Below are 69978 nucleotides of genomic sequence, written 5' to 3' on the forward strand. Positions count from 1 at the left end.
AGTAATTTTCATTCACATATCAATGTTTGTTATGGGAAGTAATTAAGGCAAACTATAGCTACTAAATATAATTACCTAGTATAAGTTTATCAAGCCATGTAGATATCCCTAATTCCTAAGTTATATATAACTGATTAGAGACGGTACCCATTCTAAGGTGCTATGGGTCTTTCATTCTATTTCTATGTTTGTCAATTATTTATTTAAAAGAACAGTTGTATGAGGTAGCATATTGCTTATAGCTAACTTTTTGTATTATGAATCTCATTTTACTTAAAGACTATTATGTCCAGTTTTACTTTCTTGGTGCATATGTAAAATTCATTTGTCATGGATACATTACAATTACTTTAAAAAATTGGTGAAAGTCTTATGAATGGTGAAAAAAGTTATCCCCCTACCTTAAAATTTTTAAAAATGTGTGGGTCGCGATGTTTTACTAAACTTATGTCAAGAGTAATTTTTTTTAAGTGATAATATTTCATGTGTTTTTGTTATTCAAAATGTTGAAATAAATTTGATTCATTATCCCTTCATAAAATGGATGAATTGTATGTTTGACGATTGGTAACCAACACCATATGATTTTGTGAACTACTGAGTGCAAATGTTGGAATAAATGCAACACATAACAAAAACATGCAAGTTGGTTTTCCTAAAAGTAAACTGGAAATTTTTTATTGTGAACTGTGGAAAAGTTATTTTCTAAGACTGAAATATTTGAAATTGTGGGGGTGCCTTGCTAGTGTTATGCTACTCAATTTGGAAAAGAAAAAGAATATCTGGGAGATATCACAATGATGGTACTAAACATAGTAAATTTTTGGAGTTGGTTGGTAATGAGGCTGAGTGGTTAAGAGACCTCTTAGTAAGTATTTCAATTGGGATAAAACCAACATCTTTTGTGTCTATACATTGTGGTTTCCAAGCAGCAATAGTTGTAGTGAAAAATAAACACTTTATTGGCAAAAACTAGACACATTCATTTGAGACATAATATGATTTTACATAAATTATTTGAAGGCGGGGGTGAACTTGATCAATTCAAAGATTAAAAGAAACATCGAGGGAAGTGAGATTTTTTTCAACTTGAGAAGATTAACAATGATGGTACCTCAACTTATGTGATTGGAGATCTCATGAATTAGGTTCATATAGGTAATAGCAAGTCATTAGTTGATCAAGTATACACTATTAAAATATGTCCCTCCTATGGCATGTGAATATAATGCAAATACTGTAAGGCAAAGTGAGGCAGAGTTAAACTCTTAATTCAATTCATATCCTTGATATGTGGTGCAGTGCTCTGCAAAATAAACTTGATGATTGGACCTATATGAGTGTAGGGTGGTGCCGCTCCTATGAAATTGTGACAGATTTCTACAGCACTCAAGAATACCAGGACAAGCGCATGGCCTCTTTGGGCAAAACCGCGATAACGACAATATAATGTGATAGAATAAGACCATGGGCTTACAAAATAATTTTTGGTTCATAGAAGTTCTAAACTTCACCAATTATTTTGTAAGTATAATCTTATTTTATCTAGGTCTGGTTCATAGTCTATGTGACACCAGATTTGATGCATTGTACTTATATGTGGAAACCCAGAAAAATTCCATTTTAATCCTTATTATTCTTTTGACATATATTGAGGATTGTTAAAAAAAATATTATATCTCAAAAGAATAATAATATTTTCATTAACCTCCTTAATGTATTTCATTCAATTTGGTCAAATGTAGTTGCTGCCCAACGTCTGCCCAATAATATTTTCAGTAACCTCCTTAATGTCTTTAATTCAATTTGGCCGAATGTAGTTGTTGCCCAACGTCTGCCCAACATATTTGACAATTCAATTCATTGTCTTTATGGCTAATTACTTCTATGGCTTTTAACTCCTATTAAATATTTGGGACGATTGCAGATAACAAAACCATTGGAAATCATCTCTTTCTCTGGACTATAAAAATATGAGCTTGTGTGGTCATATTGGATATAGAAAAAAAATCAAGAATCAAAATCCTTCTTCTCATTTTCTTTTGTTGGGTTTTATAATATCAATTAAATCTTTGCTAGATTTTGCCTTCTAGTTTTGTACTAGAAGAGCTTATTGAATCCTGGGATACCACCGCATGAAGAAAAATCGCCCGACAAGATCTTAATGACATCGCCTCAAGCTTTAAGAATTTCTCGCATGTTCTCGATCAATTATTTCCGTAAGATTTCAAACAGTAATACATGAAAATCTGCTATGTTACTTTAGCATATAAACAATGCCGGTAACGCTACCTTAAGAAATGAAGCATGCTCAACTAATTATGCAACGAGAAATAATCATAGAAAATAAGCATCTCAACAAATATTCCAATATGCCACTTAATATCCGCATGAGCGCTCGTAACTTTGCTATGTTTCATGAATCGAATCAGAATTGGTGTTACTATATAAGTCTTTGGAAACGTGCTTTGCATGTTGGTCCCCTGCTACTATATAAAATTTGTATAGGCCTTTTTCATGGTGATATTTATTTATCTCATCATATCTTTGTGAATGTGATAGACCTTGTATTGATTAATGTGTTTATATGTAGAGTTTACTTTTGCATCCAAAAAAATGAAAAGAATAATTCCAAATATAATCTTCTAGATTAAATTATATTTTTCGACCTAAATGTTTCCAAACATAGTATATAAACAATGCCTATAACACGACCTTAAGAAATGAAATATGCGGGCAGGCCACGCACATATATCAACCCTCGATGGTTATCCTTTCTCCCAAATAGCTAGGAAAAGATCACACCGGGGCTATCAACCCTCGATGATTACTCTTCCTCCTGAATGGCTAGGAATGAACCATACCGAGGCTATCGACCCTCAATGGCCACTCTTCCTTCCGAATGGCTAGGCAAATCCCACTAGGATCCATAGTGAATGTCCTTCCTCAGATGTAGCTATGCCAAATACAAATAATAGAATCTTCTGTCACGACCCAAACCGGAGGGCCGCGACTGGCACCCAAAACCCTACTCGGCTGAGTGCCATACAACTATTCCATCCAGGAGTCACAACTTCTCCCTTATCGTTAATTCAAAGAAAACCTTTAGTCACAAATAAAATCTTTACAAAGGAAACAAAGCATAAAGACGCATCGACCTATATGGTCGCTTTACACAACTGTCGACTCCTCGACGCCCTATCCACAGGACACTGTCTGCAAAAGTCTCTATCGTACACGAGATACCATAATATAATTACTGCGACTCGACGACACTCCAAGGCGAGATGGAGCTCGCAATCCGGTCGATAGCACAGGAACATCCTATAATAACGTCTTCTACTCATTCGTATACACTGCGTAGCATGAAACGCGACCCGAAGAGCGGAGTCGGTACGAATAGTGTCGAGTATGTAAGGCATGAATAACATCATAGTAAGAAGTATAGAATATAACAGGGGATAAAGATGACCCGTACATTTGATTGCCTCTTAGGGCGGATACCATACATGCAACTTTAACCTTTTTAAATCAATATGTACATAAAATCATGGAAGACATATGAAACATTTTAATGAATGTGCAAAGATAAATTAAAACATCACTACATAGGACACAGCGTCACCCCCTGTCAACTGTGCCATATATATATACATCACAACAAAGGCCACGGACACACACGTCCCAACCGTGCTATATATATACACATCATAACAAAGGCCACAGCACACCCCCTGTCAACTGTGCCTTATATATAGATGAAGAATGAAAATAAGTGCAGTGCATAATCAAAATGAAATAATAGAGCTCTCTGTAATGTCACAAAATAGCCATATACATATACTATACTTATGGCATGCATAGGAGTTCAAATGAAAATTACTGCTCTATCCCACCTTGAAGGAACAATTTATAAGGTGAGATCAACAACAATGAAATAAATCGAGTAAATCATGGAATAGCTTAACATCTTCACATCATCGTTGAAATCATACTTGAGACCTTTAAGCATAAAATCATCCTCTACGTAATCCTCATAAAAAAACATTTTCATTTTTCATTTTTAACATCATAAGAAGCTTTAAGAGTCATAAACTTCTAGCTTTTGTAATCAAGGAGGTTATGGAAACACTTATGGAATCATAGCATAGGAATCATGCCTTTGAAAGAAAGGGACAAGCCTTAACATACCTGTTCGACCTCCTATTAGCTACGCTTATTTTCCCGAGCTCGCAATTTTACATTTAAGAGGATTTATACTAACGTTAGACTCATCATCGCATACTTGTACCAAGTTTCATAGCAAACTATTTTATATTCTGCTGAAAATCGGGCAGCATCTCCCCTGTTTATATGCCTAGCCCGAATTCTCAATTCAACAACCAACAACAACAACAATATCAACATCAATAGCATCATTTCCAACACCAAGTATTATATAGAACAGCCCACATGCTATTTTTCAACTTCTATAACCAACCAACCCACCATACAATTATTTAACCACGCTACCTTCGTGAATAGGCCGGTATTAGCATAAATAGGAAGAGATTCATACCTTACTCCCAATATTATGGCTATATCTTCACTCCTCTACCTTGATCTTAAGCCACAACGCGTCACTACACAATTTTGTAGTTGCAACTATACGCCCTCTGGACCGGAATTTGGGAATTATACGGTTTGGGCTAAGATTTGGCGTTTGAGGTTGTGTTTCCAGAGGTTTGGATGGGTTTTGGTGTGTTTTGATGAAGAAAGAGGGGTTAATCCCCCTTAAATAAAGTTCCAGAATCTGCCTGCACCGCCTCAGAAATCGTTCAAAGCGATCGCACCACCTTTGGGCGCGTTCGCGCAGGCTTAACTTTTCTGCCTGCGCCTTCGTTCAGTAAAAAGGTCATAACTTTTGATCCCAATATGGTATGAGGGATCACAACCTATGTTTGGAAATCTCTTTCAATTATCTACAACTTTCGTTCTTGGTATTTTTCCAAATTCCAAACTTATAATGGCGTTGTGTCCCCTCCAAGTTAGATCATCCGAAAATGTTTCCTTAAATCGTCCTTTTGGAGGGCTTATGCCCATATTTGGCTTAAGGCTCCTTCTTAGGACTTGCTCAACTTTCCATGTACTACCCATATATATCTTCATATGTCCTTTATAAAACCTCAGCATGTGGGCCTCGCTTAGCTTACAGTAATGAGGGCTTTCATCAAGCAACGTACTAACTGATTTACGCCATATGGTCTCCCAATATCATATGTATATTATTATTACACTCTTATAATATAATCTTCATCCCTAACCCGAGCCTTAAAATTACTCAGCGCGTTCGCGCCTCGTGGTGGTGCGTTCGAGCTGTGTTAGCCCTTGGCCTTCTGTGCGTTCGCGCCACTCCCTGGCGCGTTCGCGCAGACCATTTTCCTGGCCTGCCAGCTCGATTTGTAACGTCCATATCTCCTTACCCCTATATCCTATTGAGGAGCGGTTTATTGCATTGAAAACTAGACTTCCCGAACTTCACTTTAGGCTTTGGTTTCACTTCAAAACTCTTAATATTCTAGAAGATATTCTTTCTCCCAATTAGACCAAAATTTCTATACCAAACCTTGCCCAACTTTCCTTCAAAGACTTGGAAGCTTAATCTTCTTACTTCACTTGTTTTCCAATCCCTCTATAAGCTGTTACGCGAACTCGAACTCTTATAATTATTAAACGAGCACTTATGATTTGACATCTTCTCAACAATAACTCCGATGTCTGCAACTGAGTAGCTAACACCTAACAAATCTCAACGTGCAGAACTACGGGGTGTAACATATGACATATTAGTCAAACCACAAATCATGGCATATAAGCCGAATCACTCATTATGGATTATGTTCATCATCCCGTTAATAGGGGTATACCAATGTCCTTAATCGATTTAGAAAACCAAGTTTAAATCATTAGGCAATTTCAATTCAACGAAACTCGTTCATAGGGCAAAAACACCTCAAATATCCAAACCGTCGAATTCTAGTTTAAAACATTCCTTATAGAGGTAATTCATGTTCAAAGTTCAAAGCATTATATTTCCATTTCAATCGTCCCTTTATAGAGAAAATCACGGATACATATATATAATATAATACATATAAGGTTTAGTGCGGATTTTTCCCTCACGCACACAAACCTTGATAAAAAAAATATTTTTAAAGATTGAAAAGTATGTTAAAAAAGAGACATACCTTAATTCTCGCTAAAAGCTAGCAAACCTATCCCTCCAAGTTCAACAATCGTTCTACAATGATTAATAATGATAAAGTTCAGAACTTTAACCAAATTCTAAGAGTTCCCACCCTTATAAAAAAACTAGTGCTTTTTGTGCCCATAAACGTGTTGTTGAATCCCTCATGAATCACTCATGGATTCTCATTGTTTCTAACACCCTACACTAGTCTAAATCCTCTAAATAACATCAATAAAGATTAAAGATCATACCGTTAAGAGATTTCTCAAAGTCTTCTTCAATTTATCTTTCTTCGGTTTCAAGAATTATGATTTTGAAGGATGAACTAGTGTTAATTGGATGTAGAAATGATAAGAATCGATCAAGAACTTACCTTATAGGTTTAGGGAGGCCTTAGGGTTGTTTTCTCTCCAAAAGACGGTTTGGAACGAAGTCTAGAATGTGAAAAATGATATACATCTAAGGGTCGTATTTATAGACCTGGGGTGAAGTACCCCTTGGCTCGCTGAACGAGCTCTAGCGGGAGCTCACCCCTCGCTCAGCGAACTCCGAGCTTGCTTTGGGGCCCGCCGAGCACGCTTCAAGAAACGAGCATAACTTTTTGTATAGAGATCTGTTTGAGCTCGGCCATATATGGTTGGAAAGATATTTCAAAGATCTACAATTTTCAAGCTTTAAGTTTTCTTAAAATTCCCAACAAGTTTTCACGTAAACAGGCTGGAAGTCAGACCTATCATAAACTTAATCGATTCTATCGAATCTTATGCACCTCATTATTCGACTTGACCTTAAAACAACTATTTCCACCCAAACTCATCCCGATAGGACTTCATATGGATAAAATGTCACATTAATACTCATTTAACACATCCACTCCTAACCCGAATTTACGGAGTGTTACAAGCATAGTTTTGTAGGATAACTTAATTTCTACAGAACTATGCCGGACAATACTTAATTTCTATGTAACTTTTCCCGAATAGGCAGTTTTAGCAATTAATATTGTTCCTAAAGGCTTGATAGATACTACTTCCAGAAAAATAGTAGTTACGAATGGATCAAACCATATTGCATGATGGGGTCATTTGCACTTTTGTCCCTATTTGGTGTTGGTCTTTAATTTTGTCCTTCAAGACAAATAAATGTTTTGCGAGGCATAAGTTTATATTTTCGCTTCGTAATATTTCACAAGTTATGCCGGATCCTTTGAAGTATTAATGCCCTGCTAGGAATAAATTCGATTTTAAAGGGTAAAAATTAGAGACCAGCTCATTTGAAGGGCACATTTGAAGGCCAAAACAGTGCAATTTCTTAGCATAGTTTTATAGGATAACTTAATTTCTATAGAATTATGCCGGACAAGGCGTAATTTCTATGTAACTTTTCCCGAATAGGCGGTTTTAGCAATTAATATTGTTCCTAAAGGCTTGATATACACTACTTCAAGAAAAATAGTAGTTACGGATGGATCAAACCATATTGCATGATGGGGTCATTTGCACTTTTTTCCCTATTTGGTGCTGGTCTTTAATTTTTGTCCCTCAAGACAAATAAATGTTTTGCAGGGCATAAGTTTATATTTTTGCTTCATAATATTTCACAATTTATGCTGGATCCTTTGAAGTATTAATGCCCCGCTAAGAATAAATTTGATTTTAAAGGGTAAAAATCAAAGACCAGCTCATTTGAAGGGCGCATTTGAAGGCCAAACCGTGCAATTTCTTAGCATGCAATAGAATTGGGTTCGTATGGCTAATTTGAGCCCAACCTGAGACAGCCTTGTGGCCCAAATCAAAGTGAAAACAAAGCCAATTGGGATCATAACATTTCACTCGCTAATTAATCGTAATCGTTTATAGCCATCACTGATATAACAAGCTTCTAATGTATATACACAGATTATATAGTGATTATACTGGTTAATATTTGTAAAAAAAAAAAAAAAATGAAGTTCAAAGTTATTTTTGTTTTTTGGCTTTGTCGGGTTATTGTATAGCGTTAATTTGATGGTCAATATATCTGTTATCACTCCAATTCGCTACATTTTGGGACTGTAGAAATAGCGCTCATTGATCAATTTTCGACCATATTTTTGAAAATAGATAGGGAGTGATTTATTCTAAGATGAGATTTTTGGTACATATCAAAATCAGTCAAGTTTCAAAGCAAACATCAAACACTAATAAGAAAAAGAAAAAAAGGTAAAGAGAAGGAAGCTACTCCCTCTGGATCACAAAAGAGTGTCCACTTACCCTTTTTTTTTGTTCAAAAAGAGTGTTAACTTATCAAATCAAGAATCAATTAACCTTAGTTGCCCTTATTAATTGTTAAGTGATCAAATCTCAATATCCATTTGATTAGGAATAATTTAGTCAAATTATCCATTTTTGTTTAGAAATTAATTTTTTTTAAGGGGTGTACAAATGGCTAAATAGGTTTTTTTTTTTTTTTTTTTTTTTAAATCCGGAGAGAGGATTACAAGATCATCAAGTTTCAACTGCTTAGTCACGGTGTTTCCTTCAATTGACAAGTGTACGTAACCTATTCATTTATCCCATATCTGATGTCCTGAAGCATACCCATCTGATGGTTTTTCAACCGGTAGCTTATCCGAACAAAAATATATCAACTATAGAAAATGTAAAGAATTACGGTAGTATTTTGGGTTCTCCTTGTCAGCTTATCATATATGTGACCGTCCCATAAAAGCAGAATTTTTCTGGGACGAACATGGCCATATAATAAGTTACAGGTAAGTGTTTTAGTAGGCCATATAATAAGTTACAGGCAAGTGTTTTAGTAAAACTAAGTGTAATTTTTTTTTTTCCAAGAGCCAAAGTGTAAAATCATAATTCGATCGAAAAAAAAAAGAGTTGTAAGTCTAAATTCGGTGAATTCCCAAGTCATTTACTTGTCACGCTTCGCTGAATTTCACTTAATAAAATTGGCTTTCGAAAAGCGAAACGTGATAGGTGAAAGTGATCAGAGGAAGTAAGTTAAATTGAATCACATCAACTAAATATCTTTAAAAAAATTAGATATTAAAAAACTACACGTAAAGCAATATACGTTACAATTCTTCTCATGTCAATATGATAAAAATAATACATTTTAAAATATTGATCCAAGTTTATATAATTTGAGTCTCAAAAAGTGAAAAATACCACATCATAAGTTACTTAATTAGCACTAGAGGAAGTAGTATTCATTTTTAGCCCACTATTTCTAGAATTTGCAGGACACTTGGAACTAGAGGCTCATAAGGATGATGTCATTTCTGGTAATAGCGTCTGGTAGGTGTCATTCTAGTATTGTCTCTTACTAATAGTTAGTGCACATTGAATTTTCACTTTCAATTTCCATAAAAGTTTATGATTTACATTACGTATACTTTTAGTATTTATATAGAATAAGGATACCGAAATCTGAATTGAGACTGCAAATTAAATGATCTGATCCATGTAATCTGAGTCTAATTTTTTGTTTTACTTTGAGGAGTATATGCATGTAGTTTTTGTGTATCATGCGACAGCAATCGCAATCTAACTTTTGAAATCCAACTAACACACTAGGAAAAGAGGGGTAGAGTAAGTTAAAAGCTTGCTTCACCCTATTTATACCACATCAATGAATTCATTAAATATACTGTTTTGCTAATAGATTGTTAGCACTTAATTATGATTAAATACTACTCCTAGCAATCACTTACATTGTGATAAGTTGATATAATTTGATGTAAACACCTACTTTAGTTTTTGTTAAAAAAAAATTATTTAATATATAAAAATGATTTATTGAGAAATCAGAATTGAGCAAAAGTGTTGTGATCTCAGAATCCCATTATCTTTGGAAAGTGGAAAGTCATTTACATGAATCCAAAATTAGTTGTACTAGGCAGAACTTACGTCAGTAGTCAGTACGCATAACTATGCTTACGGGGAATTGGGCCTGATGAGCTTGAAAGGCTGGGCTGACACACAATGACGACCCAAATGCCTATACCATCCCTGATTGCAACTACGAAAGTATTGTTACTGGTCCACGTAGATAGCATTGTCAGTGGGTTCCACAACAAATAGGTTGTTGGCCGTTTCCTCGGTGGGCAGAAAAAATTAAAATCAGTTGCAGAGTCTGATTTTTTTTTTCATAAGAAAGAATTTCATTATTAGCTATTCTCCTCATTTTAAAATTAGAGGTGTTTCGAATTGTTTATTTTGTTTTAAAATAAGTAATGTTTTACATAATTAGAAAGACATTAATGATGTTCTTCCAATTTTATACTTATTTAAATAAAGTGAGCTTTATATAATTAAGAAACTATTATAGAGCTACATTTTTTTAAGATATTATTAAGGGCAAAGTTAGTAGAGTACATCTTATTTTCTACTAATGAGTCGTTTTCTTAAGGAGTGTGTCCAAACCAAAAACACTATTTATTTTGAAATAGAGATAATATAATTTAGAGCTTAATTACGAAATATAATTATAGTTTGCATATTTACATCATGTAGTATCGTGTATCAACCGTATCAAAAGATCGTATCATCTGTCAATGAAAGAGATGGGGTATCTCGTATGTATCAAGGGTATCAAGCGTAGTATCAACAATATCAATCGGTATCAAATAAATCATGCTAAAAGTGAAAGAGTTAGCTACATCTAAATACAATAGCTATATTTCGTGATTTTTAAAACTATAACTGCATTTTATAAATACAATTTAAATATGAGAAAATGTATCAAGGTCTTTCGCATCTAGTTAACCATATTTATCAAGCAATGTGGTTTAGCCCACTTTGTACATAACATCAACCACTTTCTCTCCTTCGTCTCTCTCTTTCTCTTCTCTCCTTTGTCTCTTTCTTTCTCTCCTTCTTCTCTCTCGCCACAAGACGAAGTATCTTTACCTTTTTTTACTATTGATCGGAATTCGTTGCTGGTGTTTAAATCTTATATCTACTTGGGGTTTTTTTCTTTAATATTGGAAGACATCTTAGATATTGGGGCCTTCATCTTTGTTGCTTTTCATTTAATTCATATTTGTAGTTATTAGCTATTCTTTAACTTCTTCTTCTTCTTCTTTTAACTTCTTCTTTTTCGACAATAAAAGAACATCAATTAATTGAATATAAAGGAAAACTACTTTATATATACGTAATCATTTAGAAATATTCTAGACGGAAAAACGTAACGAAATGGTTCGAACTAATTCAAACAAAAAATAACGATATATTCACTTTAATTTTATGTATACGGATACATTATCATATATTTTTCGTTTTTATTATTTTTTAAAGGTGTATAAATGTATAGGTGTATATATATATTTTTTATAAAAAAAATTTTTTTTTTTACAAAATTTTTATTTTTAAAAAAAATATATATTTATATATATATTTATTTAAATATAATAATTTTTTTATTTGCTCCTATTATATATATCATATTATATATTCTAAAAATGAAAATATGTATGAAAGGGTTCCATGGAAATGTGTATGTGTGAAAAAAATTTTTAATATAATTTTCATATACAAAATTTTGAGCGAAAACTTTCGTCGTCCGTTTTTTTAATATTGTATGAAAATTATTTTACTATTATTTGTTGTAGTTGTATTAATTTTACATAATTTTAAGGTATACATATATCCGTTCCAATTTTTTTTTATACAAAAAAATGTGAGCGAAATTTTAAGACATAATTAATAGCAAGATACAAATTAATAATGTCCAAAAAAAATTGCCCCTAAATTAAAAAATCAAACAATATTTATGTAATTTTTCATATTAAGTCAATAATGAAGAGCCAGTTTTGAGCGGTTTTTTTATTTAAATTATAGGCCCCACTCATGTTTAATTCCCCCATATTTCTACTATTATTAAACAAAACAACTAATATAAAAAAAATTGGGCCACATAATTTAAAAAATGTGGGCCACATAATTTTAAGGTATACATATATCCGTTCCAATTTTTTTTTAAAAAAGTTTGAGCCCGAGATATTAAACAATAATTAATATTAAAAAATAGTACAAATTAATAATGTTTAGCTAAATTAAAAATCAAACAATATTAATTTTTTTTAAAATAAAAAATAAATTAAAAAAAAAAAAAATTTAAAAAAGACAAAAAACGTTATATTTTTTTTAAAAAATAATTAAAAAAAAATGGCCCCATATTAAAAATAATTTAAAAATAATATAATTTTTTTAAATATAAAGTTATTTTTTTATATATATATATATGTAATATATATATATATGTAAATATAAAATATGGGCCACATAATTTAAAAAATCATAATTTTCGTATACATAATATTTTATTTCAAAAAAAGTTATGAGCCCCATATATATATTAAACAATAATTAATATAAAAAAATACAATTTAAAATATCCTTAAATTAAAAAAATCAAACAACAGTCCAGTGCTCTTTGCGCATCTAGTTAACCATATTTGACCCAATAGTTGTTTCAATGCCTGGTTTAGCCCACTTTGTACATAACATCAACCACTTTCTCTCCTTCGTCTCTCTCTCTCTTCTCTCCTTTGTCTCTTTCTTTCTCTCCTATCTAAAAAGTTTTCTCTCGCCAAATTACACAAGTTATATCAAAGTATCTTTACCTGTATATATATATATATATATATATATATATATTGCTGGTGTATATTATTATATCATAAATTATATCTACTTGGGGTTTTTTTCTAAAGAATATAATATTGGAAGACATCTTAGATATTGGGGCCTTCATCTCTGTTGCTTTTCGACAGATGATTGTTAATTCATATTTGTAGTTATTAACTTCTTCTTCTATTAACTTCTTCTTCTTCTATTAACTTCATATTTTTCAAACAATGTTAAAAAACAAAAAGAAATCAAACAATTAATTGAATATTTTTCTTTAGAATAAGGAAAAATTAATTTCTACCTTTTCATTTTCACGTAAAATCATTTAATAATTTGAATTCTAGATCTGGAAATCTATCTTAGGAAATCTATTGGTGACGACTGAAAATGGTTCGAACTAATTCAAACAACTGAGAAATTGATGAAGATCACTTGGTTCACCTTTAATTTTATGTAAACCGAATAAAATAAAGTGATACATTATATATAAATAGTTATATATATATATATATATATATATTATTATATCTAAACACAATTACATAACATGTATATAAATGTATATAGGTGTATATACACCATTTACATCATATTATAGATAGTTATAAATTGGACTATGGCCACTGCAACTCTCTTTTTGGAACGTACATGTGTAACTATCCCTTTCAAAAGTTATCACGTTACGTCATTTTTTTCTTTTCATTGTACAAAGGCCCTGCAGTGCACACTTCCTCCTCTATAAGAACCAAACAAAGAGGTGCGGAGGAGATTTTAAAATTTGAAAGTATTGACAGCCACATCCACTATCAAAATTTTACATCACCTTCTGCTTATCACCAAAACAAAAGACAATCCAAAAAAGGATAGATATTTAAGCAGTAGCAAAGACAAAGTTGGTGAAATTATTAGTCCATTTCTGTACAAAGACAGACCAAAGGAGAAAAACTTATCATATTGCATACCTAACCAGGTTCAGAGAGAAGATAAGGTTATTAAATCAAGATTTTTGATTGGGGAATTTAATTAATGAAGACATGGATTTCTGGCCAGAATTTCTAGCAAGCAGTTGGGGAAAAGAATTTGTTGCTGGTGGATTTGGAGGAATAGCTGGTATTGTATCAGGTTATCCACTTGATACCATTAGAGTTCGTCAACAGAGTTGTACACCTGGTTCTGCTTTCACTATCCTTCGTCATGTTGCTTCAACTGAAGGTCCTTTGGCTCTCTACAGGGGCATGGCTGCACCTCTTGCTTCTGTTACATTTCAGGTCATCCTTTTATTTCTTTTTAACTCCAATTACCAACTTTTTTTCTTCTCCATAACTTCACTAAGATTACGCCGTATTATTTTAGGATTGTTATATTAAACCCATTTTACTCAAAGTAGAATAGAGGGACATGAATACGCTTTGAAAGGAGAATAATCATAATTAGCAGCGGAGTCAGGTTTTAAATTTATGAGTTCTAAATCCTAAGATAGCCATATCAGGTGTTAGTCATTGAATTTAGAATTTATTGTTTATACATATTTACTGGATTTCTTATACAAATAATTAGAAAGTTTGGACTAAAGCTACTGAATTCTGTCGGAAATAACAGTCCTAACCTTCTAGCTCTCCTCCGGTCATAATTGAATACACATATAGTGTGTGAAATGAATATTGTTTATTCATATAGTTTATCCAAGTTTGGTCATTATTGAATACCCATGTATCATGTGAAATGAGTACTGTTTATTCACGTAGGTTATCCAAGTTAATTTGGAATTAGAAGCTGTGTTGATTGATAGATATGTTAACGGAGTTTTCCTCGGAGTTTCTACTAATTAGTCCTGTCACCTGCCCTGTTTCTCGTCGAAGATAAGGAGTCCAACTTTTCTTTTCTTTTTTCCTTGGAAAAATTATGTCGCTGTCACAAAAATCAATATGTCGTAAAGGATTGAAATGGGTATTACGTGGAGATAAGTGAAGAGGTCCAATAACACGTCATAGTTGTATTTTGTATCTACCAAACAGAGAGATAGAGACTTGCCTTCCAATGGATTTTTTGCGTTCACGGAACTAATACCTAATTAAACTTGCTTAATAATAAAAGTAATACTAGGAGTAATAACGACATTATTGGCACGTTAATTAGGGAATTGCAATAAGCCTTTTCTAGTATTCACATGTCAAATTTGGGGACAAATAATGGTCGCAATCAAATATCAGAATTTAGTTCCCCTGTTACGTGAGAAATAAATAAACAAATAAAATCACTCGTTCCTAATATACAATTTGTTAATGTTTCATAGTACGTTGTTTGTTGACTTTCACATGTGGTGGAGTCTTAGTCATCAAATCTTCATCCATTGGTGTTCCATATCCGTTTGTGGAAGAAGAAAAGGGAACTAGTAATTTGTTACAATAGTTCTAGAAGGAAAAAGATAGAATACAATCAAAGGGATAAGTATTAAACTCCATGAGATAGACTTCTCAGATGATATGGCCGTTGAAACATCCTTAATTTTTATTTTATTATATATTATAAATCGTTGTTCACTACCCTGTCAACTAGAGTATTATTCACTTCTCAGAGTCCATTATCATAAAGAACATACAGTGATTAGGCTTAAAATTGTTAAAAATAATAAACTTAAATGTTTAAATGTCTAGGTTTATTTGTTTGGTCTTATCCATAGATATTTAGGTGCATGGATTTGATATTTTCGATTTGGACAAGTTCATAATATATGTGTGAAACTATTTACTAACATTGAGTCTGGACGGTCATTTAGCATATATAAATACCCTTTGTGTTTGTAATTTAAAATATGGGCTATAATGTAAGAATGTTTAAGAAATTTTTAAATAATTTTGTCGATCATGTGAAAATGAAATGAGGTTAATGTCTATCTCCCTCTTCCATCCTTTTTGTGCCCTGTGATAAGATAAAGTGTCCACCTAACATTCCAACAAAAATTGCTCTTCATGCCTAATTTGAAACTTTTTTGGCAACTTTGGCTACCATGGTTTACAGATTGGTACTAAGTTTGCTCCATAATGGACCCGAGTAAATCTTCAGCTTGAGGCATGTCCCTCGTCTTCCACTAGTCTTTACACCTCCCAATACAGCCATCCTTTGTCTTTTTTTCCTTCTGTCCTTTTTCTCTGTTGTTGTTCCAGTTTGTAAGAGTAATAGATATCACGTTTAAAATGCATGGACTTAATTCTTAATTAATTTCTACAATGTGTAAATAAGTTTCTTTGCTATTGCAGAATGCCATGGTATTTCAGATTTATGCAGTGCTATCGCGGGCATTTGACAGGAGTGTTCCTGCCAGTGATCCACCCTCCTACAAAGGAGTAGCCTTAGGTGGATTTGGAACAGGAGCATTACAAAGCCTAATGCTCACCCCAGTCGAACTAGTGAAAATTCGACTCCAGTTACAAAGGAGAAATATCCCGGATTACAAAAATCAAATTACTAGTTGTAGGGGTCCAACTGATGTCGCAAAAAGCATATTCAAACAAGAAGGTTGGAGAGGAATTTATCGCGGATTGACAATTACAGTCCTTAGAGATGCGCCAGCTCATGGCCTATATTTCTGGACATACGAGTATGTGAGAGAGCAACTTCATCCAGGATGTCGAAAGAATGGCCAAGAGAGTTTTAGAACAATGCTCATAGCAGGTGGTCTTGCAGGAGTTGCTAGCTGGATATGCTGTTATCCGCTAGACGTTATTAAAACCAGATTTCAAGCTCAGTCACAATCTACACCCTCGAGATATACTGGCATAGTTGATTGCTTCAGGCGAAGTGTGAAACAAGAGGGATACAATGTGCTGTGGCGAGGTTTGGGAACTGCAGTTGCCAGAGCATTTGTAGTGAATGGGGCTATATTCACCGCCTATGAAACTGCCTTGAGGTGCCTTTTCATCAACAACAATCATGCGACCATTAAAACTGAAAATGCATTCTAATACAGGATTAAGTAAGTAGTCATTGAAGTGTATCACCACATTGATTTTATTCCATGTGGTACTTAGTTAAGATGAATACGGTAAAAAGTGCATCTTGCTTGAAAAGATACTGTTAAAGAAAGCGCTATTTGATGTGCGATGATAGTGGGATGAAGATTTTAAGCATGCTTCAGTTTCTATTACAGGGACAGCAGATCTAATCCATTTAAAGCAGAAGCAATTCTTCAGTTTAACTGTATGTTACAGAAAAAAAAAAAAGGATTCTTGGCACCTTTGACAGTGTCATACAGTGATACTTGTGCCATTCTATTCATTGTAGCCATTGTATGGTTTATATCTAAATGAGAATTGAAACTGGATTTGGTTATTTATGGTTTCTAGATCATGACAAAGCCTCACTTAATTGATAACATAGAGTTCATTAATGAATATGCCTCAAGCTGAAATGTTTTGTGTCGCTTTCTGTGAAATTGTAATCGCTGATGAAATAAAGGCTAAAATCGTGCAATGGACCAGATTCTCTTGTTTTCTTTCTTGTTATGAATTTCAAAGTGCTTTAATAATTTAACTGTTGTTAGACATCTATTTAGCAGCATAAAGGACAGAAATGTGTTGTAATTTCTCTTCAGGGCATATGGTAAAGATCATTAATCACTCTGCTACATTGACACTCATGAAGCAAATTCCAGCCAAAATACTAATGATGAATCATACTCCTAGGTGTCACATATAACGCACATGACATTGTAAACAAACCTGCTCAAGAAATACAAATCTAATAAGGTCTACCGAAAATTTTCAAGTAGAAGCCCATGGCAATTAACAGAGCTTAATAGGACCGAGACTTCGCATTGAACTGTTGACATTGATGAATGCCTGTGGAAGTGAGAACTCATCATACATGTCCATGAAATACCTGTCAACAATATCAAGGTAAACCGGACATGTTAGGTGAGAATAGTAGTACAACACTTCTTTTATGTCCAGCATTTGGTCCAAATCTTCCTCATCCATCATCTCTAATTCCTTCATCTTCTGAGCTAAAATCTCACCTTTACTTGATTTTTGAAGGAATGCATCTCCCATTTTTTCTTCACAGGATGTTGCTCTTTTTTCCTGGTCTTTCATAGTGTCCTCTACTGATTCTTCGCGAACGCTCTTTCTCTCTGGAACCTCATTTTGGTGGTCACAACATTCCCATTGTTGAGGGAAGTCTCTGTAGTAATCATCCAACTCCTGAATAATGCTGCTTGGAATTCGGTTGCTGCGAGAGAAGAAGGGATTGAAGTGATGACAAACTTTAGGTAACTTGTGGTGACCTCTAAAGACAAATGAATTGAGGTTATGTAGAGTTTTGAGGAAAAGGTTCTTGGTCTTCCTGAAGGTTTTCTTAAACAGCATTTGTGGCTTTCTGTACAACTCCCCCATGTGGCTTTCACTATCTTCTTAGTAAGAGATAATGCAACTTGTTTCCCTCCTAAAATTTTAGATGTCTAAATGGTTTTCAACATGTACTGATGAAAGTGATGGGGACAAGGACACTCTGCTCTCTTTTTTTCTCTTTGACTTCTTTTCTTTAATTGTGCTTCCCAATTTATCTTTATTTTATAACAATGGCGTCCTGACTAGTTTGCCTTCACTTCCACTTATCTATTCGGACACATGATACCTCTCACTAACAAGATATCAAGTAACTTTATTTGTCATGATTTAGGCCGATAAGAAGAAATCACTTGGTGCTTTTTTAATTGTTATTGGAATTTGAACCCTTGTCTCGTGGGGCCTCTTCCTAATGTCTTTTCTATTTCCGTGATATTCTTTTGACTGTCATGCTGTTGAAAGCGTTCAGCATCCATTATAAAGAAAAGGTAAAGTTGAGCAGTGAGTTGGAGGATGCTTAAAAGTGATTATTACATATAATTAAGCATTACCTAAATTACACTTATGCAGTTTTAGACCACTGGGTCCCAAGTAATAAGTGAAGGAAGGACAGAATTTCCCTTTAATCAAGTAAGAAGTACTGTTTGTATCAATTGTGTCGAAGTGCTTTTAAGTGAAAGAGCTGGCTTTGGGACCCCAATCTGTTAAAAGATTGGTATAATGTTGGTTGAAAAGGATAATCACAAAATCTTGATAGTTTTACTTTGTGCATCTTTTGCTACACCGTTAATTAGAATGGAAACAATTATGACAGTATATGACAGGAGCAAAAATGCAACAAAGCTGCCCAACTATTTTACATGATTCATGAGTTTGGCGCATATCATACAACCAAAAACAAAGAATGCAGACCAATTTTTATAAATGCACACGGGAATACAGTAATACTTATACAACAATCATAACGAAAATCATTTTGTAGATTAATTCGATATATTTAATTTATCATTGCTTTACATCCCAAAATTAGTGCATCAATTCAGTTGATGCAAAAGGTCCATCCCAGTATAAACCAATGCTAACATATTAACAAAAGCAACTTGTGCCTAAATACATCCGCAAATATGGCCACTGCCTCTTACTGGTTGTCCTCTTTCCCTTTGTGGAACTTGAAGAATTGATGTAGCAGTCTGTGGAGTTCACCATAGTTCTTTGTTGAAGAAACAAGACGGCTTTTAATCCACTGTGGGAGCTTGTTGGTTGAATGGGAGGAGCTTCTTTCGGAAGGATCAAATGAATAGCGTGTATCAACTAATAGGATGGCAGCATAGTCATTAATATGCCGAATTGCTCTACCTACAACAGATGATTAAAAAAGCACCGGAATATGATAATCCACATAAAGCATATGAATAATGCTAACGGACCATTGAAAGTGGCTATTCAGTACATTATATCAGATATAAAATTTTATTTAAGGATCAAGATATCCATATTGCAGCTACTTTGGGGGTTTCTAGGAGCAATGGAAAATCTGTGAGATCATAGTTAACTAGGGGGGAAATATTTGTAAGGGAGACCCTTTTTAATGTGTATCCAAAGACAAGTTGTTGGCAAATAGCACTCACCAATTGATTGATTCACAGCTTTCATGCAAAGATTCTCATAATACTGCTTCCCTCTATGCTTGCAGCTTTTTAGGATGTGAAGCCCACCTTGAGCATCTCCACTATACCAGCTCCTTTCAGCCTGAAATTTGGTGTTCTTACCACTAGAAGTATCAAATCCTTCAATATGTTTAATCCTCTCCATCAACTCGATGTCAGCAGGACTAGGATAGGGCAATCCAACCATGACTATGCATCGACCCATCCCATTGCTGAAGTTGATACCTTCTGATACTTTCCCACCCACAATAGCATGGAGAATTGCACCATTTCTAGATCCAGGATCCTTCTGAGAACTGCTACCGGATACTGCATCAATTGTTTCCTTGTATTCCTGCAAAACAGTTTCCACATCTGTACTTCTTCTGGGCTCTCTAAATATGCGCTTCTTTTTCATTATTCTTTCAATGATGCCCGACTCCTTCCATGCATCATAGACCTGGCCTTCGTAGTCAAATGATGAGAAGAAAAGAACCATGCCTTCAGGAACTACATTTACCAAATTGGAGACCAAAATCCCTAATTCTTGTATCTGCCAATATAGGTTCATGAGTATGTCAGATTCAGGAAATTATTTCAGGGTAATATTCTAACTGAATGTCAAAGCAAATTGCTCTCTCAACAGCTAATTAAGTGAAACTGGGAATCTGGACTTTGCTAGGATAAGTTATGGGATATTCATGCAGCACATACATAGGCAATAGGAGAATTCAGTTACAGGAATCTTGACCTCAAACAAGCATATGTGATGGAAGATTATGCATACCATGACTGATGAGCTTCTGGTGCTGTAACTAAAATCAAAAGAGTGGCCAGAAGGCCCCTGAGGAACAACAATTGGTAGAATATTTTCGGATGGGATGATATGACCACATGAAAAGAAATGCAACTGATCCGGCGGTAACCAAGGAAACAGACGTTCTTTTGTTTCCTCTATAGGTTGCAAAGTCCCACCAGCCAATATGACAGCATGAGCTTGGTTCAAGATCTGCAATTAGTAGAGCAGAACCAGATGATTTTCCATAAACGCCTTTGCGAGGGAATTTTGGGATGTAAAATTATGAAGTTTCTAGCAAACCTCAGAAAATATCTTTTCTCCTGTGAGCATGACATATTTCAAATACCCTCCTTGTTGTGTGGAGCATTTTGGCCTTGCCTTTGATACTATTATTCTTCCATCACCGTCTTTATTTGTCAGTGACAGTAACATGTTAACTAATGCTTGAAAACCAGATAATGCACTTTCATCATGACTGCTTTGATCATCATTTTTCAATGCTGAATCTTCTTCTGAGAGAGCTAATTTATGTCCATATCCACATACCTGAGAGCCCAAAGATCTTCAAAACTAAATGATATTAAAGAGGGATAGAGACTGATGAATAACTAGTAAAGAGTCATAAAAGATCTACCTTGTGAATTATATCGCTCTCTTCTATATATCTCAAGAGCTTAAACAGGTTTATGTTGTCAATATTGTGGCCAAATAGGAACTCGTTTATGGCCATGGATGAATCGAAGCCACTTTTACTTCCCTCAGCATTAAAAGCGGGGTCAAAGTTGCTATGACAATTCTCATTACGTAAAACTTGTAGAAAAGCTCGAGTAAGGACCATAATTATTTGAATATATCTTCGGTTGCCTGGCCCGAACAGATTGCGGAAGCGTATGAAGTAACTCTCCAAGTGAGAATGCACAAGTTCCAACTGCAAAACCAAGCAGATCCATTGATTGGATGTTTCTTCAATGTGAAATACTAGGAAGTAAAACACAAAGAAAAAGAATATTGAAGTGCTGGGTAGTGCCAGATGGGATAGTTCTGAGTGTCTGATGGCAGTGATTAAAAACAAATTCTTACCTGTGAGAGTGTAATTTTTGAGTTGTACATGCTGACAAGAGAATCAGCTAAGTTATGAGCTTCATCTATGACAATAACACTATCTTTTAAACTCAAACCAAGTGATTCACGTGATGATTTTGAAAGAAGAGATTGATAAGGGAGAACCACAAGATCTGCTGTGTGGACCATGCTTCTTGAGCCATAGTAGGGGCAGGTTTTCAAGTCATTTCCAATCTGAACAAGATCCTCAATATCCAGAGGCCCTTGTTGAGAAACCTCACTTCGGAATTCTTGTCCTCTTTTGTGATTTCTAAGCATTGGGCATCCTGAGGAAGTCTTGGACATCCTCGCTCTGCCACAGGCTCCCCTGTTCTGCAAAAAAGTTTGCAAATGAAGTTAAGAAGTTCTAATTTGGAGCATAATAAGTACTTATTTATCATAAGCTGAATCTAAGCAAATACGTAGTCCATGACCTCCTTAAAGTAATAAGCCAAGTATTCTTATAATAACTATCTCAAAGTTATTGTAATGCTGATTCTGTTAGAACGTGTTTCTGAGCAGCATTGGCATCCTAAGCCCCGGTGAACGTCCAATTGTAGCGTAAATTATGTCAATTTTTTTAAAAAGGTTTCTAACTTCATGTTGTAACCTATTAAACAGGGAAAAGTATGCTGAGAAGAATTACATTTAATACTACTAGAACGGAGCTCTAAATCAGCTTATGCCAGAGATGACATGTAAGACGTCTCGCTTAATATACAACAGCTACCGATCAACACATTTATATCGTCATGTAAATGATTTTTCATGTACCATCTACAGTTAAATAGAACACTGACATGGGTCAATAGAAAGAAGCCAGCTAAGCATACCTTTGTTTTAGATATTTTAGAAATTTCTTTCTTCTTACTTTTTTGAAGCTCCAAACATCTCTCATTTATCTGAGTGGAGCTGCCTAGCTTCAAAACCTCTGAAATGAAAACCAATAGATTGAAGAAACACACATTAGGAAAGTTCTCCAAGAAAGTTCACCAAGATTGCAATTTTACTTACAAAAGAACAACAAGGTCGAAAGGTAGACTATCTTGGGGTACCTTGATTAATGCAGAAATTCTTCCTAGACCCTAAGCATACAACATTTACTTCATCAGCAAATTTAGTCTTCCTCAACTCCTTTATGAATTGTGAAAGTTGTGAATGTGTCCGGCTGCAAAAGTAAATCTTGGGTCTAGCCTCTTCCTCTTCATCTTCCATGCTATCGTCGTCCTTTTCTTCCTCACTCGAGGAATTAACCGACACCCCACCGGCCTTCCTTTTCGGTCGTCCTCCACTTTCATCTTCGCTCTCATACTCTTCAACCAAAAACTCCTCTTCATCCATTCCCTCAACCTCATGTTTCATCAGTAGACTATTTACTTTTTCAACGTCAGTATCTTCCTCCTTCCCACCCCCATTTGTAATTAAATCTCTGACAATTTCCCTTTTTCCTTTCATATCAAATTTTTTATTTAACCTCATTTGCTTCTTTTCCTTTGTCTTCTTCTCGGGTGATTTGGTATCTTTATTAATGACAAAGTCCCTCATCCAATCTGGTTCATCATCAGCCCCCAACTCATCTTCTTGTTTCCCGCTTAAATTTGAAGAAGAATCTATCTGGGTTTTCTGATGTTCCTTTCTATCAACAAGCCATTGAAGAGCACTGCAAATTATACTGAGCGTTTTACCAGTCCCTGAATAAAGATTCAAGAAACCCAATTACGTGAATTTGAGAGATAATAAACAAAACAAATTTATAGAGAGGTAGACAGGAAGCTTTGGCAGTGAGTGGGGTCACATCCAATGATTTTAGCTCAAAGCCTCAAATCATATAGAATTTATGTGTGTTTGTATTACATATATAACAACAACTACGGGTTCATTTCTCAAATAGTCACTCAACTAATAGTTATTATCTCATAAAGCCACTCTCTTTGTTGAAGAAAATTGGAATCAAGAAGAAAGATGAATTTATGAGATAATAACTATTAATTAAGTGACCATATGAGAAATCAACTCAAACAACTACTGAACTTCAATCTCAAACTACTTGTGCTCGACTATATAGCCCCTGAGAATTTGATTTATATTCAAGTTTTTACGTTAAGGTTTGAGTTGTAATTCAAGGAGTCAACTAGAAGTTCATCGAAAGTTAAAGTTTGTAAATTTGTTCGTGTTAGGGTCATTTTTAAACGAGCATAGCTTCCAGTATATAGGGAGTTATGGGATGATTACCCACTCTGCAATAGACCACTGAATGTGTGTGTAGATGAAAAAAAAAAAAAAAAATCCCTATATTAACAATGGCAGACTTAGGTGTAAAAAAGGGTAACGTGAACCCATGATCACCCGATTAGATTCGATATATTATGTGTATAATTCTTAAAATATATCTAGTAGTATTTATTACCTTCTGGCACCCATGCTACAAAAGGCTTAGTGGTGCAGTTGGTTAAAAGCTAAGTTATTTACTTAGAGGTTCAAGAATCAATTTTCGTTTGATGCATTTTTTTCTGTTCTTTAGTAGTGGACCCATCATCTAGAAAGCCTAGATTCGCCTATGCCTATATAGAATAGACAGTTATACTACACTGAATAGGATTCTAAATTAGCATCGATATGAGTAAGAAAAGTATTACTATATTTTTTTAGATTTGTGAAAGGAAGTGGTGAAGATATTGTACCAGTGGGGCTTTCGAGCATGGCAACACCGCCTTTATTGAGGGATTGGTAAAGGGCTTTCATGAAATCAAGCTGAATAGAGTAGGCTTCATATGGAAATCCTGGAAATTCTCTTCTGTCTTCCATCTCTCCCCAAAATTGAAGTTCAAGGGACTAGGGTTTTCTTTCTTCCTTCTGAAATTTCATGAAGTGTGCGGGCATTTGTATCAGTTGCTTTCCCGCGCTTAGCTGTGCTCTCTGTGTTTTCCGTTTTTCCCTTTTTCTTTACTCTTAAAGAGCGGTAGTCTCTCTTTTTTTTTTTTTTTCTAAACTTATAGGCGGCCTATAAAATTGGGAAAAGGGTCAAAAATATTCCTCTACTTTAAAAAAAGGCTAAAAATATTGTTCAAACTTATTTTGGGTTAAAAATATTTCTCTCACTATTAAACTTTTCAAACATATCCCTCTTTTAACAAAAAATCCAATCCCCCAAAACAACCATTTTTTGACTCGACCCATTATTAACCCGACCCAATAAAATAATAACCCCTAATCCACCAAACAATAAAATATTAACCCCTATTCCACCAAACAATACCCAAACGTTCCCCACCCCTAACCATTTCCATCATTTCTTGTGCCTCGTCTAGTTGTAGCTTTTCTACTTTTTTCATTCTTTCCGTGCCATACTAGAGAAAATTAGTGAACTTTACATGTAAAAAGACTATGATTGGATTCACTACATAACGCAGATTTTCACCTAAGTCCAAATTCAGATACAGAAAAGTCATAATTCCAATCGTAACATCCTAAGGTGGAACACGGTACTGGCAAATGCAGATAACTCAGAGATGTCACCAATTATTTCAGTAACCTTTCTAATGGGAACTATGCCTTAGGCAGAGTTTGTAGGCCAATTATGCCTAATGGGGCAGAGTTTGCTTGCAAACTATGCCTTAGCAAATTCTACCTGATAAGGCATAGTTTGCAAGAAACTTTGCCATCGAGCCCGCAAAACTCGCTTACATTAGTATAAGTGTTAGTTTGCAATCATCTGTCATAATCCCATAGTAGTCCTCTGCATTGAAGAAGGGGTTTATTTAAAGGTTGACTGACTTTGATAACATGCAAAGGAGTGGTTTATATGAAATTTTCCAATTGACTGTTGCATCATGACGTAAAAGACCTCAACAGTTTTCTGAGGAAGTAAACAACTTCAATTCCAAAGTGAAAAACGCAGGAAATGCAATAAAATTCTACTTTAATTTAAAACATATATAGAGTTTGACATGGAAAACATCCCAAAACTACAATTGGAACATACACTTTCAATTCAAACATGCTTTCCACAGAGAAACACAATACAAAGCACTACAACAACATCAGAAGGGGTTTTTTGAAAAATAGCAGCATCAATACAAGCAACTCTACTCCACAGCATGCCGTTGCAGTTCAATTTAATCAGGGAATTCATCAAGCTGAAGCCCTCCCTTCTCCCATTCAAAACTCTGCTTTAAGGTAAAATTTTAAGGCAGAATTTACCTTCAAAATTAGCAAATTCTAAAGGCAAAATTCAAACCCCTGCCTTGTGAAATTCCTTTTTTTTTTTTTTTTAATGGGTTAGGGTTCGAACCCAGAACCTCAGGGTATTAAACGAAGGACAAAGATTAAAGACCATCAATTTGAGGACAAAAATTAAAGACCACCCCAAAGGAAGGACAATCCGCGGAAAAAAAAAATGAAAATTAAAGATCAGTGTCTTTGAAGGACAGTCGTGCAAATGACCCAATCTTTACTAGAGTCCTCACACAAAAGCTTGAGTATGTTGATTTAGCCCAATTAGTTTGGGCCCAATTAAAGCCCATACACGCAACCCTACAAGCCTTGTTCCTTCTTAACTAGTATTACCAACTAAGCACTACCAACATCGCCGCAGTTGCCAGTCTCGAGAGAGAGAGAGAGAGTTCAAGAGGAGGTCGCTAGGGTTTCTGCAACTGTAGCGTAATGGTAAGTCAACCTAACTCCTTATTTTCCCATAACATCCATTGTACTATTCCCTTAATATGCATATCGTGTTTCTTCATCCGTTTTCCCTATGAATGTATGTTTTTTTCGTCATCCTTAGCAAACTTCTGATTAAATTGAAACGAAACAATGACATGCACCAATTCAGCCTGTTTGGATTGACTTAATTTAGTTGCTTTAATCCAAACTAGTTTTTTGGTAAGATAAGAAAGTGCTTTTAAACATTTGTTCTTAAGCCAAAATAACAATAAAAGAGCCAAAATCCATAAGTTAGGATGTTATAAGTCATATAAGTTCTAAGCCCATCCAAACAGGCTAATAATTGTTAAGAAATTAAAAGAACTTTAAAGTAGGCCATGCAAATTTAAAAATGGTTTAAGGGCCTGTTTGGATGAGTTTATAACTTATGTCTTATGTAAGTTAGAAATCCTAACTTATTTTGGCTTATTCTTGCTTTAAAAAGTGCTTAGACACTATGCTTAAAAGCTAATTTGGCTTAAAGCACCTAAAATAAGCCAATCCAAACAGGGTCTAAGTCTAACAAGAAGTTACAGTATACTTATGTTTTTTGTAAGTCTGCAAAGGGTGATGTGTAACTGGATGTGGATTGTACTATAGGGTAAGGGAACAGGAAGCTTTGGTAAGAGGAGGAACAAGACCCACACACTATGTGTGAGGTGTGGACGACGGAGCTTCCATCTCCAGAAGAGCCGTTGCTCTGCTTGTGCTTACCCTGCTGCCCGTAAAAGGACATGTAATGCTTCTTTCCCTTTACAATCCTTCACCTTCCAATATAATATCATTATATCAATCCTCTGATTGGAGTTGCAATTTTTATTTCAGACAACTGGAGTGTGAAGGCAATTCGCCGAAAGACAACTGGAACTGGCCGTATGAGGTATCTTCGTAATGTCCCTCGCAGGTTCAAGACCAACTTCAGAGAAGGTAAACATTACGGCTTACCTTTATGCCTTGAAGTTCTTTTGTTTTTTTTCATTTTGTGTTTAATTTACACTTTCATTTAGGATTAAGTGTGTTTGGTATGGTGGAAATTGTTTTACAGGATTTATGAAAGCATTTTCCAGCATTGGTCTTTTTGTATTGTTAAAAATGATTGTTCTAGAAGGGGAATGATTACTTCCGCTAGTTATGGACAAAAGTCATTTACTTTACAACTATTAGATACTGTTATTATACTTTGTCTTCCACCTTGGATGAGTGAGTATCATATGTCACCTACTTTTGTACTCCAACCAAATGCTGAAAAATGATCTAGAAAATAAATTTCAAGATAAAACCTTTTTCACAAAATATTTTTCGTGAAAATTGTTTTGTGTCTTACCTAACCAATGCCTTATAGGTTTCTGTGTTGAGTCGGTATTAGCTTTGTGTGAAAAATGCACATCTATAATTCAGAGTGATACTTCCTTTTTTAGCTCGGACTAAGTTGTTGGTTTGGACATTGCCAATTGGTGATCAAGAATATCTGGTCGTAACTTGTATGAGATAATAATCAACTTTAAACTGTTGTTTGTCCAGGTTGTGAAGCAGCTCCAAGGAAGAAGGCAGCAGCTTCTGCTTGAGGCCCCTTGAGACTGTTACTTGAGAGCTGAGAGGCTATTTAGTGGTAGCTTCATTTGGATATTTCAAGTGTTAGAGCAAGTAAAATTTTGGGGAACCTTCTATCTTGGGTTTTATCGCCCTTGGAAACTTTAATGTGCTTAAAATTTTCGAGTATGTATTCCAACTTGGTATTTTTTTAAAGAAGGGTCTTGAGACTTCCATCACTTATTGGATTTGAGCTGCCTGTCCACTTATTATGTTACCTTGAGTTGTTCAAATTACTCATTTCGAAAATCTGTTGCCGTATGAAATGATTACATTTATTATGTTTTTAGCTTGAGGTTGTTCAAAGTGCTTATTTCAAATCTGTTGCTGTATGAAGTGATGATGGGTTGAATGGGAAGTGATGAATCATCTGCTTGCAATTCCTTTGCTGATTCTGTGCTTCTTTATCATTCACTTCCAGTCGCTTGATGTTTCTCTTAGCCCGTATGTGAAGCTGTAGAAGATACTGCCCAGCGTGTTGCCATCTTGGCATCTATTTGTTTATTCTAACTGGACTGATTTTGGGTTTTTATGGTGACAGAATGGCGATCACACAATAGTTAAGACCCAAAATCAGTCCAATGAACATAGATCTATAGGTTAAATATTTGCTTAGATGATTAATTTAGCTTGTGGGACGAATTCAGATGCCTATGAAGTCTTGCATTTCTTGGTTAACTACAAAAGGGAGCAGTAATCAGCCTTGCTTATTTGTGCCTACGATGTGTAGGATCTACATTGCATACAGTAGTCTTGGAATTGTACTCGTGAAAAATAAATTGCTCTATACTCTTTTCTTAATTCGTGGAAGCTGTCTTTGTTTTCTGAAATCTCATGGAGTGATGACGGAATGTTTGTTTCTGGAGTAGGTGAAGTACCTCCAGGCTACAGGGGCGTAAAGGTATCAAATGAATGGCCAGTTAAAGTTGAGTAACAAATCTGACCAAAATTTGCCGGATTAATATTTTGAAATTAATTTGAGTTAAAGTGCCAATTTCTTGCATTGGCATTCGACTATGAAGTGCAAAGTATAGACATTAATGTCCCAGCTCTGCTATGGTAATGCCAGTTGGTAGATATCTAGTGAGTCCTATCTTTATTTAAAGCTGTGTTGTATGTTTTGCATATACTGAGGTTTGTGGCAGCGACAGATCGTAGATTGACTATATTTTGAGCGTGTGCAAACGTGTATTTTGATTTTGAAAAACACTGTATTCTAACGAATGAATGACAGAGTCCGCCACTAGGATATCAACTCAATTATCAGAATTGAATCTAGAAACTGGGGTCAAAATGCCATATCATCTCACCTTCAGGTTGGTGTTAGGTGGTGGATGCTGATGGATCAAGCTCATCGTTACCACAAACTTCGGTGGAAATCGAAGACGAATATAGGGACGAGGTCCTCCAATTATTAGTCTTTAATGAAGGGAAGAAAGGTGGCCAACATGATTAACTTTTGTCTTCCACTGCTTGTACAAAACTACATGCAACTCAGTAAGTGTAAGAAGCTGAGAAATGGAGCCATGAAAAAACTTTGGGCATGTCAAAAATAATTATGATACAAACCTACAGGTTGAACGACAGATAGCGTGCTTTCTACTTCGATTATCGAAGCCAATTTGTTGTAACATTAAGACGCAATGTTAGGCTCTTTTCCATAACATAGGACGTTCAAGAATGATAGACACTTTCTCAAAACTGAAATTTGAGTTGGACTCTTGCCACTTCTTTTTATTATAGTATCTTTTTGATTTGCAACTCTAAAACTGACTTCAGACATTTTTTTTTTTCATTAGTCGTGGTGTTCAGGTCCACCCGCGGGTACTTCGGCTAACTCCACGTGATATTTGGTACCTCAAACAAATACAAGTACGATGTGGAGGATAACTTTGTCCTCTCTGAAATTTGAACTTGAGATCTCTTTTCCATAACATAGGACGTTCAAGAATGATAGACACTTTCTCAAAACTGAAATTTGAGTTGGACTCTTGCCACTTCTTTTTATTATAGTATCCTTTTGATTTGCAACTCTAAAACTGACTTCAGACCTTTTTTTTTTTTTTTTTTTCATTAGTTTGGTGTTGAGATCTCATAGTTGTCAACTCATGGCATTGATCACTAGGCCATACCCTTGGGGTGCGTATTCAGACTGCTCTTTTTGCTAATATATTTAATGTTAAAAGTATCTCAACACCTCAAACGTGGTAGGTAGAACTAAACTACCTTCCAGGAACACATCCCTATCCAAACTGTGAAATTCGTACTCCTCAGTACCAACCTCATCCAATAATGATTTTTGGACTATATTATTATGAATTAAACCATCAGGAAGATGAATGACTAATACTGTGGGGTGCAGCAAGCTGGAGAATAGACGATACGGATGAAGATGACAAATTAAGCCTAAAATAGAAGCAAAAGAGGACCACGATAAGTGTTATTTTAGCATGTGTAAGTGATGACACTGCATCTAATTCGATGTTAACACTTGGGGAAGTGCTTAATTCTTGTTTTAAATTTCTAAATTCTAAATAAAATACAATAATCTTAGTACCACTCATAACCATATCTTGTTAACAGTGAGAAAGGAAAAAAAGAAGCCAAAGGCCATGTTAGACTGTAGAGATGTGGGCACTAGCTGAAAACTACAACATATCATAATGATAATTATTATCATTCTTTAATCATTTCAGCACTAAAAGCTTATCAGCAATTTACGGTCACACAGAAAATATAGGCCACATCCAACAAATAGAAGAGCTAAAGAAGGGAAGCTCTTAAGTAGGGAATCGGACTCTGAAGTTGAATTCTAAAGTTGCTTATTTTCATTCTTGAATTCTAAAGTTGCTTATTTTCATTCTTCTTTCTTCTTCACAAAGTTGCTTCTTTTTCAATCTTTATTTTTCACAAAGTTGCTTTCCTTGTATATGTAAAGTTGGTAAGTGCAAATAATCTTGATTTAATGCTTGCAGTTTGAACTTCTTTTAGAGGCTTCTAACTCAGTCAATGTATTAATCTTGGTTATTTAGAAGATCAGAGTTAATTAGAAGGAAAACCAAACTGGGGACTTACCAATGGCAGAAACTGAATCAAATTTGAAGGCTTCAACAACATATGCGTTTGCTGTGATTGGTTTTCTAGTTCTATATTCCGTTATCTTCGTGTCTGCAGAGCAGACTTCACATGGAATCGCTCTGAGTAACAACGGAACAACTCATGACTTTGAATCAAGTAACTTGTTCAACCTATTCAATCTTCTGCTGCAAAAGGCTGAAATGCATTACTGCCATGTTTGGCCAGTAAGTTCACCATCCTTTTCTTTCCTAGATACCATTTCTCCCTTGCTCCTGCCAGTCTCTCCGTTAATGATTTTGCATTTTAAAAACATTCCATGCTAATGCAATTAAATCACAACAAAATTGAGGTTAGCTTGCTGAAAGTGTCATTCTTTACCGTTCAAATTTTTGACCTTCTGGCCATTTGTATTTTCTTAGCATTACAAACAAAATTCAGTTACTTTAAAAATAACAAAAAATAGTTATGTGATCTTACTGTTATAGGTAAAGTTCAATTATTTTAATATGATACAAAAAATTTGCGACTTTACTGTTAGTGATAAAATTTAGTGACAAGGTGAATTATCCCAAATTAGATGTTACTAATGAAGTTTGATATGCGTTTCAGGAACTGCAATTGGGATGGAGAGTTATTGTTGGTTCAATAATTGGGTTCCTTGCTGCTGCTTTAGGGAGTGTAGGAGGAGTAGGGGGAGGTGGTATCTTTGTTCCCATGCTTACTTTAATCATTGGATTTGATCCAAAAACATCCACTGCAATATCGAAATGTAAGAATCCCAGGTTTATTACCTCCAATGTTCATAATTACCATTGAGATTTGTTAGTGGATTTGATTTAAGGTGAGAAGCTTCTCTATAGATATTACTTCCAACTGCACGTTAGATGGTTTTAGATTCAATATAGGGCTGATTCTTCGTATGTCATTCAAGTTTTACTAGAGCCAGGGGCTATTTGTGAATCAATATTGTGCTATTTGTGAATCAATATCGTGCTGATTCTTACTGTCTCATTCAGTTTACTAGAGAAAGGGCTTCTTATGGCATTTTTGGGAGGGGTTCCAAAAGAATAAGGGCAAGAATTCCTTGTCCTTTTAAGTTCCCTACATATATTACTTGGACGTGAGCAAACCTGATGTGCAGCTTTAGGATCCGATCAGTTCCATTTTTTTATGCTATCTTTGAGCAATTTGTTTTTCTTGGAAGGTATGATCACTGGTGCAGCGGGTGCAACTGTCTACTACAACATAAAGCAGCGGCATCCAACAATGGACATGCCCGTTATTGATTACGATCTAGCTCTTCTTTTCCAACCCATGCTGTTGCTGGGTGTCAGTGTGGGAGTTGTTCTCAACGTACTTTTTTCGGAGTGGATGGTTACGGTCATGTTGATCATTCTTTTTATAGGTAACACGAAGTTTACAGCTTCAAGTTTTCCCATGAAGAGAATTATTCTGATTAGTTATGGTACTTGCAGTCTCATCAACTAAGGCAATTTTCAAGGGTGTCGAGACGTGGAAAAGAGAAACCATAATAAAGAAGGTTGTCTTTTGTTCTATCCTGTGATTTGTAGAGTATAACAGAAGACTCTGTCTCTATGATACATCCTTCACACATCTTATTTGGAAATCCAGGAAGCTGCTGGACGCTTGGCATCTGACGGTCAGTTCCTTCACTGCCTGCTTTATCTTCTTGAATATCAGCAGGGATATTTGATCTGTTAGTTTTATGTTATATTATGAACTGAATTCAGGTGCTGCTGGTGAAGAAATTGCATACAAACTTCTACCTGAAGGTCCAAACAATGGTTCTACAGTTAAAAAAGAGGACAATAAGGCACCAGAGGTGATTGATTGCCTGTGTCCCAATATACTTTACTTCCCTTTCCGGTTCTGTTCCAATTTACGCCTCCGCCTACATAAAAAATCCTGCAGTAAGAATAATTACAGATTTGTACTACTTTGAAATTGATTTGAACTCCCACATTCAACGCCATTTATCTAAACTTTCAACCTTTATACAAACACACCTAATAAAACTTTAATCAGAAGGGGTTTGTTCATCGGTCTATGGTGTAAAACCGAAGATGTTAAGATTCAATATCATCTCCGATGTCTGAAGCTGCCAACTTTGTTATTCTCCAAAGGAAAAAACTAAATGGAACTTCAATTTTTAATTTTTTTTAGTAGTAATTCTCTTTGGAAAAACGCCTTCCCTGTGCTGATTTCTTGAGCTTTTCCAGTTTCCAATTGCTGACAATGTATCCTGGAAGGACATGAGCGCACTTATTGCTCTCTGGGTCTTTATCCTGGTTCTGCATATTTCTAAGGTTTTTACATTACCTCTTTGCCTATTTCCAAGGACTTACACATTTTTTGGATTGCCTTCTATGCTATCCTGCATTATTAGCACATTGATTGTAAGATGTCTTTTTTCTTGTTCAGTGGCATATTGGATCTTAAACCTCTTGCAGGTATATGTTGTTAATGCTAACTGATGTATACCTTATTTATTAGCAATGCCTTTCTTTTTCCTTCAATGTTATGAATAATTCATTGTCTACAGAAACTAATGTGGATTGTAGTTCCATGTCTAGGCTTATATAGGAATTGATATTTGTAGCATGCTCCTCATTTTTGGCTGTCATCGGATGAGCTATTATCTTCTCTATTGAGTTAAGAAGTGAATATTGACTACGATACTTCCTAAATTTTCAGGTCCTTGTTGCTGTAGGAGCTTCTGCATATCAAGCAGTTCACTTGTACAATGGATCAAGAGTGATCATGTCAAGCAGAGAAGTAATAAGCTGGAAAGTGCATCAGTTAAGTCTTTGCTGTTTCTGTGGCATTTTGGCCGGTGTAGTTGGTGGACTGCTCGGGCTTGGTGGAGGATTCGTTTTGGGACCTTTGCTTCTAGAGCAGAAACTCCGGAGCCAAAATGTTATTGGATGGGCTGCTCAACCAAAATTTTTTTTTTTTTTTTTTTTTTTAATTTGGTAGTTCCATGTCGTTGGTAGTCCAACGAAATAGGAAATTTTTTTTATTTTTTTATTTCGTTTTTTGTATAAACGAAATAAATATTTCGTTTATACAAAAATGAAATAGGAAAATATAATAATTTTTTTTTTTTGTGATACTACTAACGAAATAGAATTAAATTTTTTTTTTTTTATTTGGCTCATACAAAACCGAAGTAAATTTTGTTTAAGGCTGTTTTATTTTTTAAGGTTTTGATTTGTGTTATTTTTTTAATCAAGACATAATTTTATTTTGAATATAAATATAATTCTAAAAAATATCTCTATTGAGTTGAGCATTTTTTTTTTGAACTTGCGTATTTTTTGAATATTTTTAAAAAAACACCTTTTATCCCATTCAATTTCAATTTTTCCTGGCACGAAATTTTCGCTTTATTTTTTAAGATGATGATCCAATGATTTCAACGCCAGGTAATGTAGTTGTGAATGTCAATTTCTGCATTTTTGAAAATCTAAGCATATAAAGTTGACTAAAATAACCTTGTCAAACAAAATGGATCAAGACTATCCGAACGATCTTGATGTATTGGGCCTACAGCAGAGAAAAAAATAATAAAATATTGGAAAGTGCATCAGTTAAGTTTTTTCTTTGCAAATTTTTTGTTTCTGTGGATTTTCTGCGCTATGCAAAAAAAAAAAAAAAAAAAAAAAAAAATTTTTGGCGCGGATATTTTACCGCGCTAAAGGTAGTTTTGTAACTCTTTTTTTTGTTGGTATTTTGGTTCATTTGGTTTTTTATTGAGTCATTTTTGTTAGGACCTTTTTTTGTATGAGCCAAATAAAAAAAAAATAAAAATTTTAATGTTAGTAGTATCAAAAAAAAAAAAAAAATTATTATATTTTCCTATTTCATTTTTGTATAAACGAAATAAAAAAAGTTTATACAAAAAACGAAATAAAAAAATAATTTTTTTCCTATTTCGTTGGACTACCAACGAAATAGGACAATTTTTTTTTTTAATTTCGTTTTTTGTATGAACCAAATTTGGGACCTTTGCTTCTAGAGCTAGGCATTCCTCCCCAGGTGCCACTTCAGTTTCATAACAATCTGATTTGCCATTTCGTTTTGGTCTTTTTGTTGATGATGATAATAAGGACTGAATGTCGACGATTGGTAAATGCAGGTATCAAGTGCCACTGCCACCTTTGTAATGACATTTTCCTCCTCCATGTCCGTGATACAATATTACCTACTAAAACGCTTTCCAATACCATATGGTAGCGAAGAAATTTGAATATTTTAATTGATATTTCTTATTATTTGAGCAATACAGTCAAATAATCCTAATTAAAATGTCTTCTTCATGCCCTTTCCCCTCTTTTTGCAGCGCTGTATTTTGTTGCTGTAGCCACTATTACCGCCTTTGTTGGACAGAACATTGTTAGGAAAATTATTAGCATTGCGGGAAGAGCATCTGTCATTATTTTTGTATTGGCCTTCACTATCTTTGTGAGCGCGCTTACATTAGGCAAGTTTCTGTCACTATCAGTTATGGTTATTTCAGATAGTATTTGGCTGACAGCTGCTCTTACTAATTCATTTGTTTGTGCAGGTGGGGTTGGCATAATAGACACGATAAAAAAGGTCGAGCAAGGGCAGCATATAGGTTTTGATAACATTTGTGCATACCATTCTTAAGCAAAGCACTCATGTTCTTCTTGGCAATTTCTGTACTGGTATTATCAGATATCAAGTTTGAGTCAATTCACATATTGTATCTGTTGACTATGCATAACATTTGATAGTCCACTGTGTTCTGGTTTCAAGCTCATTATCTCTCATGGCATTTTCTCAAATGGTTTCCTTGAGATACCTTCTGTTTTCTAACTCCTATCATTAAATCTTTCAGTGAAAATGTCTATATTCCCTCATGGTGTGAGTAAAAAGTTTCTAATATTTGATGCTACAAATGTTCAACAGCCAGGCTATAGCACTTAACCTCCACCTTGTTAAAATGCAAATATTCCTCAGGCCACCTTGAGAAATACAGCTGACCAACTGAAAGCGCCCAAATTTAAGGATAAAGAACCCTTATTTTTCTTTGTAATTTATATAATATAGTACTTTTTTAAGAAGAAACAAAAAAGAGAGAAGAATTTTACACTTTACGTAGTTTATAACAAATCCTGTTTATGTGAGTAGGAATCCTCTTAATGAACTAGATAATCCTCATAACTAATCTCAACTAATTTAGGATCATGCATAATCAATTGATTAACACAGTAAAGAATTTTTTTTTTTATTACTATAGGATATTTAATTCGCACTATAGCAAGAGTTCGACATACCGACAAAGTATGAATTTTTCACACCATTAAATTAAGTTAGGCCTACAACAATAGCTATTAGCTAACTCTTCGTAGTACCTCAGAAAAAGGGTAATAAGTAATAACCTATTATAGCATTTGGTTCGTTCAAATTGTGACCTTCAGTATTAAATATCTTCCTAGCAACTAGAAGAACATCATAGCCGACATTTTTCACACGTTTGAACTTATCTTGATTAGCCTTTTAGTTAAGTTGGGTGGCCTGACTTTTTAAAGCAAAATTGAGCCATTCGTTGTCTTATAACAGCCAATTGGAAGCAAACAAACACAACAGAATTCCACAAACTATATAATTGCATTCTATAATTAGTCAAAGCAGAGGCCAGTTGACATCCTGTTTCCACTTTGTATCATTCTCAAACATTCTCAAAAACATGCACCCCACGTTCTTCCAACCATTCGTTAATACTAAGAATTAACACCAAATACTCCTCCCCCATTCTCCATCAAGAAAACACTTTGCCTCCACATCTTCTCCCTTATCTTCTACCACTCCATAACATTACAAATTTTCCTTCTTTTTCACCTCACCAACAATCCCATAAAATTTTATTGTCTTTTGGTCATAAGTTTCATTTGTTAATATACATTTTTGCTTGAATCAAGAAAAAATGGTTCCAGCAATCTAGGAAGATAAAGGGCTCTACAGTTTCTTGCCCTGTTTATTATTAATGGTATGTGTGAAATTGAAGGACAGGCAAACGTGAAGCATGATTCTTGAAACGAACAATAATTCAATGGCTGGATCCAAGTCACGTTTGGCTAATGATTCAGGGGTCACTAGCCCTCGTAACCAAAAGAACAAGCCTTCAGGTAAGGCATTTTCAATTCACGATATTTTTGTTTGTGGGTGGATTCTTGATTTTGTTCATTTTCCATTATAAACAACGAAAAACTTTAGTCAATTGTTAATGCTCCTGATGTCTCTGACAATGCTAAATTTCAAGGATATCCATATTTCTAGTTCAATATTTTCTGTTTTGTCACCCTGTGTCGGGGTCATGATTTTCACTGAGGGGATACAAAATATAATGTGATACACACACGAATTTCAACATCTACTATGTATACATAAAAAAAATTATCTTGGGCACCTAGCTTCGCTCCTTCTGTCACCTTTAATGGTTTACCTTTGGGAAAACAAATTGTGTTATGTTTTGAGGTCTTAAATGTTTGAACATGTCTATAGCATTAATTAAGGTTATCTGGCCAAAGCAAACAAAATGTTCCATTTCTCCTTTAGGAATAAATATTCAGAAAATTTTCATCTTTTGGATGAAAATCATTAAATGAATTGATATATAGGGTCTTGATATGTATATAGTCAAAAGATGCGGTTTGCATGTTTTATGTGTTTACCACATTGTTGAAACACTAATAACTCTTTTGGTCCTATTTAGATATGGAGTTGATGAAGGAAAAGTTTGCAAAATTGCTCCTTGGTGAGGATATGTCTGGTGGAGGAAAGGGTGTTTCATCCGCGCTGGCTTTGTCAAATGCAATTACAAATCTAGCTGGTATGTTATTTTTGAGGTAGATTATATGAAGGTTTCTTGTATATAGTTATTCTTTTTATATATTTTTCTTTATTTTCTCAAATGCAGCTTCCGTTTTTGGAGAGATGAAGAGATTAGAGCCAATGCCAGCTGAGAGAAAAGCGAAATGGAAAAAAGAAATTGGTTGGCTTTTATCAGTCACAGACCACATTGTTGAATTTGTTCCTTGTAAACAAACATCAAAAGATGGAACAAACATGGAGGTGCCTCTCTCCCTCGAACTCTTTGTTGAATATTTCATATATCTACCATACAACAAGAGTGATCATACGTTCATTTATTTATCAGGTTATGGTAACAAAGCAACGATCCGATCTTCAAATGAACATTCCAGCACTACGCAAGCTAGATGCAATGCTTATTGTAAGAGATATGAAAGTTGTTTTTTGTTTTCATTTTCCTTATGTCATTGTAGAATGATCTAAATTGTCCTGATTGATGCTTATGCCTGGATTAATGACCAACAGGATTGCTTAGATTGCTTAGCCGATCAAAGTGAGTTCTCCTATGTATCAAAAGATGATGAATCACCGGACGGAAAAAACAGCAGGAAAGATGACAAATGGTGGATACCTACTCCTAAGGTTCCTCTTAACGGCTTGTCTGATCCTATGAGGAAATGGCTGCAATTTCAGAAGGATTCGGTAAACCAAGTTCATAAAGCAGCCATGGCCATAAATGCACAAGTCCTGTCAGAAATGGAGATCCCGGAAAGTTACATAGAATCCCTACCGAAGGTAAAGAAAATCATGAATCTCACTTTTGAGGGCTTTTTACGAGCACTAGCCAAAATATACAAAATATATACACTGACTATGTATATTATATGTATTTAATATGTATATTATATGTCTACTTACTTTAAGCTAGTGATCTTGAGTTAACATTTACCTTTTACTATGTTTAGAATGGGAGAGCAAGCCTAGGCGATTCGATCTACAAAAGCATCACGGAGGAATACTTTGATCCAGATTACTTCTTCACAACTATGGACATGTCATCAGAACACAAGATTTTAGACCTCAAGGACAGGATCGAGGCTTCCGTAGTTATTTGGAGAAGAAAGATGAATGCTAAAGATGGGAAATCATCCTGGGGTATAACTGTTAGTTTTGAGAAGAGAGAAATCTTTGAAGAAAGAGCAGAAGTTATCTTGCTAATTCTTAAGCAGCGCTTCCCTGGAATTCCTCAATCAACACTAGACATTAGTAAAATCCAATACAACAGAGTACGTAGAAAGCGTGCACATTTTATGATTTACTTTCAATTTCATATTCTAGAGACTTGTTTTCTTTGCTTCCATTAGGCAATTCAACTCATTTGTCGTTATGAGATAATCCATATACAGTCAAACCTCTCTATAACAGTCATACTCTAGAACAACATTTCATTTTAGTGGCCAAATTTTCTTTGGAACCAATTTTTTATGTTATGTTATAATATATGTTCTAGATAACAACATTTCTCTACAGAAGCCAAAAAATAACCAGACAAACAATGCCGTTATAGAGAGGTTTGACTGCACTATTCGTTGTTCCTCAACTTGTTTCATATTTTCTTCTTTGGCTACACATGGCCAAAACAAGAAAAACCCAACATCATAGAGGATCTAGTTCTTGGACTTCTATATAAATAATGAAAAGTGATTTTCCTTGATTTTGCAGGATGTGGGGCAAGCTATTTTAGAAAGCTATTCAAGAATAATAGAAAGCAGGGCATTCACAATCATGTCACGAATTGAAGACATTCTCCAAGCGGATGCTATGGCCCGAAATCCTTCCAATGGAGAAGTAAAGCGACCACTATCAGATAAAGAAGAAGTAGGGAAGCTTAACTCTGCAATGACACTTCTGGACTTTATCGGTTGGACACCTGATCAAGAAGACAACAACACAAAGAAAGATTTAAAGAAGGAGGACGCAACGAAATATGTTGACTCGAAGATTCCATGCAAACCTCAGAACATAGTCACCAACAAGAGGTTTTCTTACCTAGAGAACTTAGGTATGTGTAGAAGTCCAACAGCCCGTCACTAATTGATGGCACTGCAGAGTTTTAGTTAACTTATTGAGGACTGACAGCAGAATTCGTGGAAGCGTGAAAGCTCGGCCCCAAATGTACATGTTGAGATGGACCGCACCCATCTAGGATTTAACTAAGCCATACCTTTTGTAAGTAGGGAATAGTTAGTAGACCTATTGGGTCTTTGGCACTTCTTTTGAAGTGATTTACTATGTACAAGATGTCACCTTGTTATAGAACAAAGTGAACTTTGGACTTTTTGCAAATAGTCCTATGTTAAGTTGGATGACCTTTGGTTTTAGATTTATTGGAAAGAAAGTATGTAATACAGATTTGGTGCCATACAGTTAACAGTACCATTCCTTTATCAGTAACCTTCCCTTTCATGTTTTCTTAAAGGAAAAAGGCAATTAACCGTTATCTAATCACTGGATGGAGCTCTGTTGTGACTATTTGTTTACTGCATTGACATGCTGAGAACATAACTTAAACCAAAGGGCTGTTTGTTGCATACGCGGATCTAGAATATTGAGTTTACGGGTAATGGATTCTGGAACATGCAACTTAATGGGTTCTGGATAAGTTGTTTATACATACTCAGTGGATTTCTTAACATAAATACAAGATTTTGGCGAAAGCTTCTGCCGAACTCATAGCTAGAACTCTAGTTCTGGTCAATCACTATTTGTTCATTGAATTAACTTACTAAGAATTTTTTTTAGCTTTCTTCCGAAGTGACGCTCGAAAATTTACACACTCTTAGAAGTCAAATAGGCTCTTTTCCAAAGTATTGTTCACAATATAACAAAGCCATAATGAACCAACAAGAATTACAATAAAATATCATAAGCTACAAAGTCAGTAGGCAAGCTTCAAATTAGCTTCAATTTATACTTACAAGCTGTGACAGATAATACATCATTTACAAAATGATGGTCAAGAAATTTGGATAGGGAAGCAATTAAATCTTGCCACGTGGCCCGAGCTTTGGTGGAAGTTGGGGGCCTTTCTTGATTGGTAGGATATCCCCTGATGCAGTTGAACTGAAGTAAGCAAGAGTTGAGCCACCTCCCAATATCAAGAACTTGAGCAACAGACCTCTCTTTGTGAAAGGAGCAGCAAATGTTTCAAAGAACTTGCTCTACCAAATACAAAGACAGTTATATCTCAGTAATGTTCTGACGATCGATGCTGCAACTAGCTAGTCATATACACGACTATTCTGCACATACATGACAAGTAAATATGAAAGGCAAATACCTGAAGGGGGTTGTAGGGTGAAGGTGCATCTGATCCATACAAGTCCCACTGACCAGTGGTGTTGCCCAAATCCTCCAAGTCAAAGTATACACTTTTGTCACCATATTTTGCCACCACAGCACCAGCCCTACATAAACTTACCATAATCAGTCAAAGCCAAAAAAAAAAAAAAAAAATTACAGGCCATCACTCATCTAAGATGAATAGAATAACAATTCTTTAAGACCCATAGATAAACTGATTCAATCTTTGAACTTTATAAGTAACCAAACTAATTAAGTCCAGGTCTAATAGACCAAAAACTACCCTGTTCACAAACAAAGGCGAATCCACGATTAGACTTTGTGGCTTCAAATGAATGTGATTTTATTATACGTATACATTTTTTGGTACATAAACATAGTTTGAGCAGAAAGCAATGGGTTCAACTAAAACTGTCCTAAATCCGCCTATTCGCAAGTGCAAAGATGCGCAGGTCTTCACAGGTGAAATTTCATGACTAGCAGCGGCTGAGAAAATGAGGATGTATTCATGACATCCCAATTTGAACATATATAAACATACAGTTGAAATTTTTGAAAAGAATATGTTTTTGTATTAAGTTGGAACCAATAGTGGTAAATGTTTTATTCATTGACTTAAAATCTGATATCCGAGGTCATGTAGTCTATGTTGCTCGGAGTCTTCAAAAAATCTCGTCAAGTTACATATTGAATACTCCAAAAATAGTCATTTCTAAAGAATTCGACATGAGTACAATAATATTTTTGGAAAGTCCGAACAACTACCTTACCTGGATTTATAGGGCTTGAAATTGAGGCGAGATGATTTAGCATGAAGTTTAGTTCCAGTAAAGGAGCTTCCAGCTAGGCCCTTGACACCGGTGGTGGGCTGAACTGTAGTAAGAGTTGCCATAGACGCCATTGGGCTTTGTTCACACTAGGAAATTAGCTGTATCTAATAATGTGGTTTAGCAAATGATCTGATAGTGAATACGTTTGGTTTCCTTGAATCTTTTTGCATGGATTCGAACATGACACGTTGGAAACTGGATATATTTCTAGAGATTTGGAGTCCCATTTGAGTGGTGACACGTGTGCTCAGGATGGATAATTCGTAATCCTATCCCTTTTAATTGAACTGTAAATTTTCTGCAAGTTCTCTTTGTGTACATTTTATTAGATGCAAAGTGTGATAACAATTAGGCAAAGAACAGAAAAGATTTAACTTATCGATTTACATAATGTAAAAAAATTATTCATAACGCTATAGTTTGAATTTCTTTGTAAGGTCCACATCGTGCTTGCTTTCTCAACCATGTTGGAAGTACAGATTTTTGCATGATCAACTGTAAATTTATATGTAAAAAATTATTAAAATTCGATAAATAGTATATATACCTTTAAAAATATATCCTAAGATTGCCCATCATTTTTGTTAGATTTCTGCATGATCAACTGTATTAAGATACACAAGTACCAATATCCTTGGCCATCATTTTTTTTAACGCAATAGCATGAAATAATTTCAAAGAAATAGTGTGAGGTCTTCTAGAACAGATTGATAAACCTATAACAAAAAAGGAAAAGGAAGAAGAGGAACAATAAAACGACTCGTCAAAATCAATAGTACTAGTATATTGTAAGAGAGGAATTAGAAGAAAATGAAAATTGGGAAACTTACACAAATATACCGTCGGCCAAACTTAATTATTGACAATAGCTCAAATATACAAAACCTATAATATGCGTACAATATATGTATATTACTTGTATATTATATGTATAATATATGTATATTTAAGTATAAAACAAAACTATTTTGTAAACTAGATCACCCAAAGGTACTGAGTCGTATTTTCCAAGAAATTGTAGAATTTCCCTTCAAATGGACTACTCTTTAAATTTAGCCTTTTAGCAATCGAATTTTATGGACATAAATTTTTGATAGCAAAAGTCGTATTATCATGTATAAATATATGCAAAAATATAAACCGAAAAAGTTAGTATTTGTTATAATGAGGAAAAGTTTAAAATCAACACAAAATAGGGGCAAAATTTAAATGACCCAAGAAAATTTCCTTCCAATACATACACTCTGTTTGGATGGTCGTTACCCATGGTTTCATAATGTACAATATCGTATTGTATTGTATTGTACTGTTTTAATGAATACAATGTTTGGATAGACTGTATCGTTTGTTATGGTTTAATAACATTTTTGTTGTTTAGGTTCGACTGATATTGTATAACAACATGTAAGTTTACTAAAACATCTTTAATCCTTAATTACAAACTAATCTATTTATATTAATAAAACTAAGATAAAGTACAAAATGAAAACTTTAAAAAATAAGTAGGTGTTAGGTGGGGGTCAATTGTAGGTGGTTGTGGGGGTGGGATTGTGGTGGTGAGGGGTAGTGGATGGGTGTGGTGGGTGGGGGTTAGTAGGGTGGGTGGATTTGGGTGTGGGGTAGGGTGGGTGGATTTGGGTGTGGGGTGGGGTGCTGGGAGTGGGTGATAGGGTGTGGTGTGGTGTGGTGGGGTAGGTGGCGAAGCGTGGGGGTTGGTGTTGGGAGTGGGGGTGGGCGTGGGGGTGGGGATAGGGTAGGTTTGGGTGTGATGGAGGTGGGTGAGTGGACGGGGTGGGGGTATAATTGGGAAATGAAATACATAACCACACAAAAATCATCAAATCCCTAATTACAAAAATTGAATTTTTTCCATAGTTATATAACCACGGAATTACAACGGGTTTACAATGCCATACGATCAGAGGCGGACTCAAGATTGAGCGCGGGCAACATTTTTCTTTTTCCAATTACTAGCGACAAAGTTAGGCGTGCGACTCTTAAAAAAACTTATTGATTACAATAACAAAGTACAAAATTCAATATTGTCAAATATAATTAATTTGATACTAATATAACAAAAGTACATCATCAACTCAAACTTGAACTCGACGCGTTTTCATTTTTTGAAAATGTTCAATAATAGCATCATTGCTTACAGTTACAAATACTTCTCAAAGTAACAAACTAAACAATTATTTTTAAAAAAAATTCACTAATAGTACTACGTAATTCATCTTAGGCTCATTATCATCATTATGTTATTAAAAAGAGGATAAATAATCAATAAACTTCTCCCAAATCCATTTGAAAAATAAAAACAAACTTGACTTTTCAAGACCCTAAGTTGATTGAACAAAATCCCAAATTTAAGAATATGATAAGATTTTAAGGCTTAGTATAAGATAATACAATTTTTAATTAAATTAAATCTATAAAGTTATGTATTCCTCAATCCCTAGTAATTAAATACTATTATATAGTTATATAATAAGTAATCTATATTAATCACTAAAAAAGAAAGGAAAGCTTTACCGTAAGAGAAGCCCGATCGTTGGCTCGAATTCAATTACCAAAAAAATTAATGAATATCGACAATAGATTTGACTATGGGTGACACTCCTAACTTAGTGATTTGTGAGAAACTTGATAATGGAAGAATGGAAGAAGGGTTTGAGAATGGAGAAACAAAGTGAGTTTCTTTTTGCTTATTGCGTTGGGAAAAGATGGACAAAAGATCTTTTGAAATATGGGGGGGGGGGGGGGGGGGGGGAGGGATTTAATGAAAAGGTAAAATGGGAAGGGGGCTAAACAATAAAAAGATTTTTAAAAAAAAAAAAATCTGCATTAAATGCGGTTTGTTTGTACAGAAAATTTACTGCACAAATTTTAAAAAAATAGTAATTACTTAAGAGTGCTGATCCTCTTATCTCGAGTTCACTATTTCTTTATTTGAGGGGTCCTTTTAAAGTATATCAATATATGTATAATCTCTCCTATCCTTGATTTGGTAGAAGACAATATAATAATGAACCACAGGAAACAACCATCCAAACAGGGATCTGGAGTTCACTATTTCTTTTCTTCAATGTCGCTAATCTCTCCTATCCTTCAGGTTTCAACCTCCACTCTCCCAATTAAAATCCCTTATTAACCTCAGGATCTTGGACTTCCGTCAGAATTGCAGCAGCAAAGTTTACTGTGCGAGCCTTGTATGGTACTTACACACTGTATTTAGCTTTTTGAAATTTTGTCTTTCAGTTTCCTGCTACACTTCGGCATCTTATTAATCATATTCCGCAACTTATATTTTTAGATAATGGCTTTCTTAAGGTTCAGTTTGCTGTTTAGCTGGTACTTTACGTCCCTTTTTCTGTTAACACATAATGTATCGGCCTATTCCGTAACTTATTTGTCAACAAAAATTGAGGCGTAGTATAATCAAGTTAGCATTTTTTGTTTCTAAAGGGTATGTGTACCCTAGCGAAAGTTCTCTTCTTTACCATTTAGCAATAAGATATATAGCCAACCTATTTACTAAAACATGTATTTAAGCAACCTTTATTTCAGTAGTTGCTGTATATACAGAAGATATTCTGATCATCAAGTTAGCCTCAGTGCTTGCAAGAAGCTTTTTATGTAGTTGTGTGCGCGCTATTGCACAGGAGAGAGATTGATTTTTCTTTAGCATTGATATCTTGGTAAAAGGTTTAAGGTAAGTTGTATATTGCTCGGACTCTTCAAATATGTCAACGGGTGTGTGTCGGATTCTCCAAAATTGAACACTGTCCGAGCAACATAGAGCTGTATCAATGGGCAATCATAAATATGAGCTTGTGATATCAAACTGTGCATAGTAATGTTGCTTTGCACGCAGGTGATCCTGCATACAGTTTGTGTCGTATCATCCTTGCCACTGAATCTGCATATGTCGTGTGAGAAATGGATATAATACCAATGAAGCTAGCTTGTGCCTTGTGCTTTTTGCTAGGTTATGCACTCCTCTGCCATCTTCTAAACTGAAAACTGTGGAACTTAGAAGGTTTTAGAAGAATCTTTGACATGTGAGATTTTAATCAAAGCCCTGAACTCCCTAAATGACAAAAGAACAAACTATCCTACAATGTACCTTGAAATTTATTCCATGGCCCAATTTTGAAATGCAAACTATATTTTATGTTATGTAAGTGCATCTACAGTTGATAGTAATCTCTCTCCTTATGTACAAAGTATTTTACTTTCTTGTAACTTCAGTCTTGACCATCTTATAATTCTCTATTTGCTCTTTAGTTGATTGGATGAAAAGATATTTGGTGCCTCACTTATTACTATTTTATTAAACTTCTTTGCCCCTCTAGCTTTATATCTGAAACCCATTAGACTACCAGCAAAAAAAAAAAACAATTAAAATGAGCAATCTTATTAGTTTTGCCACAAAATGAGAATGTCAAGAGGAAAGAAGATTATACATACACAAGGGCAGTTGGAGTTTTTATACAATTTGGCATTCTATTAAAGTTTCTTTGTTGGTTGTCATCCTGATTAGAGTCCAGATATGCTAGACTAGACAAGTCCTTATCTGAATGAGCAAAAAATTACTCTAACAGGGGTTGAAACCAACCCAATGAAGTCCTTGTATCTATTAAGATGAAAAGGATTGAGGAGGAAAACTATAATATCTGTATGATGAAATTAGCATCACTCCGCCTACAAGAATGATTACCCATCTTCGCATTGCAAACTTGTCTTGATCCTTCTCAATGCACGTGATATGAGATTGTTGACTGATTCAACGGACTCCACCGTGAGTTTCGCTGCTGGAGAGTTGCTAGTTAGAATTTGAAAAACAACTGTTAGCAGGGATCCTCCATCTGTACATGTTTCCTCTGGTATAGAAGTGATAACCAAAGGCCTCGACTCGAGGCCATCAGAAAGAATTGAGAAACCTGAAGGTAACACTGCAGTATTGCTAGAGTCACGGCCTGTCATGACAGATTTCATGTGTGGAATGTCGACAGAGGCATAGACGATTGTGGATTCATAAGCATTCGTGCAGGTATCTTGAAGGATCCACGTGTCTTCTTTCAGTTTCATAGTCTAAGTATGATTACAGTCTCAATTAGGAAAAGCTAGTGGTGCTAAGTTTGTGCAATGTGAAAAGAGAGGAAAGAAAAGAGAGCTGTAAACCAAATACAGTTCTACTTACTTGGATAGTAACTGCATTTCCTCTGTCCTGACCCATTGCTAAATTTGCAATGGACTGCACTGGACCTCCATCCCACTTAGGTAAAGACATTTGAAAAATTATCAAAATCTCAAGGTCTCCACCAAAAAGCTTCTCTCAAATATAAGTTAAGCTTAATAATTAACTAACCTCATGTCTACGGGTTTCATCTCTTAAGAAATCAAATAGTACACGGCGAGAGACGGGCAACCAAACAGATGAAGCTGCACAGAGGATCAGGCCAAGAGGTTCCCCGGGATTTGTTAAGTTCTTCCTAGATGCCACCCTAATGTCATCTCCCGTTTTGCTGATCTTGTTCCATTTGTTATAACTAGATGCCCCAATAGCACGGAAGAAACTCCAGGACATTCTTTGTGCTAATTTGAGTATGCTTTTTCGCCCAGCAAGTGTAGCAACACCTGGTCCATATACAGAATTTGAAAGCAGATTGCATTTCAGACTCGGAGTTATGATATAAATTATAATCAATCAACCAACACCATGGATTTACCTGTTGAATCTTTTGTGGGAACATTGGTTGCCACGAAGAAGGCTAGGCGCTCACATTGCTGCAGCAGTGTAGCCATCCAGTGCCTCGCACCAAAAGCTTGGCCACTGTTGACAATTACATGGTAGAGAGAATGAACTGTGCTCTGCTGGCACTCCAAGTGCTCCACCCAGGTCACCTGAATAATGGAAAATGTGAGCAAGTAGAACTCAATGCCTCATTTACGTTTCTACAAAACTTAAAGCCTTGTCTTCCTTTAGGGGACTTACTAAACTTAAAGCCTTGTCTTCCTTTAGGGAACTTACTTTTTTCGTTAAGGGTTGCATAACTTTGAATATTACTTGATCCTTCTTTTTAAGTTGTATAAAACATTTACTTCAAGTGATTACCATTGAAAAGTAGTTTTCTTCATCTTTCATATCATTCCTTAACGTGTACTCCGGGCTAAAAGGTTATTCAAAGTGATTGGATTAACTGCAGGGTTTGGTTAGCGACTAACCTTACAGTGGGCATTGGATTGATCTTGGAGAATGCAGCCAGAGGGTAATTTTCTACATTTCACAAGAGAAGCGTCTATGCTGTTCTCAAACCTGTCAACAGAAACGTCCACAATTGCCCACTGATCTTCACTTAATTGTTTGCAGTATCTGACAAAGTATACTTCTCTCGTGCCCACAACTGGTGTTAGCAACTGCAGTTCTGCAAACATCTGTTCCCAGACCAGTGAGTTAATAACACAAAACCGAAACACTTCTGTTTGGTTGAACTTTGAAAATAATAAACTTATCTCACCAACTGAACGGCACCATCCCAGTTATCACCTTCACCATCGCATATCACGCCTAATATGGCTGCTTTTGATACTATGTATGGGAACATTTCTTTCCAATGATTCTATAGAAGTAAAAGAATCGACAATAAGATAGCTTGTCGTCACCTTTATTTTACACATTTTAAACTTAAAACAACATGAGTTATTGATAGTGCAAAAAATATATAGAGTGAAAATCTTACGACATCCATAAAACACTGAACAAGCCGAGGCAACTCCATAAATACTACTCCAGTCTCCCTTGATGCCTGAATATTTCTGTTACGCCGTCCTCCTCTGGACTTGGCTATTGGAAACTCCTTTATGTATTCGTCATAATTAAGTATTTCTCTTCCAGTTTCAAAGCTCTTTATCCAGAGTGGCTCTCCACAAGTAGCCATCTTAGTAAGCTCTTCTTTTGCTTGATCAACAATATCCATAATCCGCGACTTTTCAAGCCCAAACATGCCAGTGTAAATATCTAAAGCACTAGTATTTTCTTGATCATAATTCCCTCCTGAACTACTAGCAGGTGATGTTCCTTGTGGGTAATGTTTTCCCGATGCTGCCTTAAGTTTTTCAACCTGCATTCAAAATTACATCTTCAGGGTCATTGACTATAGTGAATTCCTCCTTAATTTGAAGATTAATAAGTGTTCCAAGTTCCAACCTCAGTCCTAAGTCTGGCATTCTCAATATGTAGCTGTTGTTCTTCAGTGGGAAAAACAGCAGCTTTCTTGCTGGAACTTGCAAATCGACATTTAGGACAAGAAGGAATATTTTTTTTCATGGTCTTCCTTAGTGTCTTATTTTCCTCACGAAGTTTATCTAGTTCAGATTTTAACAATGAATTTTCATGGCGCTCCTGTATAGCCTGCAAGATCAGTCATTTTTACAACAATTAATATAGATAAGGACAAATAACATATACCCCTAACTAGTTTCATTTTATGTAACACTTTGTTTTTTAGTTTGACTCAAGAGATTGATATAGATACATATACCCCTAACTAGTTTTGTTTTATGTAACACTTTATTTTTTTAATTTGACTCAAGAGATTGATATAGATAAAGGACAAATAACATATACCCCTAACTAGTTTCATTTTATGTAACACTTTATTTTTTAGTTTGACTCAAGAGATTGATATTCTTTTATAGTACAAAAATATAATTCTATATTTTTCATTATATTCTTAATAAAATAATATTTAATCTTACAAATATTGTAACTCGTTTAAACTACAATTTTTCCTATGTCCAATAAATCACAATCACATGGAATGGGGAGAGAGTAGTCAGGATTCAAGACACAAACGTGCCGGAGGTACGGTTTGCGCCATTATAATCATATCCAAGAAAGATTTAGTAGACGTTTGGCCATAGAAATCAAAAACTTTTTACTTTTTTTTTTTGAATTTTGGAGTTGGAGTTAGAGTGATGTTTGGCCTAATTTTTGAAATTATATTTTTTTGTTGAAATGTATTTATTTTGGTTGTGAAAAAAGTGAAAAACTTGTTGTATTCAAAATTCCAAATTCAAATTCAAGTTGTATTTGAAATTTTCATGACCAAATGCTGATTCCGAAAAAAAGTGAAAAAAATTCCGAAAAAAAGAGAATAATTCTTATGGCCAAACGGGTCCTTAGTTGCAGAATTTTTCTTGGATATGTGACTAAAATATGTATTGTATTAATCAGTCTGTACAACCTAGAGGAGTACAGCTAGACGTTCCATCAGAAAGAGCGTCGTTAGAAAGCACTCGTTTGGTTCACATAGAACTAAATTAGTCAAGTATGAATTACAGTATTGGAATTGTTCCTTCAATGAATAGTGTTGAAATGATTGACTAATATACAATTGACATGCCGTGATTAAAAGCAAATTAATTGATATGTTGAGATTTTTTAAGGTCATCTTTATCTTTAAATAGTTTAATCTCTATTTTGCTAGCATACATATTCTTACTTTTATGTTTTTTCACAGAAAATAATACATAGATATTTGGATAGTTTAATGTGGATATATATGGCGGGAAACAAACGGATTCAAAATATTAAAGAATAAACTACAAATAAGTTAAGAAATTTTAACATGTATTATATAAACATAGAAAGATATTTTTGACATTATATGTACAATATAATTTTTTAACTAAGGTGATTTGGATAAACCCTTTGCACCCTTAGCTCGGCCTCTTTTGGATATTAGTATTTGATAGTCAACCAAAGACTCTCACTAGATATGGAGAGGCTATTTATTCTTTTGTGACCAACCAAATTCTGCATTAGTTACGTGGTGATAATTTTTTATTGTGCGATGAACCAAATATGATGTGTAACCAAATATGATGTGTTAGTCCATACTTAATATGACAATTTATACTGGTATTAATTAAATTAATAGAATAAATCAAATGACCCCTAAGCAAATATGAAAACAATGCTAGGACTTCTCTTCGTTATAAAATGGTTACCTTAAATTGGGTTCGTCTATTCTGAAACCAGAACTTAACTTGGTTTGGATCAAGACCCAACTGCTTGCATAGCTGCTGCCTTTGCTTCTCATCTGGATGGGATGACTCCTTAAATAACCTGTGAAAAGTTTTCTTTATGATAAACACACTTATATAGTCGAGTGAATTAGTGCTATGTCAATAGTGTTATTGTTTGAACCTACGCTTCCATTTCTCTGATTTGTTGCTTAGTGTGTCTGTTGTATTTCTTTCTCTTTTTCTTATTAGTGTTGTTGGGGTCGTCCACTTCCTTTTCGTCATTAAAATCATGATCAATATGAGAAGGTGACCTCATCAGGGGTACAGAATTCTCACTGCTAATCTCAACCGTCGTCTCTTTTCTCCGGCCACCTGCACTTCCGTCATCAACCTCCTCCATCTCCTCGTTTCTATCTCGGAATATTCCAGCCTTCGAAAAATTAAAAAAAAGACCCAAATTAATAAATTTGTAATATTGATGGTATAGCACTATAGCTAACAAAGACGGGTATCTACTTTCAGCTATTAGTAGAAAGTAATGAAATATTATAACAAGGCTTACAAGAGTGAGGGTGAGAGCAGGAGATACAAAATCTTTGGTGGTGTGATGAGGAGGATCATTGTTCGACATGTCTACAAATTCCATGGCACTGTGAATTGATTAACTAGTGTGTTGTTTTATGGTGAAGATATGACATTGAAGGTTGATTTTCTATGTGCATTTGAAGTGCATAATGAGAGAGAGAGAAATAGAAAGAGGTGGGGTATGGATGAATTAAGGATGTAAAACAAACAAATGAACTGATGAGAAGTGACAATAGATTGTGTCGGACTGGTAGGATTTGACTGTTAGATATGGTTTCAATCTCCACGATAGACCAACTTTATACGATTGAAACTTGAAGCTCCACGTCTAATAACTCTGTCGCTCTTCAAAGGCAAAAAATGTGTAAATGAAAAAGGAAAGGTCCAAATTCTCCTGTATTTTGCTAAATGGTACGCATAACTTTTACCCTCCATGAAGTTTGACTCGTTCACCGTTACAATTTTGGCGCGAGTCCTAATCACTAACATACCAATTTATCTAAGGAAAATAACCAAATTTGCCTTTGTAATTTAGGAAAGACCTAACTTTTCCCTTGTGGTATGCGAAAGGTCTAAGGCATCGTGGCATTGGTGACAAGTCACAACACGCAATAAAATGAGACGCAGGGAGTAAAATGAGACAACTAGAGAAATTATGTTAAAGACGAGTATGGCTATTTTACAAATCAATTTTCGGTGAAGTGCGACAGTGGGAATCTGGAAAACATAATTTTGAGGCGCTGTTTATTTTGTTCCCTTGCATTTTATTTTTGTCTTCTGCAGTAGGCATTCTACGATGTTATAATAAAGGGAAAATGACTTAATAATACTACTTAAGACTCTATATTACAAAACATAAATATACTTTTTCTTATTTACAAAACATACCAACAAAATTACAAAGTATATCAAATAGAATACCAAATTTGGATTTAATGAGATACCCACGATTTTGGGCATTTTTTAAAACGAATCGATTTTAAATGTGACTTAATTATAGGATAGTTACGAATCAACTTCTTCTCCTTTTTTAAAAGATTCTTCTCTCTCTCTCTCCCTCTATGATAGACACCATTTCTAAACCTAAAATTCATCTTCTCTCATAATATAAATTTTCAAACTAATATTACAATTTTTTTTAATTACTGACATGTGTATTAATTGTATATAAAAATTGATTTTTATCATTTTGAGATATGTGCGATCATTGTGTGTTTGAAATCGTATAAATGTTGAAAACTAGCATATGTATGAAATGTGTATGGAATTTGTTATATACTATCATTTTTTAGATATATGTGGCATAGTGTGTATGGAATGCGAATAAATTCGATATAAATTAATCTAAAAAATGTTGAAAATTATACGGGTATGGAATGTGGTTTGTATCAATCAAAAAACTTAATATACATATATACTTTCTCATAATCTATACATACTTTGATTAGATTTTATACAATTTATATGTACTTTATCATAATCAAAATATACATACAACTTTTATACATATGTCATACATAAAAATTATAACGAATTTATACATTTATTGCATACAAAAAATTACACAAATTTATTTTCTAGTGTATGAACTTTGTATGGAATCGGTTTGTATCAATTACAAATTTATTATACATATTTTCTCAAAATTTATACATACTTTGATTAAATTTTATACAATTTATATGCACTTTATCATAATCAAAATACACATAATTTTAATACATATTTCATATACAAAAATTATAACAAATTTATACGGTTATATATATTGCATATAAAAATTATACATATATGTTTTTCGATGTATATAAAAACTACCGATTAGTATTGACTTTTTGAATAAAAGTTGAAGAAAATTAGAGAACAATATCTCTTAATTTTGAATTGGGAGATAAAATGGATGAAATAAGGATATGGAGAAAATCGGGTAACAATATATTTGTTATACCCTATTGATTGGAGAGGGTCAAAATAGTTTACAACATGAAAGCAATCTAGGGTTAATTAAAGTTAAGAGTCGTTTTAATTATTTATGGTGAATTAGAGCACCTAAGGTAATTAGAGTAATTATCTAAAGTTAATTTTGTTTAAAATCTACGAAACCAAATGATTTATACGGGTTCAACTAAATATAGGTATTAGGCATCCTCTAAGTTCCATTAATAATGGTTAATCCATAGGACTTATGATTAGTTAGGCTAAGTGTAAATATAGCGTTATAGAAAAGAAAATAACTTTATAAGTGTTGTTAAAGTTATAAATATAATAATGTTATTTAAAATAAGACTTGTAGAAAATATAATAGTTTGCATGTAAGTAATAGCCTTTGGGAGAAGACTTAGCAGATTTGAACCTTTTGATAAAATTATGTCATATGAATATGATGACGTAGAAAATCTAAACTTATCTTTATAAATAGGATGCCAAAGTGGCTAAAAATATGTATAATTGGGTAAATCTAAAATGTTTATAAAAATACAATCGGAGTCATAGTTTGTGTTAGTGACGTTTTGAAGTTCCTAAGATGCTAAGAAGGGAAAATGATTCCTTTAACCCAAAAATATGTAGGCATACTATTTGAAAATCAATTACTCAAGTAAATGTTATAGATATTATAAATAGTTTAGAATATAAATAGAAATGACTGTAATTAGTAGAATTAACTACCCATAGCTAAACTAAAACCCTTAATGTCACTGAGGTTTACCTAAATTAGCAAACAAAATGTTAGTCATACAATATATGTTAATACATGTTGACACCCAATTTCGTCCCTCCTTTATTCTAATTTATTCCCTCGGGCTTCTAAATTTATTGACGAGCTAAACACTTTATTTTCACTATTATTAATTTTCACTATTTTACTATCAACGTTACTAGTATTATCTTATCACAAATTTCAAAACGGTTCGTCGTCATTCTACTTTCGGATTTTGTGCTCGTTAAACTAATTATACTTTATCAAGTCTTTATTTTCTACATATTAATTTCATATAGTATATATTGTACTAGTTGTTAAATTAGAAGCCTAGGAATAATTAAAATGAAGGAGTAATGGTCACAATTTCAGCCCAATTAATTCCCCAAAGCCAAACGGACCAGCCCACATATTCCTCTACCCGACCCGGCCCACTTCACTTAAACCTAAGCTATCTCTCTCTCTTTCTTCAACAACTACAGCCGCACCCCTACGCTCTCTCTCCTCTCCCCGTCATCTTCTCCTCTCCATTATCAGCAAAGAGCTGAGCCCACTTTCAACCATGGCAGAGTCAAACAGGCCCGTTTTCGTGCAATACCCTCTGCCCCCTTGTCATCTTCTCTCCTCCCTCTCTCCTTCAACCGAAAAAACGAAAATCACAGAAATCCTTTTCGTTCTTACAGACCATGCGTGGCTTTTTCGAGTACAAGCTTTCAATGGGCTTTGTCTCTTTCTTCTTTTGTTTCTGATCGATTCACGAACGGTCTGATTTGAAGAGGATTCAAATTGAATCCCGCCCAAACAAAAGGGGACTTCGAATCCGAGAAACCCTAGTCACTTGGCCTATAAATACTCACGTTTTGATCCCATAAGGGGGGGCTGGTTTTGGAGTAGTTTGGGAATTTTTGAAAAAATACAGAAAAAAAAAAGAGTCTCACTTTACCTCTTGATATCGGTTTTTAAAGATACAAACATTTTACTCTGTTTTACTTGATCATTGTTTTGAATCCGAGTATACGCAAGCTCGGAGGGATTAACATTCGACTCTTACTTTGGAGTCGAGGGTAGATTCGAGGTTCGACGCCCAGTTCACTGCACCAACAAAAGGTCAGTGCATTCTCTTTATTTTGGATCTAAGTTTCGATGTATTCGCGTTCTATTATGTGTTTGAGGCTGTTGGATTCTCTTCAGATTTTTACGTGTTAAGTACCATGAATTTTGAATGTTTGTTGTCTGTTTGTTGATGACGTTTAGATATAAAATATGGATTTGTATCTAGTAGCTTGATTTGTACGATCGACGCTATTCGGTTTATGATACCAATCCAGTGTCTTTGACTACAATACGATTAGGCTAAAGTTGATAGAGAAGAAATTGATAAAAACATTTTTTAGTTATATGATCAAACAGTACCTTGTTTGTTAGTATAAGTGGTATCGGAACGGGCTCATATTGTCGAATTGTTGAGATGAAGAATGTATGTTCGATGAGTTGCTGTTACCACCAGAAATGTGTAGCTATATGTTTGGGTAATTTGAGTCCTGTCCCTTTGTTCAAACATGAACGACCATATGCCTAACTTAAAAAGGGAAGATCCGTTTGATTCTTTCTGTTAAAATATATCTGTCCAGAATTGTGTATGCCCACCGAATTGAATAAGAATGTTGTTTTACTATCTTAATTGAAGTCATAAGTTTGTGTCTGTGGAATGTACATTTGTGTCAAAGATCTACTGTTCTGTTTATGCTGGATAGAGGAAGAGGTCGCTTTAAATCATTGTGTCCTTTCTCTTGTTTTCATCATCTGCCTAAATATGTTTAACATCACTAATATCCTTAACATGTTAAAATTATATAATGAGCTTGTTAGACTAAAGTAGGAAAAGAATCAAGACATAGTTAGCCTGCGGGATTACTGACTGGTTCCAAATTAGAAAGTATCCAACTTGCTGTTTTGACTTCTTCAAATCCAGTCTTAAGCCTATTTTCTTTCCTTTTTAAAAAAAAAAAAAAAAAGAACTGAGTTGTTTGAGGCTGCACAGTGTTCTGTTTCGATTTTTTTTAACTTAATCAACTGCATGTTATAAACTGATCATATTAAGTATGGATTAGCATTAATCAACTTATTTGTATGATATCCTGTGCCATTCTCCTCTCTTCTTTGCCCTCGTATGCGTGATGAAATGTTATCTCTATTTTTTTTTTACAAGAAAAATTATGTCTTCGGAACATTTCGTTTGATTGAGGTGCTGATGAAAATGATATCAAAGAGTATACGTGGGTTTGTTCTTCTTTCGTTATCTTTTAAGAGATGCCAACCTTTAGGAGCAGTTGAAGTAAAAAATGAGAAATGCTTGTGTTTTAAAACTTGATGAATTGTTTAAGGCTCCCCCTCCTCCTAAAATCTACTGCACTACGTTAAATCCAATGATATATCACAGTTAGACAGTAAAATATTTGTCTGTCTGGTTTACTTTATTATCATGGAAATATTATAGTTGTGATTTCCATATAAAGGTATGGCACCTCCGAAATACATTATTTGACTTAAGTAGAACATTCGCGCTTGCTACAATAGTATCACTGCTGCATATCTTCCTTTAGAATGAGGTGTTTACTGACATCCTCTTGAGTTCTGTAACCTTCTAATAAAATGAAATATTATATACCTTACTGTTTTAATGAATGGCAATTTGATCTTAAATATGAATAGATTATGAACTGCTTACAATCATAGTAGAGATTAAATGTGATCCCGTTTCTTTTTTTTTCTCTTACTGAATCTGCTTGTAACATGTTATGGATCAGTTCTCTTCTTCTAATCCGATCTTCTTTTAATGTTTGCATGATTACCGGAGCCGAAGAGTTTCACTTGAGACTCAACGACGCCGATGCCGCACGGAGCCAATATGACATCATTTCCTCCTTTACATCCGTTGAATAATGAAGCCTGCGGGCGGTTTGCTATCTCCAGGGAATTGAATGGAAAACATGCTCATCATCTTGTTTTTTTTTCTTCTCTTCTCTGTTTGATAATTTATGTGTTTGTGTGCTGAAACCAGACCGTTATGGTATTAACAATTAGACCGTGTTTAATCATCTAGCGTCATTTAACTCTCGATATTAACAAGATATTTGTCGTATAGGAGCATAACACCTAGTTAGTTTAAAAGAGGAAGTCCGTAATATATCACTTCAGCATGTATAAAAGTAACATTTTTGCAAAACTCTATTCTGTATCATTTTTATGGGACGATTAACAACTCCACAGTCAGATACATTTTTCTTTCTACATCCAATTAAGTTAGTTAGTTATTAAAATTGGCATTCAATCCTAAGCCCCTCTTTCTACCCAAACTCTCCCTAAGTTTTCAAACCAAAGTTTTATTTTCAAAATCATATCTGCCTTTTTGTTAAAACATCATATTAACCAATTTTACACTCTATACTATATTTATAAACAGATCTTCAACATACTTTCTTTCATAAAATGTTCACATTTTGCTCTTAGCCTAATTAAATTTGAGTCCGATTAACCATTATTAATGGAATTTGAATAGTGCCTAATACCTTCCCTCTAAATTAGTTGAATCCGTATCTAGAATCATTTGGTTTCGTAGACTTTAAAATAAAATCAACTTTAGATAATTACTTTAATTAACCTTTAGTGCCCTAATTCACCATAAATAATTAGGTGGCGACTCCTTTACTTTAAAATAATTATCATTTGTTGTAAACTATTTTTTTTGGTTAAAATAGGGTATAACAATACACACAAAAAATAAAAGTAGAGGGGTATATATAATGTAAATGGGCTTGGCCCATTTGGGACTTTTTGTGATCCGTTTGCACCTCTTAGTGCATTTTTGTTTTCTATTTTGGTGCGAATGCAGATCGACTCGAGAGAAAGATTTCGTTGGGCTTTGGCCCAACACCGAATGGAAGATGATTAGTCCCTCACTCTGTGTGCGAGATGGTTGCACAAAAAAAAATGAAAAAAGAAAAAGAATTAGTACATAATCAATAAATAGGGCTAGACATGTATAATATAAATTCAAAAGAAGGGACGGATCAGTGATGTACATACTATGTATATCTGAATATATTCCTTTGTTGATGATTTAATTAGTTGAACTAAAGATATGTGGATTTAACCAGTTAAACTACCAATGAATCTTATTACAACATCAAAAGATCCTAGTGTAGGGGCACCTACAAGACATCTAAGGCGGACACGAAACCTGTGTCTATGGATAAACGACATATCCGTATGTGTTTACTGCTACAAAGACATAAGGCCAGCCATCTATAAGATCAAACAGAAACAACTCCCGAAATTAAAAAGAAGTACGCTTGTTAACTTACAATTAAAATATCGTACTACAACTTAAGTCACTTTCTACCTTCTTTTACGCACATACAGAAATAAAGGTTCGCGCTTGGAAATAAGTTTCATAGAACAAATAAACAGATCCTTCCATAGAGCTCAGATTCATACCAAACATCAAATCCTAACCCAATTCGAGCTAGACATGATAAATAACTATCATATTCCTAAAGGCCATGATCTCTTTTGTTATGCCCAAACAGACTCGTCGAACAGTATACATTGTGTACCATTAGTGAAACAGTTTTCCTTTTTTTTTTTTTTTTGTTTCCTTAAGCATTCGGTAATATTCTTGTAGCCGAAATTCCTATCAGATACAAGTGAAAGAGGAGACCAAACTTATATCAACATTCGCTAGTATGACATCAAAATACCTTCATATTCAAACACAATATTCAACTAATATTCAGTTGACGATTAAGCTATAAAATGATATTCCCAAATCGTCATGGGTGTATATAGGAACTAGACAACAACAACGGTATAAACAGCAAACTAACAAGATTAACACTTCATCGTGTTTAACTGGACAACTCATGGTAACTATTCAAATAAGCCGCAAATAGCGATATTAACACTTGTCCTATTTCAACTAAACAACTTACCACAAATATCGATGAAAGCAGTAAACGAACAAAGTTAACATTAATCACATTTTAACCGAACCAGTTACCACAGGCATTTAAATAAACAGCAAACTAACAGGATTAATAACAAAATAAAAATTTACCTTTTTTGGGTGCAGTGAACAGGGGTATGAGTCTCGGATCCGCCCTCAATTATGAATGTCTCCGAGTTCGCATGTACAGTACAGAGTAGAATAAGATGCTTCATATTTCGCATCAATATCAGGAAACAATGGGATTTGTTGACGTTTTCAGTGATTGGGGCGGTTCCAAAAAGAACTCTTTTTTTTTCCGTCTTTTTTTTTTTTTTTTTTTTTTTCCCGTTGAGGACTTAGAGTCCTATTTATAGTAGATGAAAAAAACTAGGGTTTTAGATATTTGAACTCGAGATTTTGGGCGGGATTTGAACTTGAATTCCATTTGAAAATCAAAAAAAAAAAAAAAATTGAATCCTTAAAGCTGCTCTTTTTTCCAGAAATTTCAGAGGTGTTCTTGGCCATTTGTGTTGACTCGAACGTTGGACACAAGAAAGGAAGGTTTTTACGTGAAAGTGGGGGCAACAGGTCTGCCATGGTTGAAAGAGGGTCTGTGTTTTGCTAAATGGAGGAAGAAGATGATGAAGTGCGGCTGTCTTTTGTTTTTGCTTAGGGTAAATGAATAAGAACAACAGGTGGGCCGGTCGGGTCGTGGGTAATGTGTTGGGCTGGTCTGAATTGCCGAATGGGCCGCGTTGGGTAGGGCAATTTCAGTTGTCTTTGGCGGATAAGTGGAGTAATTGGGCCGGTAGTGAATTTAATATGTTTTGGGTGGAATCCGACTCGGTGAAATTTGGTCATTCCTTCTTCATTTTAATTATTCTTGGGCTATTTATTTAATAACTAGTACAATATATATTATGTGAAGACAAATAGTAATTAGTATGTATAAAGTAAAATTAATTTAGCGCATACAAATCCTAAAATGAAATGATGACGAACCATTTAAAATTTGTGGTAAAGTAATGCTAATAATGTTGATAGTAGAATAATGAAAATGAAAATAATGATATTAATAGTAGTAGAAATAGTAGTGAAAATAAAATACTTAACCCGTCAATAAATTTAGAATCCCGAAGAAATAAATTAGAATAAAGGAGGGACAAAATTGGGTGTCAACAATATTTTAATTTTGATTGGAGAGAGAAAATTGGATAAAATAATGAAAGCAATCTCCTTACCTTATTTAATGTGTTTTATTTAATTCTTTTTAATTAACCTGATTTGTATAGATTTTGTAACAAATCTATTGATATATTTTGTAAACTGAAAAGTATCGTTATTTTCCGTAAATATAACCTCTTAGTATGTACATGTATGTTTTTTGCCCTATAATAAAAGTATTCGTCTCATCTTTGATTAAAGAGGTAAGCTTTAACGGGATGGCCCAAAAAAAAAAACTGTGATAGAACCCACTTATAGTGAACTAGTGAATTTGTCCACGCTTCGCGCGGTGACTTCATTAAGCTTATGATTTAGGACTTTTTTTGATATTCAATACTATAAGTCTGAAAGTAATCATGAATTATATTTTGTTAAATTTAAATCTTCTTTAATTTTTCTTTCGCTAGATAAACTAAACATATAAGTTTATAAACTCAATTGATCAGATGTATTTTGTGAAACTTAAAAATTCAAAAATTAAATTAAAAGACAAATCAAATCAAAACATTACAAACATTTTTAGTGAAACCAAAAAGGAATTTTTAACGACAAAAAATAATATGAATAAGCGGAGTATTTCTCGAACGTAAGATGATGTGGACCTCTTTGTGATTTGCTTGATCGTCAAGAAAAATTCAGAAAATACCGATTTTCCTTTATGCTACTCAATAAATCTCTTTCTAAAAGGCTCACTAACTCAACTATATATGAATAAATGAAATTCCATGGCAAAATAATTAAAGAAGTCCATGACAAAAATATATCATAGATTTAAAGTATAAAAGGGAAAAGAAATCTCCACTGATAGAACATTTTCTCATGAGACCAATCTGTCCACCCTTTTCCCCCTGTCAAGGAAGACAATTCGACATTTATAAAGCTTATGAAACAAATTTAATCTTGTAACATGCATATTCTTTTGATTAAACAAAAACTTAAATTTTTACACAAACTAAAAAACACTGTATAGCTTTCTCTAGCATGCAGTGGATTATTTTTTACTCTGCATCAATCTTTTATACAATACTTTTTTTTTGTTCGGCAAGAAACCTTTAAAATAGTCATTTCATTTGAGACTCTGTCTAAACGTCTTCCAGTACTTTCTTCTCCATTAATTTCCTGCCTCTTCCTCAATCATTTAAATCAGTACAAAACAATTTGAATAAAGAAATTAAAGATAAAATAATTATTCTATTCATACTTTCTAGCTTCAACATATATAAACTTGAATGAGAAAAGATAAAATACAATGATAATTGTTTTGGTAGAAAATAATTTATCTTATTCATATGGTGTAGTTTCTTGATGAATAAACTATCTTTTACAATATTACCGAATTGAATAATCAGATACATCTCATTGATCTATTCAAATATTATAAATTTAAGAATATATTAAGAAACATATAGTGCTTACACATTTTTTTTGGGTCCATAAGTGTTTACACATTATGAGTTAGCATAATATAATAAAAAGAAATAAAAACTTACCTTTGGTCGGCTGGTAAAGCTCTTCACTGTGACAACAAACAAAAAAAATGAAATTTTGTACGGTATAATTGTCAAAGTAAATGCTATATATTTCTAATCTCAATTCAAAATAAGCAACCAAAAAAATGCGAAAAAAAAAATACCTTAGTGGTTGGTTATGAGGAAAAATCGAAATCTATTTTTAAGAGGGTGTTTGAATTGGCCTATTTTTAGTATTTTTTGGCTTTTAAGCTCTTTTCTAATTTTTGTGGTGTTTGGGTAAGATAGAAAATGTTTTTAATAACTTACTTTTAGGCTTAAAAAGTACACAAATAAGCTAAAAAGCCAAAAGATGAGTAGTACCAATTTATGGCTTTTAGCTTTTTAGATAAGCTATTTTTAAAAATCAATTCAAACACCCTCTAAGTGTCAAACACTGTTGTGCTTAGTTTGAGGCCCTCCATGAGCACTTCTCTTGCAAACCTTGAAAACATTAGTGGTGACCTTTAGGCTTTAGCATAAGACTACATATAAAAATTCATCTCTTCTTCTCTATGAACATAATAAATTATCATAAATTTACACATTAAATATTTGAGGTTATGAACATGAAGGACATGAAAGTCATGGGAATTTAAAGTACATGTTATTATGAAAATAAAAATGTGTGAGTTATAAAAAAAAGTGAAATTTTTAGTATAAGATAAATGAGGAAAATGATAGAAAAGCTCAAAAAAAGAAGGAAAAAAATATTTATAGATTACTGTTGGCGTACCTCATAAGTACTAACATAAGATTGAAGTCATAGTATCATCTTAAACTTTGTGTTTAATCCAATAGATTTAATTATAAGATGATGACTTATACTGAAGGTGCCGTTTGGCCATAAAAATTATTCACTTTTTTCCGAAATTTTTTTCACTTTTTTTTACTTTTGGGCGTTTGGCCATAAATATTCAGAATACAACTTGGAACACCAAAAACAAGAAAAACTTGTTTTTCAATTTTTTTTCACTTTTTTCACTTTTTACAACTATATTTCACCAAAACTACAATTTCAAAAACTATGGTCAAACACAACTCCAACTCCAACTTCAAAAATTTCAAAAAAAAGTGAAAATGTTTTTGGTATTTATAACCAAACGCCTACTAATACTAGTCCCTAAAGTGGACAAAAACTCCAATCAGACAAAGATAAAACACAAAAGCCAAGCTCTGTATGCATGTTTACTCAAATTTGGTCCTTATTTTAGGGACTGAAAGTGAGAAGATATAGAAAAGCGAACTTTTAAGAAAAAGCTTTCGTGAAGCACAAAGAATAAAGTATACCTTTCACCATGAAGTAAAGCAAGCAAAAAAGGAAGTCCCTTCATCGTATATTGTGTCCCTTGTTTGCAGGGGCATATACACTCTCACTAACACTACTCTTTCTTTTTTCTCGTTTAGCTACTATATTATACTTTCAAAAGAGAAAGAAAGCCATAGCTTTCAGATATAACCCCTTTTCTTTGTGGGTTCTTCATTCTTTTTGAGTCACCAAAATATCTCAGTTTTCTTCTTAGGATTTAAGCTTTCATCTTTTTTTCTACTTCTCTGTTTCCGGACAGCAGAATGCAAATTGAATATTCTCTGAAAATCGTTTCGTTTAAGAGGATAGTAATGTTGGTTTTTCTATCCTTGTTGGTCATCTCTGCAGAGAAAAACAACACAATGGTAGTTGGCATGAACATGAAATCAGTGCAAAAACAAGCAGGGGAACAGCAGCAGAAGCAAACAAATCACTCTCTTGATGTGTTCTTTCAAAGCAAAAGGAGAGTGCCAAATGCATCAGACCCTCTTCATAATCGTTGATATATAAGCTCTCGGCATTAAATATTCATGTTAAGAATATTCAATCATCAGATAAGTCACAAGGTTGTATGAAGAGGACCCCTTTTTGGCAAATAGTTTTTTTTTTTTTGAGTTCCTCTATCCAGTTGCCCACTGGCGTTTGGTGATTTTGAGAGACGTGAATGGATGATGCTTGACACCTCGTGAATTGCATATTTGATAGTCTTAACTTTTTAAAGCTTTACCGCTTTGCGTGTACTTTAGGACTTACTAATAGGTAAAATGCAATTATTTTCTTTTGTATACAAAGATGTGTAAAGGCTTTTCTTTTACTATTATATAAATGAGACGAATCATTACTTGGCAGGCAATATTTATAATTTCTACAAAGTGGTCTCATTCAAATCTTCTACACATTTACACAATGTCACGAAAAAGACTAATGTATGAATTAAGCAGGGAAACATAACAAATTGCATGCCATTTTCCTGTAAACCACTGGAATGAAATATGCTGCAAGAACCTAATATTTTGAAATGAAAAGTTTGCAGTTGGACAAAGTTAACCCAACATAGACAATTTAAACGGAAAAAGCTAATAGAAGAATACATGGTGAAACATCATAAGGTTTCACATTAAATATTTAGAGTTATGGACACGAATAACATGAGAATTATGGTTGTTAATTGTTATTAAGAGTAGAAGTTGAAGAGGTGTGACTTATGGAGGTGAGATTTGATAACATTATGCTTGCTTTTGACCGCTTTATATGACACAATTATATTACGCAACATTTTGATGCGCAAAATATGAGTTTTCGCAATGACATCCTTGATTTGATAACACTATGCTTGCTTTTGACCGCTTTATATGACACACTTATATTGCGCAATATTTTGATGCGCAAAATATGAGTTTTCGCAATGACATTCTTGATTTGACAACCCTATGCTTGCTTTTGACCGCTTTATATGACACGCTTATATTGCGTAACATTTTGATGCGCAAAATATGAGTTTTCACAATGACATTTTTTCTATTTAATATGAATTTTTTATGAGGTAAAGACTCATCCATTTCATAAGTTTAAATCATCTTTTTTCAAGTTTTTGAAAGCCATCTTTTTTCAAGTTTTTGATAGCAAAACCCAACTCTAAAGTTCATAAAAAAAAGGGCATCTTCTCCTTCAACTGTTAAGGTTTCTTTATTTTGGGATGGAGAGATTCTTCATGATAATAATACTGTGAAGCCGGAAGCATATGATTGGTTGAAGGAAATCGACGTTGACAAATGGACATTACATGCGGATGAAGGCAGGAGATGGGGGATGCTAACAACAAACAGCTCGGAGTCATTCAATAGTTTGCTAAAATCTGCTCGGGACTACAATTCCGTGGATCAACAGAATGGGAGAATGACTTACAAGCAAGCTGTGGAGCGGTTTGTGACTAGAACAAGACATGCCAAAGCCATATTAGCAAATGGTGGGAAATGGATGCCAAATCCTACAGAAATGTTCGAGCATCATAGAAAAAAATGTGAGCTACACAAGATGGTAGAGTATAACCATGCTGAACGTGTGTATGAAGTCAGGATAGGTTATTACCAAGGTCGGATAGGAAACATTTATACTGTTTATGAGAGGACGAGAACGTGTAGTTGTGGTAAGTGGCAATCATACCACATGCCGTATTCTCATGCCATCAAGTGTTTCGAGGCAATGGGAAAAACGGTATCAAATTATGTGGCATCGGAATACAGCGTCAGAAGTTATCTTAAATCATATGCCGGTAGTTTCTACCCACTTGGTGATCAGTCTTATTGGCCAAACGAGCCATTTTCAATGATTGCTAACAAGGAGTATATCCGTAAAATGAGTGTTAATGCACGAACTCGGATTCACAATTAAATGGATGTTCCAGATAGGACATACTCCCGAAGGTGCTGGACGTTTAAGGAGTTTGGCCATAATAAGAGTTTGTGTAACCTACGGGGCCGTGGTGGTGCAAGTACCTCTTATAGTGGAAGAATCTCTCGTAGTGGAAGAGCCTCTCGTGGTTGATCATGATTTTATTAATGTGTTTTAATTCTTCTCGATGTATTCGAATTGTCTTGAATTATGAATCTTAAGTATTTTGTTATTGTAATGAATGATGTATTCTTTTTTAAATGAAGCATCTTGAATTAGGCATTTTTAAAATTTGAGTTTTTTTAACCGAATGAGTTATATAAAAGTTCTTAAACAAAAGAGCTATATAAAAGTTCTGTTATATAGGTGTGTCATATTTTGCAATCAAAATGTTGCGCAATATAAGTGTGTTATATAAAGCGGTCAAAAGCGAACATAGTGTTGTAAATAGTTTATAATAACACCTATCGCGTAGGAAATTCCTGCGCAAAATGTACTAATGTAACTTTTTTTTTTTTTTTTTTTTGGATATTTTGAGCAACTTGCTTTGTTTTTGGGTCATTTAAGTTCCGGACTCCTAAAAATTGTACTACCAATTAGACACAAACAGCTTACATGGCATGGATATAGAGAAAGTGACTACTTTGACAGAGAATTAACAAAATGGCCAAAAAGGCAGTAGATTAACAAAACACTTATAAAAAACGTTTTAAGTTTTAAGTGTTTGGTACCGTAATGAACTTAAAGTCATTTTGTACTTAAAATAAGCCCAAAAAAATAATTAGGCCCGTTTGGCTTAGCTTATAAGTTGTTTTTTTTTAGGCCAAAGTCATAGATGGACCCCTGAACTTGTCCTGATTTTCCATCTAGACCCCCCAACTGAAATGTTGACCATCTGAACCCCCGAACATAAGATAAAATGCGCCATTTGAACCCTCGTACACCAAGCACACGCATGAAGCTCACTTGTTGTGACATGGAAAAATAGACCAGTGACATGGAGCCATGTCATGTTACCTTTTTTTTTTTTTTTTTAATAAGCCATGTCAACAAAAACAATTAATTTTAATAAAAATTCTATTTTAAAATCTATTTAAATAATTAAAAAAAATTGAAAAACCCAACCCATCCTCTCCGATAGCCCACCTTGCCGCCACATACTACCTCCTCCCCCGCGCCGCCTCTTTCTTTTTTTAAATTTTTAATCATTAAAAATTAATTTTAACAAAAACTCTATTTTAAAATCTATTTAAATAATTAAAAAAATTGAAAAACCCAACCCATCTTCTCCGATAGCCCCGCCGTATGCCTCCGCCCCCGCCCCCGCCGCTTCAAAATCTATTTAAATAGCGTTTTTGTTAAAATTAATTTTTAATGATTAAAAATTTAAAAAAAGAAAGCGGCGACGGCGGCGGAGGAGGCGGCGGAGGAGGAGGCGGCGGCAGAGGAGGCAGCGGCGGCAGTGGCGGCGGTGAAGTGGGCTATCGGAGAGGATGGGTTGGGTTTTTCAATTTTTTTAATTATTTAAATAGATTTTAAAATAGAGTTTTTGTTAAAATTAATTTTTAATGATTAAAAATTCAAAAAAAAAGAAAAAAATTCGTCTCTCACGCTCTGTTTAAAGCGATGAGCTTTCACGCGTGTTTAAATGGCACTGACGGGGTTCAAATGACACAATTTATCTTATGTTCGGGGGTTCAGATGGTCAACGTTTCAGTTGGGGGGTCTAGATGGAAAATCAGGACAAGTTCAGGAGTCCATCTATGACTTTGGCCTTTCTTTTAAGCCCATCCAACCAGGCTCTAACTTATTACATTGGGCATCAAAACTAAAAACTTTGTGGCGATAATGAATACTCTGTTTTATCACATTTGCAGTTTCATAGATCAGTAGCCGACTTGCTGTCTTTTTATGTGGTACACAGACATATTTCATGCAACTGCTATATTCAAGTGTCCATTTTTTTTTTTTTAAGCGTATCCGCTAGACAGGTTTTAGGGCTAGTTTTTATTAATAAATAAAAGTTAACCTCACAGAGAAGAGTACAAACAAGGAAATTAAGTCTTATCTTACTAAACTTAATAGGTAACAAGTACTGTCCATTATATATACCTTGCTCAAAGATTTTTACTTAATTTTTATTTTAAACTTTGTGTCCAGTCAAGCAAAATCACATAAAATAAGACGGAGCCTTTTTTTTTTTTTTTTTTCTTTTTGATAAGGTAAATAGGACGGAGCGAGTATGAAAATGTGCTGTTCTTTTTGATGAACTACTAAGAAAATAATGCCAAATAAAATGAAATATAGAAAGAACTAAAATACAACAGTGTACACTGTTTCTTTTCAAAATGGAGCCAACTCCATCCCAATATGGGTACACAAAAAACAACAAAATCTAAAATCCCAAAACTGGCAGCAACCTATCTTTGAAAAAACCTACCAAAACATAATACTCATTAATGGCTTTTTGGTCTAACCCATTCCTAATAATCTGTGGGAAAAATAGCCAATCACCAGTCCAAGCAACAAACCCCAACGTTAAAACTCCAGAAACCACTCTATTAATCTGCCATCCACCACCCAAAACTTTCTTCAATGTAACCTCAACACACACACAAATCCCATGTAACACAAAGAACCATGTCACTTCCCAAGTAGGTCTCGCACGAGAGAGGTAATAATAAATTAACTCATGCATTAAGCCAGACACCAAAAATGTTGCAAAAATAGCCGGCAATTTCGCCAATTCCTTCCCTAAAACACGGGTTGAAATAGCCCGAACCGGAAAATAAACCGACGGGCGTAAAATACCCGGTACCATTAAGTTCCATCTACGGCCCCAAAAGTCCTGAAGTGACGTGGCGAGATATGGGTCGTTGAATTGGGTCTCAATTTCTAGTCCTAGTAGAGCTCTTGCTGGAACAACTGTGAGGCCAAGGATCAATTCTACTGCTAAGTAAACATGGAGGCAATAAAGAACCAAAATCACATTTGAGTGTAAAAGCTCCCTGTAATTGTAGGCCCATATAATAGCTCCCAAAAGGATTAATTTGACCCATATCAAACACGAATGAGTTGAAATTTTGGATCCATCTCTAGTGGCGTCTTTATTAGAAACAAACTCTTTACCTTCCGATATGTATTTTCTTTTAAATGCTTTTTCTTGAACCAATGGTCTATCAGAAACAATCTTTGTACCTGTCACGATAGGTTCAGATTTCACTTGTGGGATTACAATGGGTTTGTTGTTGTTGTCTCTAATGACGTGTTTATCAGAAACAACTTCTCTATCTCGTCTGTTGTTGTCGTCTACTCTAGTGACGTGTTTGGCTCTGACGGGGAGAAGGGCGATGGAGAGGAAATGAAGAAGAGGGAGAGAAGAGTAAGAGGATAAAGGTCCTTGATCGAAACAAAAAAGTAGGAGCTTAAAATTGGCGAGCCAAACGAGGTAGAAAATTGTGGGAGCACCAAGATGGAAGGAAGAGAGGTCGAGAGGGAGAATAAGGAAGAAATAGACGATTGGAAGAACAAAAAAAAGCCTAAAGATGCCGCTAGGAATACGGGTTAGGAAGTAGTAACAAAAGCATAAAGCTCCAATAGCTGCAAACCATACCCGGATGAAATTTTGGATCTCGACAGGTATATCCATGATGCCGATGCTCTGATCTGCTTTCTCTCTCTCTAGTGCTAAAGGCCCTTTTTGAGAATCCACCGTTTAAGGAAAGTCAAACCAAGCTCTCAGACATATACTCTACTAAAGGGCAAAAACGAGAAAAGGAATTGGATGCTGAAAGATTTGTCAAATTCTGGTCTTTAATTTAATACTTCAAAGAAAAACCTAAATAAATATAAAGCCTGTAGCACTTAAACCCAATGAGGTTCATCATGTGAATTGGGAGAAGTATGTATCCATTTATGTGCATCAACTATACTTAGGGTTCATTTGGTATGCGTAGATAAGTTTTAATATCCAAAGACTAAAATATTTGGTAGAAAGTATAAATTTGGGATAAATTTATACCTTGTACCAAGAAATATAAAATTATCTCTTGTTTGGTTTTAGGACTATAA

General features: G+C 34.4%; 9 protein-coding genes across 10 annotated transcripts; 4 read left to right on the forward strand and 5 right to left on the reverse strand.

The window, feature by feature from the left end:
- Nucleotides 1-13548: 13548 nt before the first annotated feature.
- LOC132044330 (mitochondrial arginine transporter BAC2-like) lies at nucleotides 13549-17190 on the forward strand. The gene is made up of 2 exons (XM_059434823.1): nucleotides 13549-14129; nucleotides 16119-17190. The coding sequence occupies exons 1-2, from the start codon at nucleotides 13896-13898 to the stop codon at nucleotides 16821-16823; spliced, it is 939 nt and encodes a 312-aa protein (XP_059290806.1). The 5' UTR covers nucleotides 13549-13895; the 3' UTR covers nucleotides 16824-17190.
- A 233-nt stretch (nucleotides 17191-17423) lies between these two features.
- On the reverse strand, nucleotides 17424-18274 carry LOC132044331 (uncharacterized). Its single transcript, XM_059434824.1, has one exon. The coding sequence runs from the start codon at nucleotides 18249-18251 to the stop codon at nucleotides 17643-17645; it is 609 nt and encodes a 202-aa protein (XP_059290807.1). The 5' UTR covers nucleotides 18252-18274; the 3' UTR covers nucleotides 17424-17642.
- Nucleotides 18275-19165: 891 nt separating this feature from the next.
- LOC132044329 (uncharacterized) lies at nucleotides 19166-24638 on the reverse strand. 2 transcript variants are annotated; one of them, XM_059434820.1, is made up of 9 exons: nucleotides 24431-24638; nucleotides 22805-23440; nucleotides 22583-22680; nucleotides 21729-22082; nucleotides 21283-21576; nucleotides 20949-21194; nucleotides 20601-20858; nucleotides 19832-20402; nucleotides 19166-19559 (listed from the first exon to the last, which is right to left on the reverse strand). In XM_059434820.1, the coding sequence occupies exons 1-9, from the start codon at nucleotides 24552-24554 to the stop codon at nucleotides 19342-19344; spliced, it is 2799 nt and encodes a 932-aa protein (XP_059290803.1). In that variant the 5' UTR covers nucleotides 24555-24638; the 3' UTR covers nucleotides 19166-19341. The 2 variants fall into 2 exon arrangements, with proteins under 2 accessions (XP_059290803.1, XP_059290804.1); XM_059434821.1 differs by having other exon boundaries at nucleotides 20637-20858; nucleotides 24431-24636.
- Nucleotides 24639-26254: 1616 nt separating this feature from the next.
- LOC132044316 (large ribosomal subunit protein eL37x-like) lies at nucleotides 26255-28219 on the forward strand. The gene is made up of 4 exons (XM_059434806.1): nucleotides 26255-26414; nucleotides 27051-27186; nucleotides 27276-27377; nucleotides 27972-28219. The coding sequence occupies exons 1-4, from the start codon at nucleotides 26412-26414 to the stop codon at nucleotides 28013-28015; spliced, it is 285 nt and encodes a 94-aa protein (XP_059290789.1). The 5' UTR covers nucleotides 26255-26411; the 3' UTR covers nucleotides 28016-28219.
- Nucleotides 28220-30271: 2052 nt separating this feature from the next.
- Nucleotides 30272-36432, forward strand: LOC132044306 (sulfite exporter TauE/SafE family protein 3-like). Its single transcript, XM_059434793.1, has 12 exons — nucleotides 30272-30494; nucleotides 31073-31342; nucleotides 31728-31887; nucleotides 32323-32523; nucleotides 32594-32658; nucleotides 32751-32778; nucleotides 32870-32961; nucleotides 33359-33589; nucleotides 33834-33937; nucleotides 35278-35371; nucleotides 35482-35603; nucleotides 35707-36432. Exons 2-10 carry the CDS (start codon nucleotides 31118-31120, stop codon nucleotides 35303-35305), a joined length of 1134 nt encoding a protein of 377 aa, XP_059290776.1. The 5' UTR covers nucleotides 30272-30494; nucleotides 31073-31117; the 3' UTR covers nucleotides 35306-35371; nucleotides 35482-35603; nucleotides 35707-36432.
- Nucleotides 36433-36900: 468 nt separating this feature from the next.
- LOC132044305 (rop guanine nucleotide exchange factor 12-like) lies at nucleotides 36901-41194 on the forward strand. The gene is made up of 7 exons (XM_059434792.1): nucleotides 36901-37294; nucleotides 37882-37998; nucleotides 38086-38240; nucleotides 38326-38400; nucleotides 38505-38774; nucleotides 38945-39265; nucleotides 39702-41194. The coding sequence occupies exons 1-7, from the start codon at nucleotides 37192-37194 to the stop codon at nucleotides 40071-40073; spliced, it is 1413 nt and encodes a 470-aa protein (XP_059290775.1). The 5' UTR covers nucleotides 36901-37191; the 3' UTR covers nucleotides 40074-41194.
- Nucleotides 40819-42324, reverse strand: LOC132044307 (photosystem I reaction center subunit VI, chloroplastic-like). Its single transcript, XM_059434794.1, has 3 exons — nucleotides 42113-42324; nucleotides 41320-41446; nucleotides 40819-41200 (listed from the first exon to the last, which is right to left on the reverse strand). The coding sequence occupies exons 1-3, from the start codon at nucleotides 42241-42243 to the stop codon at nucleotides 41021-41023; spliced, it is 438 nt and encodes a 145-aa protein (XP_059290777.1). The 5' UTR covers nucleotides 42244-42324; the 3' UTR covers nucleotides 40819-41020.
- A 3537-nt stretch (nucleotides 42325-45861) lies between these two features.
- LOC132044320 (homeobox-leucine zipper protein GLABRA 2-like) lies at nucleotides 45862-52005 on the reverse strand. Its single transcript, XM_059434810.1, has 11 exons — nucleotides 51768-52005; nucleotides 51391-51635; nucleotides 51188-51305; nucleotides 49383-49586; nucleotides 48916-49296; nucleotides 48694-48795; nucleotides 48401-48610; nucleotides 47905-48079; nucleotides 47544-47812; nucleotides 47376-47450; nucleotides 45862-47266 (listed from the first exon to the last, which is right to left on the reverse strand). The coding sequence occupies exons 1-11, from the start codon at nucleotides 51849-51851 to the stop codon at nucleotides 46889-46891; spliced, it is 2241 nt and encodes a 746-aa protein (XP_059290793.1). The 5' UTR covers nucleotides 51852-52005; the 3' UTR covers nucleotides 45862-46888.
- A 16184-nt stretch (nucleotides 52006-68189) lies between these two features.
- Nucleotides 68190-69712, reverse strand: LOC132044317 (long-chain-alcohol O-fatty-acyltransferase-like). The gene has a single exon (XM_059434807.1). The coding sequence runs from the start codon at nucleotides 69554-69556 to the stop codon at nucleotides 68303-68305; it is 1254 nt and encodes a 417-aa protein (XP_059290790.1). The 5' UTR covers nucleotides 69557-69712; the 3' UTR covers nucleotides 68190-68302.
- Between the last annotated feature and the right edge of the window lie 266 nt (nucleotides 69713-69978).

The sequence above is a fragment of the Lycium ferocissimum genome, unplaced genomic scaffold, assembly GCF_029784015.1.
Source record: "Lycium ferocissimum isolate CSIRO_LF1 unplaced genomic scaffold, AGI_CSIRO_Lferr_CH_V1 ctg416, whole genome shotgun sequence".
Lineage (NCBI taxonomy): Eukaryota > Viridiplantae > Streptophyta > Magnoliopsida > Solanales > Solanaceae > Lycium > Lycium ferocissimum.

Coding starts and splice junctions, on each gene's coding strand:
- LOC132044330 (XM_059434823.1), top strand. CDS start 13,896: ATGGATTTCTGGCCAGAATTTCTAGCAAGCAGTTGGGGAAAAGAATTT. Junction 14,130..16,118: donor TTGCTTCTGTTACATTTCAG/GTCATCCTTTTA, acceptor TTGCTATTGCAG/AATGCCATGGTATTTCAGAT.
- LOC132044331 (XM_059434824.1), bottom strand. CDS start 18,251: ATGGGGGAGTTGTACAGAAAGCCACAAATGCTGTTTAAGAAAACCTTC.
- LOC132044329 (XM_059434820.1), bottom strand. CDS start 24,554: ATGGAAGACAGAAGAGAATTTCCAGGATTTCCATATGAAGCCTACTCT. Junction 21,195..21,282: donor AGAGCGATATAATTCACAAG/GTAGATCTTTTA, acceptor TTGGGCTCTCAG/GTATGTGGATATGGACATAA. Junction 20,403..20,600: donor ATCACATATGCTTGTTTGAG/GTCAAGATTCCT, acceptor CTATATTGGCAG/ATACAAGAATTAGGGATTTT.
- LOC132044316 (XM_059434806.1), top strand. Junction 27,187..27,275: donor TGCTGCCCGTAAAAGGACAT/GTAATGCTTCTT, acceptor TTTTTATTTCAG/ACAACTGGAGTGTGAAGGCA. Junction 27,378..27,971: donor CAAGACCAACTTCAGAGAAG/GTAAACATTACG, acceptor TTGTTTGTCCAG/GTTGTGAAGCAGCTCCAAGG.
- LOC132044306 (XM_059434793.1), top strand. CDS start 31,118: ATGGCAGAAACTGAATCAAATTTGAAGGCTTCAACAACATATGCGTTT. Junction 31,343..31,727: donor ATTACTGCCATGTTTGGCCA/GTAAGTTCACCA, acceptor TATGCGTTTCAG/GAACTGCAATTGGGATGGAG. Junction 32,659..32,750: donor GAGAAACCATAATAAAGAAG/GTTGTCTTTTGT, acceptor TTGGAAATCCAG/GAAGCTGCTGGACGCTTGGC.
- LOC132044305 (XM_059434792.1), top strand. CDS start 37,192: ATGATTCTTGAAACGAACAATAATTCAATGGCTGGATCCAAGTCACGT. Junction 37,295..37,881: donor CCAAAAGAACAAGCCTTCAG/GTAAGGCATTTT, acceptor GGTCCTATTTAG/ATATGGAGTTGATGAAGGAA. Junction 38,775..38,944: donor ACATAGAATCCCTACCGAAG/GTAAAGAAAATC, acceptor TACTATGTTTAG/AATGGGAGAGCAAGCCTAGG.
- LOC132044307 (XM_059434794.1), bottom strand. CDS start 42,243: ATGGCGTCTATGGCAACTCTTACTACAGTTCAGCCCACCACCGGTGTC. Junction 41,447..42,112: donor TTCAAGCCCTATAAATCCAG/GTAAGGTAGTTG, acceptor AAGTTTATGTAG/GGCTGGTGCTGTGGTGGCAA. Junction 41,201..41,319: donor CACCCTACAACCCCCTTCAG/GTATTTGCCTTT, acceptor TGTATTTGGTAG/AGCAAGTTCTTTGAAACATT.
- LOC132044320 (XM_059434810.1), bottom strand. CDS start 51,851: ATGGAATTTGTAGACATGTCGAACAATGATCCTCCTCATCACACCACC. Junction 49,587..51,187: donor ATAGACGAACCCAATTTAAG/GTAACCATTTTA, acceptor CTGATCTTGCAG/GCTATACAGGAGCGCCATGA. Junction 47,451..47,543: donor ATGAAACCCGTAGACATGAG/GTTAGTTAATTA, acceptor TCTTTACCTAAG/TGGGATGGAGGTCCAGTGCA.
- LOC132044317 (XM_059434807.1), bottom strand. CDS start 69,556: ATGGATATACCTGTCGAGATCCAAAATTTCATCCGGGTATGGTTTGCA.